At 43.9% G+C, this 71,596-nt stretch overlaps 1 protein-coding gene across 1 annotated transcript; it reads left to right on the top strand.

Moving 5' to 3' along the window:
* Positions 1–21,342: 21,342 nt before the first annotated feature.
* BARX2 (BARX homeobox 2) lies at positions 21,343–55,440 on the top strand. The gene is made up of 4 exons (XM_086627043.1): positions 21,343–21,529; positions 51,371–51,668; positions 54,284–54,368; positions 55,189–55,440. The coding sequence occupies exons 1-4, from the start codon at positions 21,343–21,345 to the stop codon at positions 55,438–55,440; spliced, it is 822 nt and encodes a 273-aa protein (XP_086483169.1).
* Positions 55,441–71,596: the final 16,156 nt, after the last annotated feature.

The raw sequence follows: 71,596 nt of genomic DNA, 5'->3' as shown, positions 1-71,596 counted from the left end.
ATGATGCGGCTAGGGATTTCTGGCTTCGAAAGCAGGGCTGGGCAGGAAGTTAGGGCAAATCCCATGGAAAAGCCTGCATATCTTGAGCTGTTCTGTGGTATGAAACATTGCAAATGTTACGGTGGATAGAGAGAAGTATGTTTGTCTCAGTTACTGCTACAGCCCAGAAATGCAAACCTTTCCTGTACTGCAATTGCTTTGACTCAGAAGAATTATTCTCCTAGCTGTGTTCTGGCTTTCTTGGATTCCAATCACCTGTCAGCCAAGGTATGCTGCTGGGCGAAGTGAGAATGGCTTGGTGCCCATCTGTGTGGGTGAAAGCCTATTTTATTAAATCTTTCTGGACAGCACGTTTCAATTTCTATTGCTCTAGGGGATCTGGAATCAGAGCCAGTCAGTAAAACAGGCCTCCTGCTCTTCGAGGTGCCAGGAGCGATCTGCCTGTCTGCTGAATGGAAACAATACAGTCACAGCCAAGTTCTGGCTCCAGGAGTCAGCCCACACCACTGATTTTCCCCTTATCGTGGAGTTTAGAGACACAGCCATCCCACTGGGTGGATGCTCTGTGGGTCACGTGGGACACCGAAAGAGCACAAAGGCAAGACAGAAAAGCAAATTGTTTTGCTACAGATGAGTTATCACACAGTGGCTCACTGAAGATGATATATAAAATTTGCAATATCTAGTTTACAGTTTGCAATATCTAGTTTACTGTCTTATCCATGAAACTATTCTTCCTTCTCATATTCAGCTCTGGCTCATGGGATTGAAGTGATGATAAAACCATCTGCAAAGTTATTAGCAGTCTCAAGAAAAAAAGATCCTTTAACAAGGTGTTATGGTAGTCTGTTGTCTTCCTCCTGCTTCAGCCAGCACCCCCCTGCCCATCTCTTGATTTTCTCTGCTTAGTCAGCAGGTTGTAAAACAGATTCAAAGCAAGGATGAAAGCAAACAGCTCTATAAATGCTGACTTCTCAAAATACTGCACCCTGCCATTGAAGCACCCAGGGACAGAAGTACAACCAACATCTTCCTAGCTGCAGACTTTAATCTCCTTCTTAAGTAGACACATGTAAAAGGGAAAATAATTTACAAACAGCAATGCTAAAAATAAAAAGCTTAGAAGAAAGAATACCTTATTCATCTTAAAGCAGGCAGCATACAGAACAAGAGGAAAAAAGCAAAACCAGTCTTTTTTCCCCCCTTTCCTGAGTAGAATATGTTTTTTAAAAGCTTGCATAAATCAGCCTGGTATATTAACCGCTCAGGGTGATGGAGGGAGTGTAATCTCCAACCTGCTTCTTGTGTCTCCCTCTGTTAGAGAGCCATCTCCCTTTGCTCATAGATAACATCTCAATGTTTTTTTTAATTCCTAGATGGAACAAACTTAGTCAGCCCTTTACAGCCAGACCGGGAATATGTCCCAAGTAATGGCTCCTGGTACCATTTTCTCCAGGAACCTCACTGGCATTCCCAGTGATAACTCCACACTGCTCCTACTATTTTTTCCACTAGCTTCTCCAGTTCCCTTTGTCTGAGCTCCGTGCAGTCTGGCAGAATAACATCACCAAGCTCAGCATGTGTCCAGGAGCAGAGTCTACTGGTGCACACCCATGAACTGGCTTCCCAGCACTGGTTAGAGTCTGGGGCTGTACATCGGACATTCAGCCTCTGCTGATTTACCCCACGGGAGAGTCTTGCCAACTACAGAAAAAGTAAAAGGCCTCGGTTAATGTTGATTCCATGTCCAAACTCTGCGTGCCTTTTAGACAGCCACTTTATTTCTGTATAACAGAATCTCTGTTTCCTGTAGTCATGTAGTTTTAATTGAAGACTCAGAGCCTCTGCACAGGTAATAGAACAGTATTTGATGAAAAGGAGCTTATCAAAGCAAAATGGACTAACATTATGGGTTTTGGGTTGGTTTATATTTGCTTTTGTTTTGGCAGCTGGCCAAGGCATCAGGTAATTCAGATTTTTGCTTTTCCTGCTGCTGCCCTTCACCATGCGGGGTCAGGGCTGTCTGTGAACCACTAACTGGTGTGTAAAGAGGCCTCTCTCATCCCTCTTGCCTTCAGCGTGAGCTTGTCTTTGGAGCATCCTAGCTGAACAGGATAAAAGAACCCATGCTCAGTGCCTAACACCTACAGCTCAAGCCAGAAAAAGAGCCCAGTAAAAAAACCAAAACCAACAAAACCCTCCTGTTTTGAAATTCACTGATGTTACTTACTTTCACAGCTGCTTGAAGGACCAAAGCTTTTGAAGTCTTAGAGAAGACACTAACAGGAGCCGATTCATCCAATAATGTTTCTGTAAACTGGTTTCAAGTTTTCAACACAAAATCTTGGGGGCCAGCATTCTTCCCTGTTTCTCAACTGGGGAAGCTGAGACACAGAAAGGGTGGACAACTTATTCAAGATCACATAAGGAGTGCTGAGCGTGCCAAGAACTACATAATGATGACCTGATTTTGAGCTAATTGATGCAATCCTAAATTCACACTATTTCCCATAACTCTTCTGGTGTGTTTAGTAGAGTGTTTGATTTTTCACTGGGAAGAAGAACCCAGGAGATCCTGTGGACCTTTGGGGATGGCAGAGAGCACTTTTTCTAAGAGTAAAGCCTTGTCTCACTGCTTCCCCTTTGTTTGACCACAACCTGTGAGGGACTCTGGAGCACCAGAAGAAGAAAGGATGTGAGACCCTGACACATGGTTTCGGGTGAAATAAACCAGTCCTTGCTCTGGGCTGTCAAACAGAGAGAGGGGTGGTGGGCAAGTAAGAAAAGAGGGGGCTGAAATGGTGGGAGAGAATGAGAAGGGAAGAGGGCAAGACACAAATATGAGAGCACAGGAGGTTCAAAGACATTCTTTGGCTGCCTCAGCCAGCGCTGGGGCCGTGAAGACCCCTCTTAATCTACATTTCCTTTTCCTCTTTCACTGGGAATGGAAGAGTCATGTGTAAGTGACCCTGCTCTCCCCCTCTTTCCCTCTCTGTTTCCTTTCCCAGCAGTGTCTCTCTGGGATACGTGGCCATCTGGCTGTTTATTACAGCATGAGCTGAACTCTTAGATGTATCCTTTGGAATTTCGTCCTGGTTTAATGATTTCTATCGTTCCTTTGCGTTTTCTATACGCCTCGTTTGTGCCCCTGGAGCCACTCTTGCCTGAATGCGCTCTGTCCTTTTGTATCCCGTGTACTTTCATGTTTCCTCTTCTCCCCAGAACTTCTCAACATTCCTGTTTAGCTTCTATTATTTTTATTCCATTTTTTTCTCATGTTTCTCTGCTTCCTGTTAGCACAGGGAGCACAGTCCCACTCTGAAAGAGTCGACTGAGCGTAGGCATCAGCCTCCCTCCTGCTCTAATCCCATCCATCCTGGGTCAAGACACTGACCTCAGAGGCATTGCTGGAGGCGGAAAGGGAAGATGCAAACGATTCCAGAGGAAGTTCAGCCTCCAAGTTCAGCACTGGGATAAGGAGGAAGAATCCTTAGCTTCTCTCCCTTTGTGCTATGAGTAAAATGCACAGTACAATCTCTGCTTAACTCCTTCACTTCCAGGAGCAAGCAAAGATGCTGGTAAAGAGATAGGGAAACAAAGAGGAGCACCTTCCATGAAAAGACCATCTGTTCTGTACTGAGAAGAGAGTATGAGGTACTGAGATACAATGGTAAAGTAGAAGCCTGTCCTGGGTACTTTCATACTCCTTTTATCTTCCAGGATAATCACAAGGTAGTGTTAACCACACAGCTGCTGCAAATAGATTTCTTGATGGGCTTCTCATGAAGGAATGGATTGATGCTGTGGAATAAAATCTTCATTTGCATCTGGTGGTGAGATAAACTATGAGTCTTATAGGGCTTGTTCTATGCTCTTTGACTATTTAATACTTTTTCCTTTTGATTGAATTCCTCTTGCTGTAACAGTCAACCTCCCATAGTTGTTTGTTTGTGCTTGACGCCATCAGGGCAGGGCTGAAGATAAAGTTGATGCTTCCTGTTCCATCACAAGTGTTCTATGTGACAAGTAGCACGCTGGGATCTGTGCCGAGGAGGTTAAATGGCCACTGACAGCTTCACAGTGGCAAAGGACATGGACCCAGAATAATTAAACAACTGTGCCTCATTGCAGCTCATGACAGCTTCCAGATGCTGCTGTAAGTGATTCCAGATGTGTTCTTCAGAACTGCTGGTTGTTGAGAGCATCTATGCATCGGGAGGGTGAGAGCTACATCCTCTTCCAGGGATGTATGTGGCATCACTGTCTTTCTCTTTCATACTTGCGTGGTGGGGATGAGATGAGCAGCATTTGAAAGTACACCCAAAGGGCAAAGCCTTTCACGTGTCTCTCCAGAAACTGTGTCCTTTCAAGAGCTCACAGATGTGCACAGCTGTGCAGTTGACCAGGGCACAAAGGATTGTCTGTATATATTGCCTGTAAAATCATTTTCTTCCTTCGCACAATTACTTTCTGGGCCCTCTGTCTCCCACAGTGGAAGACGGGAGTGGGAGACACGCAGGGAATGTCTCTTGTTATTCTCATGTCTGGCCTGATACCTCCCCCTGCTGTTCCCTGTCTGTTTGGCACTCAGCATCCAGCTCCATCCCAGCTCTCCTTTTCTGCTGCAGAATATTTTGTAACTCCAGAGCGTGGAGTTATAACTTGCCTTGCGTGATGCAGGTGGCAAGAGAGTGGAGGTGAGACAGTGAGCTTATAGCAGAAAGACTCCACATATTGCAGAGCAGGAGGATGGCTTGGAACAGAGATCATGGGCTTGGCATCCTGGATGAGCTCTCTCCCTCAGAGTAATAGTAGTAAGTAGAGTGGGAAAGACAAGACAAATGAGGTGGAAAAGGACACGCAGTGATGATTTTACCCACTATGGTACAGAGGTTTAGGCTGAATTCTTCAGCAAAGCTGAAGGACGTTTTGGTCTTATCTTTTCTCAGGTTTCCTTGCCTTGAGGTAGTGCTCTTGACTCATGCTGCAGCAGTGAGAGGTTGTGCTTGTGTGCCGGCTCTGCTCTGGAGGATTGCCACCTGGTGGGGTTCTCTTGGAAAGGCATGGATATGCCAGTCTTATTAAATCAGCACTTAGAAAGGCATATGCATTCGAATTGGATGTAAAACTTGCATTTTGTGGTGGCATATCTCAGCAGATGGGTAAATTCTCTGTTTCAGGATGCCATCAAATGAAGGCTTTGTGGATGCTTTTCTGAAGATGCAGTTCCACCCCGAAATTACTAACCAGAGCAGTTCAAGGACATCTGCATGGAGCCATCTGGATAACTTTGTGGTATGTGCTTTAACTCTGTTAATGTGTTGTTATTGCTTAGTAGTGAGGGGACTTGAATAATGGGAAGAGGAGGCTGGACTGAAGTTCAGATTACATGGGTAATACTTCTGTCCATGGGAGAAAGTGGATGGCAGTCATTAAGATGAGACTGAGTAGCCCTACCTACGTAGATGGGTTCAGAAACAGATATACTGGTGCAACAAGAGAGTACGTATCGGTTACATGAAGTCAGCATAAGGTTTAGTTTTCAGCTGCAAATGTCCTGCTACAAACTGACTCAGTCCACACCAGTTGTAACTCAGACAGTGCCCGCCCACAGTTTTACAGTGATTTAGGAAAATCCCACTTTGACTTAAAGCTGAGGAACTCTGTATGGACTGGAGTGAGGACTTCTGTGTTCTCTTTCTGGGACACAGGGATGTGATTCATGAGCCTGTTCCTGTCTGTGATGAAGAACTATCCAGAAATATGGACACATAAGATATTCCTGATAGGCAGGAGGCAAATGTAAGGCTAATAGTGATTTAGGAAGAGAAAAAAAGGAGACACCTAGAATTAGGCAAGATGGTTCCTATAAAAAACATGAACAGCTCATCCCAGGCTCATTTCCCTAATCTTCTGTTCCCCCATTTATATGGCAAGAAACAAAGTCTGTATCTAACACTGTGCACCTTAAGAGTTTTAATAACTTCTTTGAGCAGGAGGATGCAGACATGGGCTGTGATTTTATTTGGTCCAGCTGGTGAACCTGTCCTTGGCTTGTCAGGAGACAAGGGAAAACGCTCAATTTAGATGAGCAGAGATCCTGCAGGGAAGGACTATGACACAAGACATCTGGTTGCATTTGGAGAGTCGCCCTGAAAAATCACTCTTATTTCCCTAGACAAATCTCATCCCTGGTCTTTGCCTCCAATTCCCTGCATTGGAATGTTGCGTGACCTGTGGATGCTGCAAGAGCGAATCCACCAGTACTTGTAGGGCACTCAAATTCTGTGGTAACAGGCTCAAAGAAAAGCCACCCAATAAAGAAAGTGATGAATAACACAGGCCAGTATAAACCATTTCTTGGACATGGTACAACACAGTTCTAATGACTCATGGTCTCGTGCGGTGTAAAACAAAACCATCATTTCTGATAGAACAATAGTTTTGTATCGCGTCATGCGTCAAGTGCTCGCAGACTTATGCACAAAAAAGACATTTTTATGTTTTATACACGTATGCTTTGCAGCCTTCTGCTTCATAAGCATTAAGGGGGGTTTATTCCAACTTCACAGCAAGCCAGTGTTTCTTCCTGAAGATTAGTAATTAGATCCTGTGGCAGCACTTGGATGTTTTGATGATGGGTCCTTTAAAAGCATCTTAGATTAGATAGTCAGATAGGAATGCATGATAATAAACTGAGCAGACAGGGCCATGTGCTGAGTTACTCGTTATCACCTTCAATCCCTTTTGAATTGTGTGAACATGCCGACACTAAAAAGGGAAAAAAGTAAAGTGGGCTTCTTAGAAATAATCCTATTTTTTGCTCTCTGTAATTGATTATATACATATGTTACTGTGGAATAATTCAGAAAAAAGGACAAGGATACGTCATTTTATTCTTGCCTGTCTTTTGCTGGCTTCTGTAAAAGAAAATTGCAACTTGAATAGATACACCACCACTCTGGAAGTCTAAATTACATCCTGTTAAAAAGTTTATAACAGGCCCTCCGTGAAACACCAGCTCTGACAGCAGTGAGTCAGGCTGCGTTGCAGCAGACCTCAGTTGAAGCTCTGCTGCCTCCAGACACAGGACTGGGCATTTATATAGGGGAACCTGATCCCAGAAAGGCTCTGCGGGATGCCATTCACAGTTATGATTAGAAATGTCCCAGGAATGCGTGGGGAAGGATGAGCACACAGCCTGCCTTGGATAATGCCAGTACGGTCTCCAGCTCTCTCAGAAGCTGCCAGATGGTATTGTCTTTTTTCCCAGTGATTTTGATTCGATAAGGTGTCTTTTCCATGTGCTCCACAGTTAACAGCTCATTCACTCAGTCTGGCTGCAGAGGACCTGGAGAAGGGGAACATCTGACTGGAATCTTTTCTGTGGGATTCTTTCAGGATTTGCTGCTGACCCCATTCCCCAGCACTGGCATGCAACAGCCTACTGCAGCCTTCCAACAAGTAGGGAACAACGTAGGGACACCACCCAGTAACTTTCCAGCCTCATACCCAGATTTCCACTTCCATCTATTTCCAGGTCCTGCAACTGGCAACTAAAGAACCTCTACAAGAAGCCTCCCTTTCTCTAGCCAGTGTAGTAAATGTCAAGCTTGGAGATCACTGTACAAAGACACACCACCACCACAGCACTAGTAGTATCATCACTAGGGTTAAGTTAGCCAAGTTACCAGCTGAGTTTAATTCCTTTGTCAGTTATCTCCAGACAGGCTTGGGTTCTTCTTTTCCCTGACATGGAGACTTTGTGATTTGTCTGGCATACTTAGCTTTGAGCTTTAGTCACAAGGAGCCTTAACCTAGCCTTGGATTAATTTAATATCTTTTTTATTTAAATCCTGTTTTTGAAAAGGACTTGCAACTGCAAATTTGGCCAGAAGGGGGAACTGTAGCTCCATCTCCCAGCAGCTGCTCTGGCACAACTGGCATGAAAAGCTTTGGATTTAGTCCTTTCTTTCTCTTGAGGCAGCTGCTGAAAAGAAATCTTGGTAACATTCAGAGCGGATTAATTATTCTATTAGATCAGTTTTACTAAAACCCAATGATCTAAAAATCACATCAGGTCCAAGGGACTTTAAGTACCTATTTAAAAAAATCAAGTTTTTATTATTACAGATGCTGCTTTTAATATTTCAGTGTTTTACTGTGCTTTTTTGTTCAGTCTCTCAGTGGTTTCAGTTTCTCAGCAGTCAGTTTCTCTGACAGAGATGTGATTATATCTCTAGTAACATAACTCAGGAAGCTGGTACTTGGAGAGGAGTGTCAGCACTACAAACCTTGCAATGAATTATGGAGCCAGCAACACTTCAGACCTCAAAGCTGTTGGCTGCCTGGAAAGACTATTGGGTAAGGCCACATTGCAGAGGCATTGACCAAGATGCAAGCCCCACATGTGAGGTTGCTTCTGTTCAGTTGTACAAGTAGCTCTCCAGAGAGCTGTCTAAAAGAGAAGGATGTGTTGCAACTTTTCTGGGGTCACAGGGCTGGCAAGTGGCAGAGCCAGGAATTGCATCCATCTCCTCAAAGTTGTTTGCAGATGGCACCATGCCTTCCCAGGGCGCAGCAATGATCATTTATTAATTGTTCAGTTTAGCAACAGATCTATTATCTCTCTCCTGCTTTTTACTTCTCCATGCCCTCCCTTCACCCAGAATCTCAAACCACAACAAATTCTCTATCTCTTTGAGGAAGAGAGGTCTTCAGAGAGACTCACAGCCTTAAATGTAATGGAAACATTTGCTAATGAATGAGCCTTCGTTATACACATCACAAGGAACACTTAATTGACAGTGGCCACCGGATAACAGGGCTTAATTAATAAATCTAGGTGGCGTCATATACACCACAGGAAGGGATTAGAGGGGTTAATGTGTCTGTCTGTTGGACTTTTATGGAAAAGTTGTGTTGCCTGCCTTTTAACATGACTAACCCACATGTCTTGCAAACATGTTGCCTGCCTTTTAACATGACTAACCCACATGTCTTGCAAACATGTTGCCTGTCTTTTAACATGACTAACCCACATGTCTGCAACCCAACACTTGCAGAAGGGAGAGTCGATCAGGTATGAGAGCACAGCAGCCCTGTCTGGCTGTTTGAACAGGGGTTGGATGGCACCTGAGGCTGAAGCAGACCAAACACACATTTGTTTTCTTGCCTCTTAGGCCAGCATCTGGGTTTCTGTGGTGCTGTCTATTGTCAAACACAGGGTAGTGTGTGGTTAGAGTCTTCTCAAACTCAGCATTTTCATGTCCAGTTCATTAGTGCCTTAGACAAACTGTCAGCACCCACCACAACAATAGTAGCAAGCTTCAGCAGCAGGATATGCAGAACAGGGATTCTCAGCTGATGGATATTGATATCTTCATTTAAAGATTAATGAAGCTGTGCTGGCCTGCTTCTACCTACCACTAATACAGCAACTCCATATTCAATGGGAAGCAAGGCTCTAGAGGTTCCACTGAAATCTGTCACAGAAGACAGATTGCTGTTACTCTGACCTGCAAGCTACTCTTCATGTTTGCAGCATAGTGTGGAAAGGTCAGAAAGAGTCCAAGACTTCTAATCAATCTGTCCTCTGATAACATTGTCATCCTTTCCTATTTGCATGTATTGAGAACAGCTAAAAAGCACTCATTTTAGAGCTGAGAGCGTTTATGTACTTGTAAAGCACAATGGGATGACATCCACAAATCCCACCAGCCCAGGAGCACTCCACCTTCACCCCACTCTGCAGATTGCTCAGGTGCTGGTCACCAAGACCTCAAAAATCCCCCACAGAGGAGACAGAAGTCAGCAGCTGACAGCACATACCTTTGCCCAAGAGACCTGTGTCTCCTAATATAAGCTGGCTAAGCCCTGCAGAAGCAAACAGAACCAGCCTGATTTATCCCAGCCCACGATCCAGGCTGCACATCTACTGTTACTGATGTGTACAAAGTGACAACTGGGCACTAGATGAACAAAACTGCTCTCTGCTTGAAGTAGTGCCTCGTATCGACAGAGCCCTTTGGAACGTGGCAGAGTTGTTTGGGCTCCTGTACACAGGAGCATCTTGTAGCAATGTGGCCATACCAGTTCTGCTTAAAACAATTAGGAACAAAAAACCCTTTAACCTGCTCTTTGCCTTTCCCAACAATCATTTGTGGCCTACCAGTACGTCTTAAGTCACCATCCTTTGCCTGACTGAAGTTGTCATTGTCATGCCTTTACTATATACATATTTTAAAAACACCATCACACCAGAAGTTCAAAGAAGAAACTTTTCACAAAATGCTGCTATGAGCTCAGAGCTCATCTCTATTGTTAACCAGTTACTTGTCCTTATTCAACCAAGAGAACAGTTGGACCATGGAGACCTAATTAGCTAGTAATTATTCTCAAGCTTTGCCTCATCTAGATCACAAGACTGATCTTTATCTAGTATCAGTTTAGTCCCATTGCAGGCAATGGAACAGGATTAAACTGTTAACTGGATCCTGTTCACAATCCTAACATCCTGGAAGACCCTGAGAGTTTTCCAGCTCACATCTGCAGAAACACAGCAGCTAACAGCAAGTGTTAAGTGGAAGATGGAAGTGAAGATAGTATGCCAGAGAGGACACTGATTGGCCAATGCAGGTCAAAGAAGCAGCACCAAAAAAAGGGACACAGACCAGCTACTGAAGTTAGCCCTCTGCCTCCTGTCCTATCTCCCCTAGCCAGCCCCCTCCATGCAACATCATTCAAACCTTCTGTCCTTCCTGCTAAGAGCTCTATTTGCTTCCTAGCTCTCACACCTCCCTTCCTGCTTCCAAAGCCCTGTGCCCTCAGCTCCCCACCTCACTTTCTATTAAGGCATCCACAAGCTGCTTTGATTACAGGCAAAGCTGAGACAGGAGAATGTCACACCGGAAAGCACCAGGAGTTGCCCTAAGCTGGTTGATGTTCATCAAGTTGATAGCTTGCTTTCCTCTACTCACATCAACAAGGTTAGTTCTGCTTATTGGGGTATAAAACATGCCCTTGAGTTTGGAAATAGTTGCACATCAAGTGTCCATGTTCAGGAATTACACCAAGACAGAAACAAGTTTTCCAGCTAGTGAATAGCTAGTAATGATACTACCATTTACTGTTAGTCCCATCCTTCTCACCCCAGCTGCCCATCTAAGTCTGCCCTAATTTTTTTTTTTTAAATAACTGTAACAGAGGTGCTGTATATCTCCTTTGTATGTTGTTATTCTACTCATATTATATAAAGGAAAAAGCCTATTTGTGTCATTCTAGGAGCAGACATCTCACTGTAGAAGAATAGGCTGAAGTAAGCTGTTCCACTACTGATTATCACTAAGAGGCCATAAAAGAGTAGTAAAAAGTTGGAGAAGCTTCTTCTATTATGAGGAATACTGTATCTTGGTTGATCCTCTAGTTGCAGCTGAATCATTTCTTCCTGCTCACTGAAGATTTCACATAAGCATTGACTTTCCTTCCATGTGTCATCATTCAGACCAGCTTTAACACTTCTATTTTCTTACACGTGTAGCATTCTTCCCTGAACTTTAAAACTATAACTGGTAAATAATAATTTTCTTCAGTATAAAAACCCACAGAATAGGATACAGTGAAGAACGAAGAGTAAGGAGTCTGAGTGCTCCTTGATCCCTTGCTATAGCCTATAAATAACATTCCTACCTACAGTGGAGATCCATAACAGATAAAAGTAAAGTTTCATGTGAGTTAGTAAGACTTCAGAGAGTAAATAGTGAAACGTTCTTTTCTGAGTGCTATAAAACACAACAACATTTTTTTAAGGTCTAAAATTCAGAAAATAGAAAGAAAAAGAGCTCAATATAATAAAACATAAAACATTTAGTAAAATATTCTTACCTTAAGATCTCAGACTTTTTTTCTTCATGACATTCTTCTAGTCCAGTATTACACAACCATAATCTACATAAACTTTTCACATTAACCTTACCTATTTTAAAATAAAGAACATTTTGCTTGTGAATTCTAGGACTAATATTGTGTTGCTACTACTACATAACCAGCAACTATTACAAATCTCTTCAAGAGGGTCCTATTCCCTTTTTATAGTGCAGAAGGCACTTAGCACAATGTCTCCTAATTAGTGCTTGCAGGTGGAAATGCAGGGGTGTGGGCACCCTTCCTTTCTTATATAAGGGGCAAGACGAGCTTTCTTTCTCATTTTTTTAGGCAGAGTTCTTCTTCTTATAGTAAGGAGATTTTTAGAATGAAATGTGAGGTGGTAAGTAAAATGGAAGGTATTGTAGCAGTTCTGGTAAGGTGATATGAAGTGTAAGGCTATGAATAATTATGAAATGTTAATGTAACAAGCAGGAATGTCTCTGGAGTAGAAGATGATGTTAATGGAAGACTGGTAGCAAAGTGGTAGAGAGAAAGAAGGAACAAGCTTTCAGACAGAGTCTAGAAAGGTTTTCTGTTCTGTGGTGAAGATGTTCTTTAAGAGCTGTTGTTGCTATTGTAGACATCAAGCTGTAGAGTGGAACTGTACCTACCTCAGGAAATCTTTGGAATAGGTGGAAGGGAAATGAGAACAGTTCTTGCTTCCAAACGGACGTGATCAAGATCTGTGCAGTCTGAGTTAAGCCCTGAGTGAAAGGTGCTGCTCTCTGATCAGTTAGCAGCTGATACCAGGCTTGGGTCTCTCAGAAGTGGGGAGATCCCTGGTAGCCTTTCAGAACACTATGGGAAAAGGACTCTTGAGAGCACTTTTGAGAGAACAGGCAAGGAAACAGGTAATGGTTAGAAGACAAACAGCTTGGGGTCAAGCATAAAGCTGGGATTATGGGCAGAAAAAGGGGATGTGTGAGTCAAGGAACATGTAGTTACTCCTTAAATGCAAGGGGATTGGACACATGTACCAGTTGTTTGATGTCCTACTCTGCCGCTTACATTGATAACACAGTGAAAGCTCTGTGGCTTAATGATTGGCACCAGGGTCTTAACAGCTATGTGTATTTTAATGTCCTAATTATGCTGAATGGCAATTGAATTATGGCTGATTTCTCCCTGTTCCTCATGGGTACTAGCTGTTTTCTTTGAACCCTGGGCTGGGGATAGGGCTTGTCCCTCAATGGAGTTGGGATCAGCCAAAAAGCTCTATATGAAAGCACGCTGCAGCAAACAGAAGGGAAGTGAGACAGAGCCAGTTATTGTGGAGGTGAGCAGTGGCACAACCTGATGGATTGTGGATTCCTGTGGGTGCCTTGGCTGTTGTTAAGCAATCTGGAGTGTGACAGAACGGCACTGGTGCAGGCAGGTCCTTCTTCAGGGCCAAATCTTTCAGTCCAAGGCTACTCTGAGGGATTCAGTTTTATAAGTTGTTTCATCTGAGCTGGGGCTGATGAATCTGAGGGTGCTGCAGGCAGCCCAGCTGTCTGCACAGCGTCCCCCAAACATGGTGCTCCTGAACCCTTGGAGCTGCGTGCTGGTTCTTAGCTTATGTTGAAATACCCAATTGCTGCAACCTGGTCAACAAATCCTTCTGGGAATGGCATTATTCTTCAACTTGGGCCATGAAATTGATTCCTGAGCTTTTCCACAGGTAGGAACTTTGTGCAGACTTTGTGGCAGGTCAAGAAAGGGCACTGAGCATCATAGGCAGCCGAATTAGGCACTGTTAATAGGAGGGAGGCTCTCCTCTGTGTTTCAAGCACCAAATCCTGCCTTGGCTGGCTTCCATGCATACAGCAAGCCCTTTGCCTGTGAGCAGGCTACCTCAGAAGAGCAAATTTGGCCGAGACCTCTGAAAGGGGTTTTCACTGTAGCTGAGGCTTTGCTTTTTCCTTGTTGAGAAGCAATGAATCTATTTATAGGTATTAGGCAATGGAAGTCCTAGCCTTACCTGTGGACCCTAGGGATCCTATAGTAATTTCTGGTATGGTCTGCTATTTATCGACTCCCAGAGCCCCTGTCTCTCCTTGTTTGTCGTCGTATTAATTAATTAAAAGTCTATCTACACCAGTGAATTGCAGCAGCACGACGCCCAGGTAAGCAAAGAGCAAGACCTGGATTCTTGCAGTGTTCTATGATAGCTGGGCTTCTTGCAAGCAATTCCTGCCTCTCTGCAGCCTTCTTGGAAGGGGAAACCTGAGTGGACACAGAGTATCTGGGTGCTCTCTGAGGATGGTGGGCTTGGTTTCTTTCAAATGACTGCAGCCTTCCAGTATGTAAAGGGCGCCTACAGGAAAGCTGGAGAGGGACTTTTTACAAGGGCATGTAGTGAGAGGACAAGGGGTAATGGCTTTAAACTGAAAGAGGGGAGATTTAGATTGGATCTAAGGAAGAAATTTTTCACTCTGAGGGTGGTGAGGCACTGGACCAGGTTGCCCAGAGAAGCTGTGGCTGCCCCATCCCTGGAAGTGTTCAAGGCCAGGTTGGATGAGGCTTTGGGCAACCCAAGTAGTGGGTTGTAGTGGAGGGTGTCCCTGCCCATGGCAGGGGGCTGGAACTAGATGATCTTTGAGGTCCCTTCCGACCCAAAGCATTCTATGGTTCTATGACTGTGCAAAGATCTATCTTCAGGTTTGGATTTGGTGTCCTGCAGAGCTGAGAATGATGGAGGCTGTCTAGAAGCCATTTGTAAAGATCGGTGCTTGATGGCATCAATAACTCCCTCTGGGCTTCTTGCAGGCTTAGATAGTGGCAGATTGTCAAAATTACTTAACGTCCTGGAACACCACCCATTCCAGTATGAATAGGCTTCTTGTGTACAACTCACATGATCATGGTGTTTTCTGGTGTCTCTATGGAGACTGGAGACATTCTTCTGGTCTATTGGTTTGTGATCTTTTTTCTTCTCTGCTTTCAGGTAAATTGTCTTGTAGGAAAAAAAAAGAAAACAAACAGATATAATCCTTGTGAATAATGAATAAAGCATCAGTTACAGAACACCAAAGCATCCTGGCCCTTTTATAGAAGAAGCTGGAAATATTTTGATTTTTTTCCTTATTTAATACTCTACCATTCAGCTTGGCATAGATATAGCAAGTCTTGTGCAAAAAAAAACAATTGGCCTTAGGCAAAGCTGGATGAAGTAGTGAGCGTTCGCTGTGGATCCTCATCCAAATTATGCTGGAGTATGGACTGAAGAGTGAAGCAGTGTTAGATTTGGAAAGCTTTCCATGCTAAAAATTAGGGGAGCTTTTTTAAGATGTTCCAATCTCAAACACTTTCATTCTTATGAGATCAGATGTTTCCCCTTACGGTTGGCTCTAGTCCCTCTAGGAGAGTGGGTTAAATCAAATTTTTGTTACCTTGGCCATATTAAAATAGGTGTCTTGGTTTTCACTGGCATCCTGGAGAGGACAGCAATGTGGATAGGATGATGAAGAGGCAGTTTTGTGGTGTGGAGCTCCCTGGAGAAATGGATGCATGAGGAAAACACTATTGTCCTATGAATAGGACAATTAGTAGGGGACCAGGCACATCTGTCTTGCCCAGACTGGACCCTCAGGTGTTGTGCTTTGGGCAGCAGCAGAAACAGTTGCCTTCTGTGATGTTCTCCAGGACTTTTTTTCTTCCTCAGCAGTGGGCCTGTCCGTGGCCAGTATGATCTGCTACCTCTGCTCCACAGCAAGTCCTATTGTTGTTTTGCTGCTCAGGATGACACAAATGCTCCTTTGCATTCCTGGTTGCTGCTCCCAAACTCCTTAGCCCTAGTTTACAAGTCCGGATTCTAGCCTCTTAGCTACAGCATGAAAAAACAAATCCCCACTTGCTGAAAGATGGCATATGTTTCTTGGCATGAACTCGGGTGGTATCTATACAACACCCAGAAAATCAGAGCCACCCCGTAAATATCTCTCTAAATGCCTTCAGTTCTGCCAGTGAGTCTGTCACAGGCTTCATAATGATTTATTCTGTCCGGTTTGGTGCGTTCTTTGGTGCCCTGTGCGGTGGCAAGGCAACACCCCCGGTGAGCTCATGGAAACCGCTCCAACCACCCCCGCCAACGGAAGGGATCTGGTTTGATTTTGGTGGCAATAGAGCCTCGGAAAGCAGAAGCTGCTCAGGTGTTGTGCATCCGGCAAAGAGCTAACTGGAAAAATAGCAAGGCACTGTGTCTCAGCCCCCAGTGCTGTTGTGGGGAAAAAATGAGGTCACAGGAGGAAAAGAGTGGGATTTAGATTATGCTCTCCACCTGGAGAATGTGTGATGCTGAGCAAGGTCTGGCGTCTGTCCCGAGGGTTAACAGACAGAGCCTCTGCATGTAGATCTGCAACCATATCCGTGTGCCCTTTCCACGAGACTTCACAATCTGTGGGATGAGTTCTTTCTGGCCTGTGCGTTCTGAGCCTGCTACCAGCACTGATAAAAACAATATTTAGCTGTAGTAGTTCTTTACAGTACAGCATCTGAACTAATTTTGGGACTAGTCACTGGCTTTACTCATGTGGTAAGTACCACCATACTCTTTCCAGATGATTCAAAGCTGGATCTAAGCAAGGGAGACTAGGCTTAGGGCTTGTGGCAGAGCAACGAAGGTGTCCCAATTGATAGTTTGGCTTTCAGTATGATTTTTTTTGAAGAAAGTAACTCAAGGCTTGATTTATTCTGACCACATCAAGGGGGCTGCTTTGTAGAGTTGCTGCCATAAGCCTGGTCCATCCATTAAGGGACAAAACCTGCTAGAGGAGCTGGGGCTGGTTTGGCCCACACCAGTGCTGCAGCATCACGGTGGGGTGGGGGAACAGGAGAATGTGTCTTGCTCAGAGTGAGGTCTGTTGGCACTGAAAGAGGCTGCAGGCAGAAGGTGACAGGAGAAGTAATGTAATTGAGGATTGGAGACAGACTTGCTAGCTTTGGGAGCTGGGAAAAAAATTCCAATGAAACTGCTGGACTTGGAGCAGTCCTATTCTGCAGTCACTTAGGTCAGGAGTAACACTTGCTTTTAAAGATGGTGGTATTGTCTCACCATCTGCAAAGGGGCCAAGGTGGAGTTCAGAGTCAACAGACACTTGGGTTTCTCTTCCACCCTCTGATGGGATCCTGCTTTTACAGAGGCCTTCCAGGGGATGGGGGAGAGATGGACCCTGCTCAGAGGTGTCTGGCTGTCTCTCTTCCCAAAAAAAAAAAAATTTGTCAAGGGAACATAGAGGACTAAAGGGCTTATTGGGTTTACCTTATGTGAGCACGTGTGGGGAGATTTTACACTCTTCCTCTTACTTCCTATTCCTGGGCAATGCCATATTCTCTAGTGTCAGCCAGATACTAGAAACTCACTTTATTTATGTGAGATGGATGCTGAGATCTTTTGCTCAAAGGGACTTCCATGCATGGAGTCCTTTCATGATGAGAGGACAAAGCCTCTGCATTCCCTTGAGCAAAACAAGGGAATTCCAAATTGTGCCTCCCTCTTTCTAGCCACACATTTGATTTTTCTATTCTGGATCAGTTATCAAGCCCAGTATCAAAATGAAAAAGACTTACACTTAAGAGTGTTGCTGTTTAGCAGGATGGGTTATGTCTGTATATATCTATTTTCAAAAGTGGTTGGATTTCGCTAGAAAAAGGACTTTCTTAGTGATTAAACAAGGTAATATCAGGGGCTTGCAGAAGGTATCTTTTCCCTCTTGATCATTAAAAAGGAATTCAGAACAAGAACCAATGCCCTTTAAGGCTTTGACACTTTTTTTGACAGAACGGACAGAAAAAAATAGGGGTTTTGCATTTTAATTTCTTTAAATGTGAAAACTAGTGAGCTGAGAACCCACTAGACAGAATTCCTGTCCTTAGGCAAACGATCCCAGTGTGCTAGGCAATGTAAAAGTACAGAAGCAAGTAATCACAATCAATTAACTCTACCCTGAGCAGAGCCAGGTACTTGGGTACTACCTAAATAACAAATTTAGTAATACAGCAGCAGCTTAATTCCTACAGCCTTAATCACCATCTCACAATAATGTTTGTGCTGGGACTAAACAAGTCTACTCTAAGGTACTTAATCATTTTCCTGAGGTGTGCACAGCACTGGTGGGGCTTCAGTACTGCAGGAAAAGTGCCTGGTAGCACAAATTGTCTCCAAATTAAAACAGATTTGCTCCAGAAACGGTAGTTTGGAAGGTCTCCTACTGTATCTTTTCTGACTGAAGGTGATTGCCCTCCTGCAGGATCTACTTTCAGTTCTCTGGTGGAAGGCTGAACTCCCTGCTCTTCATCATTAACAACCCGTTGCTGACCGACAAGCTCAGAGCAGTGCTATTTTCCTCCTCTCTGCTGATACTGGTTTTACACACAAAAAAAACCAACTGCTTTGGTCAGTGAATTGCAGGATCGTGGCCCTTGGGTTAATTCCCCCTTCTCTCTTGGAAAAGGACTTGTGCAGAAATCCTGGTGACTCGCAGTCGCGCTGCCGTGTGTGGGGTGCAGGTGCTGGGCTCATGCACAAACTGCAGCAAGTCTTCTGCCCTCCAAACCTTTCCTAACGTGCCTCTTGCTTCCCACCCCGTTTCTCAACCGCTACAGAAACCTTGGGGAGAAGGACTTATCCGCAAAGCTGTTCTACATGGGAAGAGTACTGGGGGCTCCAACAGCTGCTCGGGGTTTGAGTCCCCTTGGCAGATGTTTGCTATTCCAGCCACTTCATTAATTTTGGAAACAAAACCCCTGATTATTCCTGACCAAAGCACCCCCGTTTTGATTGACAGCCCGTGTGTGTTTCATACAGCATAACTCACCGTATTGCTCTGGGCACTTTATTTTTTAGAAAAAAAAATCATTAATAAAAGAAAGTTTCTAGAGACAAGTCAGGGTATGCTAATCCTACCTGCCAGTTCATCTCCCTGGGCTCCAGTGAGGGCACTGGTGTTTCTGGAGCACGAGCAGAGGTGCTGGCCCCACATCTCTGGATATCCAGCCCTTCAGATGTGAGAAAGAAACATTTGAAGACAAGCGGAGACCCTTGTCTCGCGGTCAGTTGTGTGCGAGTTACGTGAGCCGACCGTTTTCTTCCCCTCTTGATTTCTGGGCTGGATCCAGTGGGGCTCATGGAAGACTCCTTGTTTAGGAAACGTTCCTCTGCTGTGTCTTGTCAGGTTTTGCAAAACCAGTAAATGCAAAATGGATTTGGAGCGGGGGTAGGGGGGCTGCAGCTACTGCCCAGACACCGAGGAAACGCGGTGGAGCAAAACGCCCTTTGCTGCTGCTCCAGGATTTTAATCAGTAGCTTGCTCGGGATGTTGCTTCAGAAATGTTCTTTGCAATAATTATCAGCAAGCAGCGATCGCTTAAGTCAATGTTACTGGTAATTATTTTGTTTTCTTGAACAACAAAAAATAAAAGAAGCAAAGAAAGTATTTCTTTATATTCCTAAAATGTTTTATGTCTGAACTAAGAAGTTACTCCTGAAGCTACATTCATAATGAAGTCAGCAAATCTCTTTAAATATTTGTAATTTGTTTAGCAACAGTTTCAGTAATTTAAAAATAGTTATATTATCGGGGTGAAAAAAGTCTTTCAACTCTTTAGTGGTGGTTGTCGTTTAGTTAAATTCCTGTTTGGAAGATCGGGTTAGTTTCTCAAAATAACAAGAAGTAAACCCATTTCTAACCAAGTTATATTAAATGACAATGCAATGCCAACGGCTCAATGAGCAAAACGCTTTGTTTTATCTTTGTTTTAATATCATTTGCTGTGCCGTGTTTTTTTTTTTAAAACCACCTAATGAGTTTTTAAGAAAAAAGTTCAAAAAATATTAAAAAATATTATATTTCCTTGCATCTGCCTTCCAGTTTTGACAACGTGTGGACAATACGTCTTTTTTTTTTTTTGGGGGGGCTCTCCAAATCTGCAAATGTATCTTGGAAGTTTAAAGCCAGATGATACTCGTAATTGAAAAAGAAATAGTGCTTTTACAAAAGAGATTAAAGATAGTTTCTAGCTTTTTGAGAGCTTTAAAAAATGTAGATCAATAAAACGAAAGACGCTCAAATAGTTCATGAGCGTTTGAGATGTTTCCTTCTGCAAAAACAGATTCCATTTTCTAATAATAAAAGAAGAACTTGCTGCCCTTTGGGTCCCCAAAGCATGAAAATGAAACAGTGGCTGATAACATTTTGCAGATTATACTTCAATCCTTGTCTGCAGCCTGCAAATAAGTTCTGCTGGGGGGTGGCACATCTCCGCGATCAGCTTTTCTCTACCCCTGTGAAGTCTGCGGCCACAGGCAGTTGTGACCTGCTGTGGTTTGTGGAGAACCACGCAGCAACCGGTGGAAATCGGGAGGGCTCCTGGTACGCCTTCCCCTGACCAAGGTGTCCCGGTGGTTCCCGTGCTAAACCACGCCGGCTCCAAACGGGGTGTGGTGTCATTTCTCAGCAGGCTGAAATTCCCGTTTGGGAAGAAATTGGGGGAACTGCCGTAGAGGCCACAGAGCAGAGGAATAAAACTCCGGGCTCAGCCTGCGAATAAAAAGATCTTTGGGAGAGCACAGAAATCTCAGCACCTCATGCGCTGCCGGTGGGGTCTGTCCTCGGCTCACAGCTCATCTTTGCAAAAATCCAGCTGAGATAAGCAGGGATCCTCCAGTAAATCATCTCGGGCTGCAAAAGCAGCCCTGAGGACCGAGTAACACCGCTGTGGAGAAGGCAGCCTTTGCTTCAGCAAAGCACCTATAAATAGGAATTTTTTTTTCCCTGCCGCTCTCCAGCACTTTGTGACTGGGGAATATAGGTTTCTCCAGCACTTTGCAACTGGGGAATATAGATTTCTCCAGCACTTTGCAACTGGGGAATATCAGAATATATGTGTCCATCAGAGAAAGCTTCAGGGGAAGAGGAGCTCTCCCACTGCCAGCCCGTGTGTGCAGGATGTGCGCTTTTAATTTTTTAAACTAATTACAGGCTGGGGGAGAGAGAAGAAAGAGAGAGAAATAAAAAAAAAAAAAAAAAGCGCCAGCCTCAATCTGGAGCCTTTCCCAAAAAAAAAAAAAAAAAGGAGAAAGAAAGAAAGACACACACCCCAGGATCTTAAAATAGAGAGCAGGGAGGGGAGAGGAGCGGCGGGATCCTCCCAGCCCGGCGCTGGGCAGCGATGGTGCTCGGCGGGGAGCAGCGGGCGCGCTGATTGACAGCCGGAGCGTCCTAAAAAGGCCGCGGAGAGATGCTTATCGGCAGCGTTATATAGCGGGGGAGCCGGGCGCTGCCGAGCGCAGGGAGAGGAAAGGAAAGGAGAGGAGCGGAGCAGCGCGGAGAGGAGCGGAACAGCGCGGAGGCGGCGGCGGCGGGGGCCGATGCGCGGCCGGCCGCGGCTCTGGCAGCCCCGCGCAGCCCCGCGGCCCCGGGGCCGGCGGGCGGCCCCGCCATGCTGTGCCCGCCGCAGGCACGGCTCGCCGCGCCCGGCCGAGCCAAGGCAGGCAGGAGGCGCTACAAGACTTTCATGATCGACGAGATCCTTTCCAAGGAGACCTGCGATTACTTCGAGAAACTTTCCCTCTATTCCGTCTGTCCGTCGCTCTTGGTCCGGCCAAAACCGCTGCATTCCTGCGCCGGTAAGGCTGCTTCCCCGGCGGGGTGGCTCTCCCGAGGGAAACGGGAGCGGAGCTCACCCCCGCCAGGGGCTCGGAGGATGCTTCGGGGCGGGGAGTTGGGGCGCGAAGGCAGCGTGTGCCAGCCGAGCTTCCCTCACCTCCGTGGGGCGAGCGGACCCCTCTGTGTCCTGCTCCTCTGAAGCGACGGAGGCTCCTCCAAACCCAGTCCCTGCTGGGAACCCCAGTTTTCCCGCCTCATCCCCACCGGCAGGGTTGGCATTCGCTCCCGTTCCCTGCCTTTTCCAGGGAAGAGGGGAGATGTCAGTTAATAAACCTGCAAGGGTCACGTCGGTAATCTCAGCGTGCGGTGGTGGGATTCAGCTGTAGTCTTCCTCGGGGTATTCATAAATAAATAACTGCCACCAAGGATAAGGAGTTAACAGGAGCACAGGTCCTTCAGAAAGCGACCTCGGCCCTGCGCTCGTTGAAACTGTTGGTGGGTTTTTAATTGCCATCTGTGGAACTGCAAAGAAATTAATAGAAAAAGAGAAAAACTGCTGTCGAGACACGGTATTTTCTACCCAAACCCTCTCTTCCTCTGAAAGAAGTTAGGCTGCTTCTAACAGAGAAGACGAGAAAATGCTTCTAATGATTTAGCAGACGTAGGTACCACAAATAAATACCCACAAATGGATATCTGTCCTGGGCAGGTTGCGCTGATTTTAATGCAAAAAACGAGCAATTGGGTCTTGACCGTGGGCATTATTAAACTTCACAAACAGATTCATGTCGTGAGCTTTTAAGAGTGAAAATATCATTCTTATAATGTATTCCGGATTTTAAAAAAGAAAAAAAAAATCCTACTTTTTTTCTGGTGAATTAGGCAGTTTTCCTGATTTATATCCATCCCATAAGGCCACAATTCCAATGGTGACGCCTAATGTCTTAAGAGAATCAAACGCTGAAACTGAAACTTAAAAGTACATTCTTCAAAAAATCCTAACTATTGAAAAACATTTGTAAAGGACTAATTCCCAGTAAAATAATACATATTTCAAGGTAATGAAATTCTGTTTTCCCTTTCTTTTTCCTGAGAATGTTCATTTTGCATTTATATTAAGTTGTGCTTAAAAATTCAAAGCTCAGGTTTGGTGCTTTGGTTTGGTTTTAAGGCTCAGCTGAATACCAGTAAAAAGGAGCTTTTTGGGTCTTAGTGGAGCTGTGCTAACATAAAACTTGCTGTTCGGTTACCTAAGAGCTCGACAAATAGAGTAAACCCTTAGCCCAAGCGTAAGTCTTCCTCCAACCTTAATATTTATGTTGTGAATACTAATAATTAAGGATCCAGACGTGATTAAGAGGCCGGATCAGAATGAAGACCCACGATGACCAACTTTTTGCGGGAGGTTACACACGTAGCGTGATCCTCACTCAACGTTTATTTCTTCCGATCGATTTGCGCGTGACGTTCCTCGCCTTCTCCCAGCAATCGCTGGCGTGTTTTTAGACAAGAAGAGCTGGTTGTTAATGGAGATATTGCTGACGAGGGAATTTTTCAGAGCCGATCCCTCACTGCTGCGTAGACAGTGAAATTCAGCGCTGGGCCAAAATAGGTATGAAAGTCCCAAATGGTTTCAGTGTGTGGCAGTTCTATCTCCTTCTATCTTTCTATCTCCTTTTGTACAGAGATTTCTATCTCCTTCTGTACAGAAGGAGGAAGCATTAGAAAAGAAAAGTCTCTTTAGCACCCAAAAGGAATTAACCTGAGTGTTTACCAACATCTAGAAGCATTAATTAATTTGAATGTCACGTTTAGGCTAAGGGATCCTTAGCGATTTTGATGGGTGGGGTGTTTCCCAACAGCTGTTTTGAGTCTCACCACCCCCATGGGATAAAAAGAGAGAATTTTTTTTTTTAAATAGGTAGTTCTCTGTCAAGTATAGCAATCATTGTCTTTGGAAGACTAATATATATATTCATTAAATAATCGTTAATAATCCTCAAATGATTCAGCAGTGGATTTGGAGTGATACTAGTGTGACTCTTGTGGTTACTGTTCAATTAAAGCCTTATTTCTCTTTGTGCCTGGGATCTTTCGTGAGTTTGCCCTCAAGACTGTGTTTCTAGCCCAAGCTCTGGCCTGTCCCTGTGTCAGGGGGGATTGTGAATATCTGCTTCTAATGGAAAAAGCTTTATGGAGTTGCAGTGCTTGAGAAGTGAAGTATGGAGAGAGATTTGCTTGTGGAATTAAAACCTTAAAAGAAACTTCTCCAAAAGTCCACGCTTCCAAATTGTAAGCCTTCTGAGGTTTATAGAGACAATTGAAGTCTTGTATGTATTAGGTAATGGCAATTTTTTTTTTTTATTATGAAAGAGAGGAAATTCTGTCATTGTCTAAGAAATGGACGATACCACAAAAGATAACTAAATATGAAAGAATTTGAAAAATACCCAACAGGAATCTGTTTGGAAAGAAAAACAAACCTCAAACCAAACCAAACAAAACAAACAAAAAAAAAACCACTTGGGGACTGAAGACTGCAGAAAAACAGCACCATGGCATTTAACTCACTGCCTGCATTTCCTTTGTCTCTCGAGTTAATCGGGAAGGGAATGAGAACTTAGTCACTTTGCAGCCTAGAAGAAATGAATTTTCATCTAAATCACAGAAATTTACCTTACCAGTATAGTCAGAGCTGGAACTGGGGAGTGTTTGAATCAGTAACGAGCGATTAGTTGCTTCAGCTGAACTTCTTTTCAGCAGCACAGCTTTGCCTCAAATTTTGTAGGCGTTTTCATAGGCCAAAAATTTAATAGTTCTTTCATCTCGGGTGAAGTCAGAGAAGTCTGATATGCCTTTGTAATTTATTTGGAGCTGAAAGACACAAGATGTTGTAGTTGTGCAGCGTGTGTGTTTAACAACCTCCTTTGTCAAGAGAAAAAAAAACCCTTGGTAACTAAATGGAAAATATTTTTAACTTTGGCTATGATCAAACGCTGAATATTTAAGCATGTGCAGCTGAATTGGGACAAAATAAAATTATGAAGCAGAGGGGGTGGAGGGTGGAAGGAGTGGTGAGGACTTTTCTTATGCCTCGTGAAGGCGAAGACTGACATTTTAATTGTCAGGAGCGTTCAGGAGGTCTAATGGGACGCTCACTGATCTCACTGGGGAGATTCCCGTTGCGAAGAGCTTGGAACGAGCCCCAACCGAAATTTTTCTTCGGAAAGAAAAACGCAATTCCCTGTGAAAGGGATCCATCATTAGCTTAAAATTTGGTGTATGAACATGTGTTGTGCTGTTTATTGAGCCAAATAAACAAGGCTGTACTCAAAATCATTCTGTAATGAAATTCCAGCCCAGGTTCAGAGCCGTTACGGTTTAAACAAAATATATATTTAAACAGAAGTATTTTCAGGTGGTGGTTAATACCTCTTTGATTTATGACTTTTCGGATTGTGATGACTTAGTCAAAACACTATTTATTTTGTTTCATGATATTCATGTTTTTATTGGCTTTTCATATTATGTCATAGCTAATTAATTTGTATAAGTAATGATTGCAGTGTTAGGGCATACTGTGCTTGGTTTGATATAGTGATTTCTGAAGGCTGCTTTTTGACTGAATGGAGTCCTATGGAAACCATTTTTCAAATTGTCTTTGTATCATTTTCCAATTTTACATTTAAAAATATTTGTAGGTGTCTATACCGATTCAGATTTGATTCCTGGATTTTTAAAAATCTTGGTTTAGCGATACATTCGAAATCCAAACGCCACGATAAAGGGTCAAAGGACATTGCCAGTGTGTGATGTTATGAGGTCAAGCTGGAAATATTTCATATTTATCAAAGTAACTAAAATTGCTTGAAAAATAAATGCCACGGGTGGTCATGGCTGAGGTGCGGAGGAAAGTTGCGTGCTATCCTGGTGGTTGTTGATAGTGGAATTCATGACATTGTGTATTGGTAATGGACAATATTGTCCTTTCTAAACTATCCTGATTATATTAAGATGGTTGAGTTCAGAAGAATCGCATTGCCTCTTTTGAGAGAGAGCTTTTTGTGAGTTTTCAGTTTATTTTAGCAAAGTTTGTAGTGCAAATTATTTGTTGTCTGTTCTGTGTGTTCACTTCTACCTGGACCTGTTCTGGACCTCATCAAAATACCTTGAATTTGAAATTGTCGTAGTGATTTATCTCTTAAATTCCAATGAGCATCAGTGTAATTTATTTCCATTTTACACTGAGGTTTTTGTTTGTACGTATCTGAGGTAGGACTGCGCTCCGCTCTCGTTTATCTGCCGCAGTAGCTCTACTAGAAGAATGCCTTACATGAACGTAGTTTTACAGGCACAGTGATGCCTCTCATCGGTGTGGTTTTACTTGTCTTCTGAGAGAATTAGCTACTTTGGTATCAGATATGGACATCTGTGGAAGGGGAGTTGTGCTCAAGGGGATCGTACTGCTCTATGTACATTTAAAAGTGATGCAATTTCTGGAAGTGGACATAACCTTCATTTTCTCAGCTTGTTTACTACTTATTGAACATTTATTAGTCTGTGGACCAAGTTGCCTTTAAAGACCACTAATAATTGCGATTTCCTTCCTTGAAATTATGATTTTGGATTTTTAAGTTGGAGTTAGGTTTTTTTTAGAGAAGGAGAATAAGACCTTGTTCATATTTGTGCAATTGGGGATTTAATGTAAGTAGGTATCTAGTATAGAATTGTTCAAAACCCGAATTCTTCTTTTCCCGTTCTTTTGTCTGCTTTCTGTTGCTTTATCTTGGGATGAAATTTTGAACTGCTTATACCAAAGGTTTTTTTGTGCTGTCATTTCCTGGTATATTTGATATTTTCTGGATCCAACTAAGCGATACCTGCAGCCACTGGGGCTGGTGGGGAATCTTTGCTTGTGCGATAGTGTGAGCTTTGATATTCCCGGTCCTCAGTCACTCTTGTCAGCCTTTTTAGGAAACCATGGTGAGAACGTGGATTTATTGCATCTTAAAACAGCTCAGTTTATGTATGACCTTAGAATACGATTCCTTCTGATTCTGTTCAAAAAGGGCTTGATATGGGCAAGGTTTGAATTTGCTCTGGGAGTTTATGTAAAATTAGGATGGAAACCGTTTCTTTTACTCAAATGCTTGCTGAACCTTTTTCCTTTAAACGAAACGGATACTGTTACGGAGTTCCTAGGGGAAAGCAGGGCACTGTGGGAAAGGAAAAGGGAATCTGTGTAGTGTATGTCCCAACGTGGGGAAAAATGAGATGCCATCTGTTCAAAGCACGTTATCTGAAACACAACAGGTGGATTAATCCCGTTAAATAAAGCAAATACCAAGTTGTGGGTATACCTTCTACCAGGCTAACTTGGACCTGAGCGTGCCCAGCCTCCTGTGAGCCCCGCATCTTCAACTGGGGCTGAATTGCCATCCCCCAGTGCACTGCAGATGAGAGGGTTTGCTGTGGCATCCCGGTCATTAGTGCAAGGTGTTGGAATAATTTTGGTCTTGTGGTGCGTGAGGTTGGTGCTGAGGAGACCTAAATGTCTTAAATGTGCGCCTGCGGTGGTGGGAGCTGGGACTCGGTGACTCTGGAGGACCAGTAGAGACCTGTGTCCCAAAATGTATTTGTTGAGGGAAGCAGGCCAAAATTAAAACACTTGTTTATAGGGCAGCAGATTGTGATAGGTGCCAATTTAAATTGCAAAGCTCTAAGTGTCTCTGTGTGGAAATCTACATTGCTGCAATGATGATTGGTGCTTTTTTCTGATTATTTGTGCAAACTTCAGAAGAAAAAAAAACCTTCTGAAAACTGCCTATGTTTATTGGGTTTAGCTTACAAAAATCAATATAATTCTATAGTTTAATAGCAAAAAGTAAAGACAAAATGGCAAAGGAAATCTATTAATCCTGAAAAATACCAAGTGTTGCTTCTGCAGATGTCTCTGATCCAGGGAAGCTATATTCTTAATAAAAATAAGATAATGCAAAGATGACACTACTGCATCCAGATCCTTGAAGATGCAGTTGCATTTACACTGATGTCTTGAAGCGCTCCTCTGAGAACCTAGAAAAGTCAGAATTTACTGTCGGGACTGTGTCCCTGCTCCTGTAGCATGGTTTATTCAACTGCAACCTTGGAGAAGTCTTGAGTTTTCTAAAAACTCTCAGCCAAATAACTCCCTGTCTGTTTTAGCCCTGCAGGAAAAAGTCTGTAGCAATCGCGCTGAAGGCGAACTTCTCAGCCCAGGTGAAGTGGACAAACACTAGAGACTTTGAAAGTTCGTCTGTAACTGCTAAAAATTGGGCATGAAACTGAATTTTAAAGAGCTCGGTGTTTGTCAGGATGTCCGCCTCGGTTTTTACATGTTTTGATGTCTTCAGTAGAAAAAATAGTTCAGAAATGCCAAAAAGTGGCATGTGGGGGATAGTAACGGGCTGGCTAATAATAACTATCTACTCGGAGAGGAGTCTGTCAATTTTCTCTGTCAGATTATATCCAATATTAGAGGTGGTATTTCAGAAGCAAAGCCAGAGCAGAGTCTAAATTTGAAAACAGATCTCACTTAGACCGAGCAGGGAAAGCTGACTCGAAAGAAGTTGCGATGCTAGATAGTTAAAACTTTGGAATCAAGGCTCAGTTTTGCTGCCTGTATCTCAGCACAGTTAATAGTGAATAAAAGAAATTAATGAAAGGCAAAACTACATGGAGCAAAACAGAAAATCCCACCCCAGTGGTGGCAATAAAAGCTACTGTAGAAGGTAATCAGCACTGAGGTTGTGGTTAAGCATGAATAAGCGTTGCGGAGGAATGCTGTAATAGGAGGTATTAATGAATGTGGGATTCCACGGAGAAAATTGACACCTCCACCTTGTCTTCTAAAGCCTCACGGCTGGCACCGAAGCACAGTTGAAATCCATCTACCCACTGGTTTAGGTTTAAACGCCGTAGGTTTGTAAAGAGCCTGCTGACCTCAAGTTGGACACTGCTCCTGGAGACGGCGCAACCCAGACCAAGTGCCACAGCTCGCAAATTGTTGCCATGATTATTTTTATAACTTTTATTCAACTTGTTGCTGTAAAATGCAGGAAAAGGCAGACTTGTCTAAGTAGAATAAGCGTCCTCCCAGCATCGCTGCCTTCAGTACCAGCTGGGTCTGAGCACGGGCCAGAATCTTCACTGGGGAAGGTGGGGAAAGAGAAGTGACGCTGTTCTGAACCGAGTTGTGTGAAGCTCCAGGTCAACTTAGCAGGCTACGGGGAAGAGAGCAGAGCAGTAGCTAAGGAGACTTTTTGTTTTTTCTTCTTGTGTTGAGCATTACATTTATTTTCCAGCTAAGAGTAGGGCGAAGGACAACTCGCTCCGTCATAATCTTGGCGGTGTCGTTGGTCGGAGAGTTGATCCACCTTCAGAAAGGATTTAATGCTGATAGGAGTGTTGCAAGCAGGTTTGGAGGATTGAAACAAATCTCTGCCTTTCTGCCTTTAATTCGCTTCCGTGCCCTCAGTGCAAAGCGCAACTGCTAGGAGTCGTCAGAAAAATGGATGTTTTGGTTTATTGGTAGATAGAAGAAATAATAATCAATTGTCCGCTTCAGTTCAGAGCGAAGTAAAATGTTTTAGATTTATTTTGGCAAGTTAAAAGTTTAAAAAGTGGAGGGTGGAGGTGGAAATCAGATCAGAGGAAATACTTGATCTGGAATAAATACTGAAAACACCTTCTAAAGGCTGAAATGAAACCTTCTCACACTTTCCTTTTTTTTATGAGGGACATTTGGCTAAGCAATGAAGTTACTTCCTGTATTGCAAAATTGTCTCTTTTTTAATCTTTCTTTTTTGATGAAAGGAAGTTACAACCAAACGTTTTCAGTCGGTTCGATTTAAGAATTGCTGCAGCTGGACTGCAGAAGCCAGACCGCGTTAACACGAGCTTCGTTTGCTGGGAAAGAATCGTTCCTTGGGAAGCTTAGGGCCTGATTTGTGATTCCAGCTGTATTTGTGTAAGTCAAGACCAAGTCCGTAACAGAACAGGATCCCAAGATGGGATGGGAGCTCCCCGGCTGATGGGAACCGGGCAGTAGATGCCCAACGTGCACTTTTTCTCGACGGGGAGCTCAGATGAGATGGACCAAGCTATGTCTCCTGCCGAAAGGATCCTCTCTTTGCATTGCTCACGTTTCTCACTCTGCTAGGACGAGTTTTCCGTGCCGTGGTGTGTCCGATCGCTCCCACCACGGATTGCATGGGTGAGACGAATGTGAGACTTTCGGAGTAGGCTTAGCGGCAATAAATCGTGAGGTCATATTAATATTACCATCCAGGGAAATATTGGAGATGGATTTCTCCCCCGCTGGGGTTATCTGTTGTTTCTTGTGTTCCTAGCACTCTGGGAGAATCCAGCTGAGAGGCTTCTAGCCCTTGTGGAGTGATGTGAAATTCCTAAAGCTACGTTTTAATGACACTTTAAAAAATATATAGAGATTTGGTGTTAGGACGTGGCTAACACAGTAAATACTTAATATTTTCCATCTTCCACTCATGTAACTTTTGGTTTTGACTGATTCTTGGCGTCTTCTCCCTCATTTCTCTTGGCCAGAGCACAGCTCGGAAGAACACTGAGTTACCAGTTGCAGATATTTCGGACAGGTGTTCGGATACTCAGCGCTGAGACCCATTTAAGTAACTAAAGGGAAGGGTGAAGAACAACCTCTTGAAAATAATCCTCCGTCCTCCTGAACGTGGACCCCTGCGCTGGTATTCAAATCTCTTCCGGCTGCAGTTAGCACATCCCAGTGTTGTAAATGAAGTTATGTACTTGCAGCTTCTCACGTGTCCTCTGCACTTGTCCAGGCTCCCAGAAGGGACAAGTCCAGCAGGGTCTGAGTGATGCTGGTAGAACTTGTGCCATGAGGATGCTCAAGGTTTGATTCTGCTCTTAGCTCTCTGCTGAGAATTCAGGAGGGTGGTAGCGTTCTCGTGGTCGACGTCAGTTAGTTGTATAAATCTCGCTCTCTGAAGTGTGCCACATGGACAGGCAGTCCAACATCTCTTAATTTTAAACAAAACAACCCTAATTAATTTCCTTTTTTTTGACTGGTCTGTGCATACCTCTTCATAGGCAGCATTTCTGTAGACCATAAATATATATAGTTGAGGATAAAGAAATTACTTTCAGTAAAAACAGGAATTTTTCTAGAATATCCTGGCATATATGTCGAGTGGGAAAAGAGAGTCTGTTCCCTGTATAAGATCTTTGTAAAACTATGGTTTTGACAGTATTTATTTCCAGAATATTTGAGCGCTGTCTAAACACAAAACCTGAAAGAAGGCCACCCTTAATCAACAGCTCCCAGACAAAAATCTCCACTTCGTTTTTTCCTTCTTGTGTAAAAAAAAAAAAAAAAAAAAAAAAAAAAAAAAAAAAAAAAATCCCACTCACACTTTTTTTCCCCGAAGGATGGAGAAAAACAGTTTTCCAGAACTTCCTATATGAGAAAAATAAAATTCCCTTTGAAAATGTGATGACAGAAAATTTGCCAATATGTATGCTCTTTTTTCTCGGAGATTGGGAGCAACAACCTTACAATGACCTTACAATGTGTTTGGATGTGTGCATTCAGGTCTTGTCTTGTAAATTCTTTAACATGCCAGTGGGTTTTATTCATGTAGTTGGTTGACTGACTTCAACAGGACTACTCATGCGAAGAAGGATTTGCATTGGAAGCTTTTGTGTTTCCCCTGTAACTCAGATAATCTCGCTACTATTTTTAGGATTTTCTTCAAAATAAGAGAGTTTTCAAAGTAGCCATCGAGTCTTCTTTAAACATTTGGCTCACCAGTTGCCTTTGGATATTTCTACTAATGATTCTCTTGCAAGTTACGGGATAGTTAATGGCTAATTTTCCTGATGATGCATTCTTTTTAATTCTTTTGATTTTTTTTAACTGGGATTTCGCCATACAGAGATTGGATTTCATCGGAATCAAGATTTTAATAGCCACCTTCAGAACTAATGTTGAAGCAAGAACAGATCCCTATAACTCCGAACGTACTTTTGCCACATCTCCTTTACAGCTGCCTAGATTTATACATTAAAAACCAAACCCCTGGTTTGTAAGCACAGCAGGGTTGAAGCCATAATGAAAGCATCTCCTTTTCTTCTACGAGACAGAGAAACGTGTGTGATATATTCGTGGCTGCTTAAATAGCGTGTTCTGTGACTGATTAATCTGTTGTCTTTGAAGCAAAATTAGCCATGGTGGTGTTGTCTCATGGAAAATATCTACTTGCACACAGTACGTATCACATACGTGTAGTTGCATAACGTTACACGTCTTCAGGAAAGCCTAGTGCTTGGGCTTGCTTTGATCCGTGTGGCTCAAGGAGGAAAAATATAAAAAATCTCCCCGAAATAGAAAGTGAGTAATGTAATAATTGAAATAGAACAGTGAAAGTCTGAAGCAAATGGGGATTTTTTTTTTTTTTTGGCCACAAAAACATTTGCGTGAGTTTGCGAATGCGTTTCGCTTCTCCCTTCTGTCGGTTTTGTTCAAAACCTCCTCATGACAGCTTGCTAACAGTTAATTTTGTTCTCCCAGTGACTAAGTAGTGGAGGAGCTGATATTTGAAGTTTTCTGGAACAGGAGAGGACGGTACTAGGCAGTTTGGATCTCTGCTGGCTGCTCTTTGTTGTGCTCTTTTGCTTTCCTTAATTAAGCACGTTTGGTTCAGGTTGCTGGATAGGAGTGAAATTCTCCACTGAGGGACGGGGTGCCAGTGCCAGGAGTTCGGAGGGTCGGTTTCACCTCGTTGCGATAAATTACAGAGCAATCATAAACGACGAGAAGAAGTTTGATGAAGCGGGTGAGGAACAATTGATGGATTATTTTAGTGAAAATTACTTAAAGCCCAATCCAACTCCCACTGAAGTCAATTAAATCGTAGTTGGACCGGGGCCAACGTGAGTCAAACTCGATTATGCCTGAACTGTAAACGTTGAAAAGCGCGTTGTTATAAGGTGGTTTTAGCACTTAAATGACGTTAAAACAAAAAGTATTTATGAAATCCCAGACTGAGTGTTTTATTTGTACAGCTCGAATGAAGCCCTTTTTCTTGCAGCTGGGGGACGGAGACCTCTTCGACTGGTGCCGAAGCCCTGCAGCACCTGTCTGTTGTGAAGAGATGTCCCAGCAGTTGATGTGGTCGATGTATTTCTGTCCATCAGAGGCGAGCTGGCTGGCTGACAGCAAAGATGACTGAAAAGAGGTTGTAGAATTCCTGGGGTTGGTTCATTTAATTGCCAGGGTTCAGAGAGCTTCCTTGGGTAAACTGCTGGAATTTTTGCGTGAGCTAATCTCAAAACTGTAATGGTTACGGGTATTCACCTTTGTCTCAGCTGAACAAAGCACAGCATGCCAAACAGTATTTAAAAAGAAATAACCTACATGATAAAAAGATGGATTTATAAATACGTTCAAGTTTAACAACATATGGTGGTGTTTTCAGAAAATCAGGGAGGTTATATTTTAAATTGTGAATCACAAGCCTACTTTAAGACAACTTTTTTTTTTTTTTTTTACTAAATTCAGGATTAATTCTTTTTGTTCTGTCCTCAGAAATTTTCCTCACTGTCCCATTTCCAGCAGGGTGAAGGCACCTCCTGCTCTTTGGAGCAGCTCAAAGTTGGCAGGTGTAGGATTTCCTGGCTTGGGTTTGTCTGACAGGGTAACCTGTCCCAGGAGGCTTTAGCACCGCATCCTAAGTGCCATCCCTAAAGATCTGTCAAAAGCTGGGGACACGAGGAGCTGCGTATAAAAGAGGGAATAGCTGTTAACTGGGATCATTCCTCTCTCTCTGAGCGAACTAAATTCGTCTCCGCAGACAGACGATCTCCCGGTCAATGCCAAGCGCTGAAAGGACTTCTGCAGGGTTTGAAATTGCTCTGGTTTGGTTTCTGTCCTCGCAAGCAGCTGTGTTTAAAATGAAAGACAGGGCCTGATCCTTGTTTTAACTAAGGACACGACATCGCTCCGGCACCGTGGAAGGTCTTTGCGGTGGATGGAGATGCTGGACGTGTGCGGAGCAGTGAAAGGACCGAAAACGGGACATGGGTGGAAGTGGAAAGGATTGGTCTGAGTGCACACGCAGCTAGCGCAGGAGCGTTGGAGTGTCTTCAGAGCTGTTTAGCTGGCTAAACGTGCTTCATTTTCAGTCTGGCAAACTCAGTTTGGCAAATGATCTCCTTTTCTTTTGTGCTGTCACAGTTTTCGTGGCTGTTTGGCCTTTTTATTGTATCCTTTTCTGTTTTCCATGTGTCTCTATTAATAGCAGGATCAATTAATAGCTTCCATTAGCACTTTCTGAAGAGCTTGCAACTATGAAACAGAAATTTCTGTCCTTCAGAGAAGGGTAAAAGTGATACCCATGCAGCAGTGTTCAGCAGAAAAAAGGGACACAACCATGATCAACATCAGGGATAAAAAAGGGACACAAACATGATATATCAATAGGATTTCTGTGGCACATACTCAAATTAGGAAAAAATACTGCCTGTTTTCTTCCCCATCAGTAAACACAGACATTACCATGAAAGCAAATTGGACAACTCGATAGCTACAGTTGATGATCTGTGGCTTTAATGTTTGAAAAAACTGATCTCTGTGATCCATGCCTTATTTCTCCCTTCTCAATATTGGCACGATTAGTCACGTTACAACTCGTATAAATACATCAAAATCAGCTGACAGCCATTTGAAAACTGGGCACTGCTATTACCTATTCACCAGTAGTACAGCCTTGGTGTGGTTTGTTTGACTCACATCAACTCACCGGTGATTTTAACTTTGGTATTACCTTTCAAAAAGCAAACCCAGTGCGAATGGTTTTACCTGCTGATTGTATTTCTCTGAGTATACACCTGCAAAACCAAAGTGGTTGTTTACTACTTTCCTGTAGTAAATGACGAGATAAAAAATCCTTTTGGACAGCAAAGGATACTGAAAACACTTTCATTCGTCTTGATGGCAGCTTCAGTTGAAGCAAAACGTTTTCCTTTAGGGGAAATATCTAGGGAAAACTCCTGATATTTCTTAGGAAGCAGAGCTGGTGCTGAATTTCTGAGTACCTCTGCAAGGATTTGAACTTCTTGCTGATGATTTGCCAGGACATAGCCCACTTTTACCCTGAAACCAGCCATGTCTACAAGGTATTCGCTGAGTATTTCTTAAATACAAGGAAAGTTATGATGGAATAGCTGCTGCTGCCTAAAGCTGCTTTGTTAATTAACTGAAAAATCCATCCAGAAGAAACTGAAGTGTTCGTTTCCAGTACCTGGCATGTAGCTTTAGTGTGCCTTAAAATGTGGTGGACTCCTTTAATTCATCTTCTCAAAGTGTTTGTTTTCCCCAAAGCCAATCATGGGTCATTTGCCTCCCGTAATTGATACCGAGGTTGGAAATGTTTGTCCAGTTGATGACAAAGTCAATTTAAGTGTTTGAAAAGTTATTGCCTCTGGTTAAACTGGGGCCAGTTTGCACATTGTGAGAAAACTCAAATACATACCTCATCTAGTTTCTCTCCACAAGAATTTCGTCATTCGAATGTCTCACTTTTTACAACAATCGGTAAATAGTGAGGCTTATGTATTTTCAGCTCTAATTTAACCCTTTGCATGCTGCAGATTATGTCCAAATACTGCTTTTCTCCGTACCTCCTGCTTTCCCCTCCCATCCCCACTTCTCATTTACTCCTTGAAGTCAAAAGAAGCTTTGGGTGTGTAGAAAAAGAAAAGGAATTGCATCAGACTGCAAATATCTGAACATTTTCAGCTGAGCACTCGTTTTGCTGGCAGCCTGGGACATGCCGCTGTTAGGAACAGGGGTAACTGAATGGAGGTTTGTGATTTTTTTTTTTGCAGAGCCCATGGAATAGCTGAGATCTTTGCAGTGGACACTTGCTGGTTTGGCCGTTTCTACTTGACATTGTCTTTGACCCACCGTACAATGTGGAGCCAGTTGTATGCTCGTTGCATGCCTCGTCTTTCCCAGTAGTTAAGGGAAAGCGACGGTTCGTTACACGCTTGTGCAAAGCGTTGTAAAACACAAGAGAAGCCCCAAGTAATATGGTCTGGGGGGACTGTGTATGTTTAAGCGTGCTCTTCGTGGGGATTAATGAAGTACAAATAAAATCTGTGGGTTTTCCCTGCTAGAGAGAAGTCTGTGGGAAGGAAGAGACTTCCCTCCAAATCACGCTAAGATAGGTGTTAAGACAAAGCTGCGTTGATTACTTTGTAGGGGTTTCAACTCACTCCCTAGCAATTTTTATCCATCCTCTGACCCTTTACTGGACTTTTTTCCATTCTCTCCATGCCCCTTTAGATTTTTCGCTTTGCTCTTTCACTGTCTTCCTTTCCTTTCCTCCCCTTGAGCTCTTCCTTGCTGTCTCCCCCAAGCACAAACTGCATCTGATAATGTTTGAGTTCAAGTCGAACTTTCGAACCCGTGACGTCAAGTTGCTTTGGAATTAGGCAAAACCAGTTTGCCCATCCCTCGTCGTAAAAGGGTTAATCCTCTAAACTATTGAGAGACAAGGGCGGGGAATTATGAAAGGAGCCCCTGTTTTATAAGCATTTGTATTGCCAGTGCTTGAATACTCGTAATAAGTAGGTTGCTTCTGTGATTAATGACTGCGTTGTACATGCTGACGATGGATGATGTGTCTTATTGTAGAAGCCATTTATTTTTATTTGGGCAGTACTGGAAATTAGATGTTAATGTCTTGGTGGGAGTATGTTTTATTCTCAACAGTTTAATGAAAGGTGACCCACAAAGAGGAGAAAATAATTTAAACGATACCTTTGCTTTTCCCTCTTTGTAATGTGTGCAAAGACAACTCACCTGGATTTTTGTTTGAATATGGAATTTTTCTTTTTCGTCAGAGATTCAGATTTTGTTCCCTCTGAGTTGGAAAGGGGTAGAGATGTGTTGTCAGTCTGAAGGGGCAAGCTATTCAAATGCCTTAAATTCAGTCTGTCTTTGGTTTACTGATTTATTTTAAATAAAGGACTAAAATAATTTGAAATCTTCAGTTATTTTGAGCCAATTCTTGTATCAGATTGGAAGTTTCTGATTTTGCTTTAGTTTCAGTTGCGCTTTTATCTCCCACTGCATCATTTTGCATGTGTAAAGGGGATGGTGGTGGAGTGTTTGTGGTGGTCTACAGGCTAGAGGCCTGTATATAGCTATACAGGCTAGACATAGAAGAGAAGTAATCTTTTTATTAAACCAACTCTGTATCTGTATCTATATGCATTCAATGTTGCATCCATCTGACTTCAAGATCTTCGTTTCTATGGAATCACCTAATAAAGGCAGGAGGAAAAAGACTTTAAAAAGCTCTCTTGAATTGAAATAGGTTTTTTCCAATTAAGACAGTGAAATTGGTTGCAGCATCCAAGCAAGCCTTTCTAAAGCTCTGCATAAACTGAAGGCCTTGGATCTGGCTTCCCAGCAGATCTTCCAGGATGGAAAGAGAAATTTGTGGACAGATTATCTAACAATGTTCCAGGTGGGATATGGCCCCTGTTTCTAAGCTTAATGAAAACACTGGCAATGTAAAGAGTCCCCATGCTGTCTGCGGGGAGAGCATGGACATACCAAATCTAAGATGAGTTTCATCCCAGCAGTGGCACATAAAGGTAATGAGCCTGGTAATGATGATATTTGAGAAACACAAAAAAAAATTCCCTGCAGACTTATTTCTTTACATGACCATCAGGTCAAAATTGGCAGGCGCGGCTGATCTTTGCCAGAATATCTTTCCTGGTTTAGAAGAACTCTTTAAAAAAAAAAAAAAAAAGGCTAAAAAAAAAAAGTTATTTTGGTTTGAAAAACCACACGCTACATATGTGCCTGTTATTGGAGGAGTTCCTGTGGAAACCTTGCTGATTGCGCAGTAACAGGATACATGCGTTGCTTCCATATTAACATATTTATTAATGGCTCATTAAGGGGTTTCGTAACCATATGACACAAAAGAGAGCTCTCAATGCAGTCTATTAATGGGACATGTCTTCAGCAAGCTGTGAGATAATGTCGTAACACCACTGCTTCGGTTTGAGTGTTTACCAGACCACACGACAACCTCGTGTGGTCGATATTCTCCCCCCCTCCTTGCACCTGGGGAAAACAGAAGCCCAGTGAGATTCAGGGACTTGGCCGAGATTGTACGTTATGGCAATGGCAGGGTTGGAAACACTCTGCATCATGTCCTCTTTCCCCAAGAAAGTTCTAAGTGAACAGAACTTTGTTCTTTTGGTCTCTTATGAGGCAGATGAGAGTAAATAAAGTTGGTGGGAATGAGATAATATTCCCATCAGCCTGGAGTTGTTTCTAATGCTAGCGGGCACTGTAGACCCACGCACGTGTGAAGGGAAGAAAGGGCCGCATTGTTTTTTGAGTATTGACTTTTGTGATTGGTATTTAAATGAGATTGTTGAGTCATAGACATACCTGTGGAACACGGCGACGCTGCATTCCTCCCTGACAGGTGCCTCAGGAGAGCTGGAGGTAAATAGATGCGCTGATGAAAACCAGAGATGGGTGATAATCAAAGCTTTGACTCAAAGCCCTCCAAACCTTGGCGTGACGGAGGGTCTCCCATCTGGAGAGCGTTTCTAGAGGCATGTTTGTAGTTCTAGGTTGGAGCTGTCAGCAACAGGTGTCCTTCTAAAATTTCTGTCCATAATGGCATTAATTCACAATTAAAGCTAGCAGAAATTGAGCACTGTAGAAACCTAATTCAAATGCTCATGAGTAATTAGGGCCTATCTCCACCCTAAGTCTAATCTCTCTTTGTCTGGAGATGTGAAAACAGTGTCGTCTTGGCTGACTTCCAATCAGGACAGAAAAAGACCCAACACACTGATGTCTGACGTGAGTGAGGGCTTATATTCTTTGGAGATCGGGAGAGCTAGAGCTCACCAACTGGAATTTCTGGCTTATCCTTCTACCAGTGCTGTGGTACAGGCAGCCTGGTAGCTGAGACAACCTTGTCATCGCTTTTCTGACGTACAAGTGGTTGCATACCTCCAAAGTGCTTCACAACATGAAGATTGACATTTTTCTCATGGAACTACTTATTCTGGGTGTGTCCATTTTGAGACTGCCCGTTCTGGAGACGTTTTTCAGCTTGCTTTTTGAGATTAGATGAATTTCAATAGAAGTGAAACTTGTTTTGTGAATCAGCTGAGAAAAACCAAAGCATCACCCGCTCTGAAATGAATAGGCTGGGTCTCAGCTACTATAAATCAGACTGATTTTGATGTTGGGGGCTATGCAAGTAAGTACAGGCTGAAGATCTGCTGCAGATAGACCCTACACCAGGCTGGTCTGAGCTGTCATTTGGAGTCCTCTAGGTCTTTCTCCACTGAGCCATTGGCTATTTTGCTTGTTGCTTACCCCTGTTTCCCTGCTACAGAGCAACCCCACAGCTGCCTTCTCTGCTCTGCTCGTGTTTTTGTCCACCGGCTGTACTCTGCGTTGAAAAAACACGTGTAATGCCACAGTCTGACATGCTCTTTCCATGATGTCTGTAGTAGTGAATGCAGCTTTCCTTGTCCTCGCTCACTCCCAGGCCACAGGGCAGGCTAATGAAGTGCAGATGTTGAAGTGAGTGGAGTATCAGTTTGCCTGGAGACTGGGGGTGTAACCGATGGGAGCATCCCGCCTCCCCAACTCCGTGTTGGATTGTCACGGCTGCAGGTAGAGGCAGTGATGAAGCTGTGTGACTGAGAGTTCTTGCAACATCTTCAGCTCATGACTATCTTAATGTAACATAGACGGTCCTACAGAAGTCAAGGGAGCTGCTTTGGGAATGAAGTTGCCAGCACTGATTTTTAGCAATGTTGCAGAATAGTTTGCAATGAAAGGTTTTTATAAACTGGGAATAGAACTGTGTTCTTTTTCCCTGTCCACAAAGTGAAAGCTTAGCTGTCCTTGGTTCGTTCTGTTTGGGTTAAGATTCAATCCATGGGGAGGCATGCATGTGCTGTTATTTGATGTGAAGGGAATAAAAATAGCCATGCTCTGTGCTGGTGGAAGCTATGACATAGTCTTTGTCAGTTTATTCAACCAAGAAAATCAGGTTTGGAGGAAATCCTTATTCCAAAGTGCTTTAGATTCTGATAATAAGGTTTCAGCTTCCTGGAATAATACTGTGATGCGCGTTGTGGTTAGCTTTCTTCCCTTTATCTGTCTCTCCTCCTTACCCCAGCCACAAGAGCTGGGTTAAGATCGCTGATCTAATTGGCAAACACAAAGGATAGACAGGCTGTGAACAAAACCTGCTCGTGTATCATTTGCATCCTTCTAAATTGCATTGTTTGTGCAGCTGTTCAGCCAAATCGTCCACAGAGTTTATTTTTGTCTATAGAGGAAACAGAGATGAGTTTTCTCTCTGTTTGGGCAGATGTAAGATCGAAGAATCGTATATGCAGCTCAGAGAGACCAACCTTTCTGCTAAATGTGTCCTGCTGGGGACAAGATTATTAATAAAGCAACCCTTGAGATGCCAAGCCACAATTATAAGAGGCAAAGACTTTGCCAAGATGTCAGGTCTCTTTCAAGTTAAACACTGGTACTTGCTCAAGTCCCCCGTTCATTTCAGCGTGGAGGAAAAGACGGGGGGGTCTGCATGTTTTAAACACTCAGACCAACTATTCTCCCAAGAAGAAAAAAGCATTTTCAAAAAGATCCATCAGGCAAAATTTACGCAGTCTGGTGTTTAGAAACAATTGGACTCTTCCCACGTGTCACTCACCAGAGTGTTTTAGAGGCTGGAAGCAGGAAGAGGTAGTGATATTTATGGCAAGTTTTTTGCTGGAGCTCGCACAAGGGTGAGCTTGAGAAACCTGAAGAGTGCTTTTGTGTGCACAGCTAGTCAGCTGTCCAAGGCGAGTGTTTGCTTATGGATGTTGTGATAATAATTAACAGAGCAGGAAGTAAAGGACCGATTGATTTGTGCATGCGTGGCATTATGCATTTGAACTTGGACAGAAACCATGAAATCCTGAGAGGAGGCAGATTTATTTATCAAATGTGTAAGGATATAAGAATGGTCATAATGTGTCAGTCCAAAGTCCATATAGACTCATATCTTGGACGGTGGCCAGTAAGAGGTACTTAGGGAGCAGTATAAAGAACGGAACGTGACTTATCCTTCCATTAAACTGTACCCTCTCAGCTCTGATGATCTGTTTCCAGATCTAAGTCCAAATTTTGCTCTTTGACCGGTGACACCATCTCGACAGAGGATTGGATTTGGCCTCCTACGTTTCTCCCCAGCGTCCCAAGATGTCTAGTCATCTGGCTGTCATCAGTAAAGACAGAAACTTGTTGTGACTTAAGCTTAGACACCCTGAGAGTTGTGTCTTCTTGGTGCAGTGTTTCTCCTCTGTCCTCGATAGACAAGTCCAAAGCCTGCCTGTAAATCCATTCCTTCTAGCTCTTTGATTCTGTAATCTTTTGGCTACCTTGCTTGCTGAGTCTGGGTCCAATGGGTGATGAGCTCTAGAGTTGAGTCTTATTCTCTGTAATGGAGGAAACACTTGGCTGAAGTATTTAACATGACTTAGTTCAAGAGAAAGAGCTTCAAATTGAAGTCGGGTTAATGGAGTCAAAGTGTCCCTCGAGACAGGTTTGGTGAATGATCTGGTGGCTTGTATCCCAGTAACTTTCCTGCACCATCTGAGCATGGTCGTTTGTGGAGATGTGCTTGTGTTTATTTCTCTGGGACTAATGTGGCCTGGTCTTAAAACTCCCTCGGAGTCCAAACAGTGAGGGCCTGGAATGGAGGTTCATGTCCAAATCCACCCTCCGTTTGGAGCCGTTTCCAGTCATGATGGCCCTGGGCCCATATATCTTAATAGGACATATTAGGACTGATCTACTTGGGTTCAGAGCACCTCCTTTCCAACTGAGTAGGATTTAAAGGTATCATCTGCTAAAGATGAGGAATCCCAGACAGAATGACTTTTCTGTAGCCTCAGACGAAGAGCGGGGCCTCTCTGAGCCATGCTCAGTTTTCCTGAAGAGTATGGATTTGAGTCAAGGTGGGGCTCCCTTCCAAAAGGCAGGTTGCCGTTTGAATATGTGAAGCAGAATAATTCAAAATAGAGAATTGGTGCGTGTTCTTCTGATTCATTCTCCACCAATTAAGCCAGGGTGCTATTACATTTGCCATGAAGGATTTCTTGAGCGCCAGCCAAATAGATTCTTTAAGTGCTTCTTAAAAAAAATTATAATCTTCTACATATAAATTTTCTTCTTCACTGAGGATCTGACAAGGTCCTGGCACGCTCCCCTGTTTGACAGCCTGGAAGAAAGGCCGCTGTGTGCAAGGAGAACAATCTAGAGCACTCAGGTGGTGCTTGCTTCTATCTTTCCGGCCATTGAGAAGAAACCCAACAGCTAAACGTCACTATCCTGTGACAACAGGAAACCACGGTGGAGTGACTAGCCCCAGGACAGCAGCACAACCAGGTCTTTTGACTCCCAAATTCAACCGTGCATTCCTCTCTCCTCCCCCACCAGTATAGCCTTCAAACAAAGCCAACTTGTTATAATGGGTATCGCCAACCGTGCCAGAAGAACCCTGGTGCCATCCTTCAGGGATCTGGCATCCCTGGAGACATTGATGCTGTAGGTGAATTTTTGGATTGTGTTTATGAGACAGGTAATTGCCCACATCCAGTCCTGTCTAAGGCAGGATATTATACATCTGCCTGTGGCAGTTCTTGTGTAGGGAGGCTCTCAGTCTCATCATTTGTTCAAGGCCAATTACTTACTGTGTGTACAGTGCTTTAAACGTGTAAAAAAGCACAATATAAATATCAAATGTCATTATTAAGTAAGGATTAATTATCTTTCTGGTTAGTTTTTGCAAAGGCCTCCGGCATGCATGCCTCAGATGCATTCAAACTTATTAATTACTGTTATTATGTAGAAGTTATACTGAAACATTATGGTGATAAATTACTAATGGGGACGGGCTTGAAACAGAAAAGCTGGATCTCACAGCTCCCAGCGCTGAGGAAATTCCACTTGTGGCTTTGGAATTGGGCTAAACCACAGGTCTAAGTGCCCCATTGCTTGGTGGGCAGCAGCTGATGCTTGTGTCCAGCTCCACACACCTCTGGATAGCTGGACAGGTAGTTGCATAATGAGAGATGCTTTAAGGAAGAGCATCTTTTAGCTGCAATATATTGTATTAATTATTATAAAAGTTAATGTTGACAGGCATCAGGGTTTTTGTTTGCAACTGACTTAGCTGAAAACCTGCCCCCTCAAAACATGATTGAACGTAAAAGTGACTGTTCTCTAATGTGCCTGGGGAAGGTAAAACAGGATTCCTGGATGAGCCCGAATTTTTCCCCACCTGAGAAGCTGTTGTCAAAAATACCATTTGACAAGGTGCCACTTTTTCCCCCCCTGCTTACACTTGGCTCATTACAGAAGGTATAGACTCCAGAAGAACTGGCCTTCAGTCAGAATGCCTTAAAAAGGATCGTTTTAGCTGCACTAATATTAGCTGTGCTAATTTTCATTCCTTTGCTGTTTTCCTCCTGTGGACGCATGCAGGTGAAATCCTGGCTCTGCTGGAGCTGATGAGCCTTTTGCCATGGACATCAGTTGAGTCTGGATTCTTCCACAAGGGAAGATTTGCCTTTTGCTATGAAGCAGACTTTCTGTGGTGTAGCTGAGTTGTGTTTATTTTTTGCAAGACTCACGATCCCTGTCAGGCTGATAGGATTTGTTGAATTGAAGTGGAAATAGAACTGTACCTGCAACCTTTGACTGAGGAGCTGTTAGGCTTTACTCCAAGGAGCCTCTCTGAATCCTGTTTTGGAGTACCACCACTCCAGCTCTTTGCGCTTCAGCTCTACGCTTAGATTTCAGGGTTGATTTTCAGGGTTCACTGCTCTGCTTTGGTGTAGTCACTGTGACACTTGTGATTCCTATGGAAATTTTGGCTCTGTGTATTTGAGCTGAGTCTTGGGACTATTTTTGGAAGCTTTCAAAACATCCCAGAAGTGCCCTTCACCTCTGCTCATGTGCAGAGGCTTTGGCTCTTGCTTAGCTACAATTGGCTTCCACATGTAACGAAACAAAAAGAGAGTTAGTAGAAAAAGAAACAACAAAAACAAAGATAAACCTCTCCTCCCGAACCAGTGCTAACTCAGTTAAGTGATTGAGCTCTTAGGTGCTGAGATGCTGGGGAAGAGGCATGGCAGTACAGAGCATTCTCAGGCATTCCCAGTTCCAGAATTCCCATTTAACATGTAATAGCCACAGAAAGGTCTGATTATAGACTTAAGATGTGGCACTTTTAAAGGGTCTGAGGATTGCATGCTATTTCCATCTATTTCAATATTCAAAGAGGGCTGAGCTCTGTAGGACTGTCTTACAGTAAGACCAGAAAGAAGAAAGGAAGAGAATCATTGTCTGAAGTGGTCAGCGCAAAGGATTCCTGACAAATTATCTGTTACCACCTCTCTGTCCAAGCTTTGTTAGGCAGGGATGCTAAAAACATTGAAGTCCATCCGTAGGTACCACCTCTGAGCTTGGGGCTTGGTTGACTTGTGCAGGGGACAGCTTCAGGAAGGTTTTGTGACTATGCCTGGATTCCCACCCATTAGGAGAGGATACAAGAGGGGTTGCTAGTGCTGAAGACCATCAGTATCAACGTGTTGCAAGGGCTGCACCATGCAAATACACCAACTCATGTCTTGGAAACCATCAAGCTGTCAACACAGTGTTCACAGCCTAATTAGCCCACCTCTCTTCAGGCCATAATTAGCTCAGGTGCAATCATACCCTGGCATGGCTGTGCTGCTTCCCGTTCTAGACATAGCTGAGGGATCTGTGCACAGCACCATGCTGTCACCCAGGTCATTTTTTTAGCTTGGAATTCAAGTGTTTGTTAATGACAGCACTCCAGTGGGCAGGGCATCTAGGAAAGGACTGGGTCTTGGGCTATTTGCAAGGAGGCTGAGGGACCTGGTTATTTCCCTTCAGCCCTCTCCTAAGCACTTATTGCTAAGGGGAAATGGATTTATCTGATATACACACAGCCTGTCACTGTTCTTCTCTTTCCTTTTGCCTTTACATCCTTGTCAGGGCACGTGGTGGAGCGCAACGTTGATCTTGGGAAGAACCTGATGCAAGCTGCCTTCTTAATCATAAAGTGGAGCTTAAGGAAAACGTTAGCAGTAGATGAGTGCAGTATTTTTACGTACACAGTGGCTTAAGTTTTTGGTGTGTTGTTGGATAATATAATGCAATGCAAATGAGCGAGGTATCTTGGTACGGCAGTGCCTGTGAAAACGCAACATAAGCATGGGGAAGAGACAAGAAGGAATCTTGCTGGGGAGGTGCTTAGCTGGTGGTAAGCTTGACAGCTTGAGGGTACAGCTCTGCTAACAAGAACATGCTCCTTGTCTCACCGCGTCTTGCCTGCTGCCTTGCCTTGACCGACGGCGTGATTGCTCTCGTGACAGGTGCACTCGGCAGGAGAGCCCACAGCATGGCTGTGCAACGATGCAATGCTGGATGTAGGCTGAGACAAGCCCTGCCATGTGAGGGAAAGTCCAGGAAAGACACACAACAGTGCCCGGGGAGAGACTGATCCCACCCTTGCCAATGCTCAGGGTGCTGGCGCACAGCAAAGAGGAGGCAAGGACGTGCAGGAAGAGACCCCCATGTCTGGGCGCTGCTCAGGGCCTGAGCCTGGGACAGATGGAGCAGAGAAGACTTAAATCCAATACCAGCAAAAATAGGTGGGGTAAGGCCTAATCTGAAAGCAAGAATTGCTTTGCTACTCTCAGTGGGGTTTCTGATGGACAAGAGAGATGCTGTAGGTCCATGTGGTACATGCTGGCTGAGAAAGCTAGGTGTGTGCAAGAGCCCTGCTGGATGCCTAACCATCCTTTGGCTAGTTCTAGCAGCTACAAGGCAAAGGAGTCATACTGACCTGAGAGGACATCCTGTGTCCTGGGGTACCCAGCGAGTATTTGGCTCTTGTCTTTAACCAGCTGACTCCTGGGCCACGTTGAGTTTGAGTTGTACCAGGTCCATGCTCAGCTCTGGCTTGGCTCCGCTCCTGTGGAGGCTGGAGGTCAAGTCCAGCCAAGATCCTTGGGAACGGCATGGCTGGCCAATCTCATTTTGGGGATCGGTGGTGAAAAAGTAGATGTAACACCCTCCCCGCTAAACAAACTGTGTATGATTCAACTTATTCTCAACATTTCCTTGCTTCTTTTGCTTTCTTCGCTTCACTCAGGGCTTGCTTCTTCCTTTCAGTAGGCTGGCTGCTCCTTCAGCAAAGTGAAGCTCTTTCCTAAATGAACTCAACTCCTTCTTGCTTCCCTTTTGTTTTGACACTCAGGAGACGGCAGATTTATAGACCTTCCTGAGTCGTAAGTTCATTTTCTTTTATTATTTACCTTTCACTGCAGCCCATTCTGAGTGAGATTTCATTCTGCCTCCGAGCAGGGCTGACCTGCCAAGAAGAGCTGATCCATAAATCTTTTCTTCCTTTTTCTTTCTTTCCAAAACAGAATTAGCTGAGTTTGCCTGGGAGGAAAATTGTTCTGCCATTGCCGGCAGTCAAACAGTGCAATTAATTAGTGCCTTCCCTTTTCTCTTCCCTCTCGTCTGTGTCTGCCAGGGTTGAAAATAAGCCAGGGAGAAGGGGGAGGGGAAAAAGAAGGGGAAAAAGGTTTCTTTGAAGTATTTATTTTTAATTAAAACTTGTGCAATGTGATCTGATGTAGTGGTGTTGTACCTATTGCATCATATCTAGTGGTCATAAGTTTGATTGAAACGTCCCAGCAGATGAGTAGAAGTGACTTCGAGTTGATCTGATGAAAAGCAAGTCTTCTCCATTCCTGGGCATGGACCTGGTGCTGGAGCCACTGTGGGAAGGTCCGAGCCTCTGCTGCTGTGCCCCTTGTGTTCACACCTGGGGTAAGAGGGAGTAAAAGGCCGACACGCTGCAGATTTATGCCTGGGATATTGGCTTGTTTTGGCTAGTAAAAATTGACATTCCTGACTGTAACCTTCTGGAGAAAATGAGATGAATTCTCTGTCCTTTTTTCTTGGTGTTACTGCTGAAAAGCCAGACAAGCGAGGAAAATAATACCTTTGCATACGTTAGATCGTGATATGCATTTCTAGGACAAATATTTTACATGTAATTGGGAGATGGGAGTCCAGGGCTCTTCCAGACCTGTTTGACTTGAGCAGACCAATTCATTTCAAGGTGGTGTGGTCAGTTGTGCAAGGGGCAGGTCTATTATGCACTGTACAGAGGCTGCCAACACGGCCTGATTTAAATAGCAAAGCAAAATGTTTTCAGATCCTTAGAAAACACTCTGCGGATCCGATGTCCTTTTTATTTTTAGCTCGTGGCTAGTTTTAACAACTGAGTGGCCAGATGTTAGCTTTAGGGAGATGGACAGAAATCAGAGCTTTCTTGCTGCTTGAAATTGAGACTATTCAAATGCTTAAAAAATAACTACAGGAAAACTTCTGTTGCTGAAGCACTGCTGCCTCAGTTGTGCATGGTATGAAGTATGGATTATGCTACTATTTCCCAAGTATTTGAGAAGTATTCAGCAGCAAAGTGAGCCCAAGACTACCCTAGGTTTTGGAGTGGTGATTAAGACTATTCTAATAGATAAAACTGGGACTTTTCTGCGTAAAACCGCCTAGTAAGAGACCACTGCCCCGATGAAGAGCATTGAGATCTTCTGAGTCCTAAACCACTTTTGGCTTCACTGTTGGACTGTGCTGCCTTTTGATCGTTTTAGATGGAAACTATAAAACACTTGAAGTGTGTTTCCTGGGTAGCAAACTAATTCCTCATTTTCTGGCTTACGGGGAATACTTTTTGGTTTTCAAGTGCAAAAGACCGGTGGGTCAGGGTTGGAAAAGGCACTCGAGCAACAATGCAGGAAAGTGTGAGTTCAGCTGAAACTGTTCTGGAAGGCAGGTGGGGAAAGGAAGAGCACTTCATTTCCATTCCTTCCCATTTTAGGAGACACAGCGTGTCACAACAGTGCAGAGCAGACAAGAGCTGCTTGCCAGCCTTTAATTTGTTGAAAATTAAGAAATTATTCCATACTCACAATACCATGTCAGTCTCAAAATACCTTTGAACTCTGGGGGATGTGAAATTTAGATCTAGCCTCAGATTTCGCAGTGTTTGGAAGCCAAGGCTGTATCAGGGTAAGAACTGTACGGATGGTTTAAGAGGAGTCATGTTAAGAGTGTACCTAGAGACAATGGGCTGGCTCAACTTCAGCTACCTTTGAACTTTGGGATAACTAGATCCAGAACAGGACTGAACTTAGTTTTCTTTACTTCGTGATGGAGAAGCTAGCTAGTGCGGTGTAGAGGCTGCCTATTTCTGGTTTACTCTATCTGCGAGGAGAGGTGACTGCTAAAGCACTGCCCCCTTTCTGGTCAACAGCTTTCCCCCTAGAAGGTATCTGCAGCCTTGAACTCCACGTTTTTCTCTAAACACTGTCCTTAATCTAACCATCCTGTGTCCTCATCAGGCTGAGGGCAGAAAGCTGAGAAGTCTTGTATACGGTTGGGCTGAACATCAGCAGATGCTTTCATGATTTACGATGGTTTCTAAAAGCACCGTCGCAACTGTTGGTGCCAAACCATCAGCGAAGGCTTCTCTTATGAGCACCAATGATAAACAAATATAAGGCACTTGGTGTCAACAGCCTCACAGATCTGTTCACCACCTGGAGCTCAAAGCAGCTCACCAGTTGCAAACCACTACTTGCACAGAAGTAGAACAGCAGTTTCAGAAGTGCCGTAAGTAAATAAGTGTCCTGACATGGGCACCAAAAATAAGCATGTGCTGAGCTTTTCTGAGCGCTTGGCGGGGTCGCAGCTGCTGGCTGCTGAACGTTTTGGAAAACGTATCCCCTCATTCAGGTGCTCAGCGTTTGAAAATGTGGACGTGAACAACTCTGATCTGCTTCTCTAATAACCAGCCCCTGGTTTACCCTGCAAAAATGGCCACGTTCTTGCTGCTGATCTTAGAAGGAGGAAAGCAATTCTTTTATTCCTGATCACACCCGATCATTAGAAAAATATCCTGAAGACACTTTCCCCTGTTTGATGGAGGCAGATTATTGTAAGCTCTGGGACTCTTGTAACGAGCCTCTCCCCACTCCAAGCAGCTCCATGTACTGCTACCATAGGAGAAATCAAATATCCCTCATTGCTCTGATATCAAATACCTTTTGCTGACCTCCCTTGAAGAGAGTTCCTTGTAAAAATGCTTTTGTCCAGAGGTTTCAGTCACTTGGAGCCTTGGAGGGGTTTCTGAGCTCTGGTGATTTATTACTCCTTAGTAATCTTGTGGTTTATGGAAAGCCCTGCTGGAAATATACAGGGGTACAAGGGTAAAAGTATCAATTAACCAGTGATCTGGTGCCAAAAGGACAGGAATGGGGTTTCAGGCGATGAGATAAGACTCGGAGAATGAACCTGCAGGGGAGCAGGAGCTCTGCGATAGGCAGATTTGAACCAGGACCTGCTAACAGCAGAATAAGGATATAAGATAAGACTGGATCCACTCCTTTATAGTGTGTAAACCAGGGCATCAGTTTTCAGTCTCCTTGTTCAGAGCTGGTTGGAACTGGGATCCGTGAAGTCTCTTCTTTTAGAGCTTCTGTGAATGAGTAGTGCAGAGAAGGGCCAAGTCCCAGGACCGCTGCCAGATGATGACCATCAGCACACCTCATTGCCCACCCAGGAACATCTCTTAATGGTGGAGGTGGCTTCAGTGTTCCTTCATAGGACTCTTGCAATGGAGGTGCCCTTCAAGAAGGGAAGAGGGTCTGGTTCTTTTTGGTAAATTTAGTTGAAACAGAGGAAGTCGCCTGTTCCGTTGGTGGGTTGGCATTGCTTTTGCTATCCCGTGGTGTCAGAAACTTAACTGTAGCGGGCACTGGGGAGGAGGATATAGATGGTGGAAGCAGGATCTGTTTTACTTTCTGTGTAGTTGACCAATGTCAGTGGGTGCATAAATATCAATGAGGGCAGAATTAGTAGTGTAAAGCAAAAAACAGCACACTCTATCCTAATTTGTGGTCTTTGAACAGCCACTGAGGTTGTAAATCAAGGCAGACTTTCTACCGGGTTACTTGGTGACGCTGTAGATCAAAACCATTTTCGGCTGAAAAAAAAACAGAGAAGGTGGAAAATGCTTTATACAATCTAAAGGTTGGCTTGGCAATTCTGATCTCAACTCTCAAGTACTTCCTTGGAATAATTTAAATTTAATGGAAATGTTTTGATTTTTAGTGTTGCAGAGATGTGGAGGCAAAAGCAAGGCTCAAGGCTCAGTCTGCCTAAACCCCAATCTGTAGTCACAGTCTCGCTTAAATCCCAGTCTGTTGGGACTTACAGCGTTTTGACTGGTTTTCCAAGCTTGCATAGCAAGTGGCTGGATTTTGCACAGCTTGCAGTGGTTGTGAGGAGAAGCAACGATCAACATCTGCACGATTCTTTGATGTACCCTTTGAGCTGCAGCTTACCTGGGACCTGATCCGTGCAGTCACAGCCCTTCACTTCGGGGAGGAGGGTAAAGAATATGGGCCATCAGCAGGCCAGGCTGGAAAGTCTTTTCTTCCACTGCGACAAGTTACTCACTGAAATAGAGTCCTTGAGGTCTACAGATCATTATTTTCATTAGGGGTGATTCATAGGAAGAGTTTGGCAATCAGGCCTGCTGGTGAATACGTTCCTTTCCATAGTACCACCTATCTAAAGATCTCAGAATACTTGGTGTACATTAAACTTTAATCCGTGTTTTACCACCAGTGAAGTAGGGAAGAAAGATTGTTTCCATTTTGCAAATGAGGTAAACTGAGGTATGGAGCAAGCCAGTGACTTGCCCAAGACTGTGGAGGTTGGTTTCAAAGTTGGATAGAGTCCCCTCTTGCAATGAGCATGCATTTCCCGTACGTGGCCCTATTTCCCCACCCGGATTTTAAACGAACATTTAATTTCCTGGGGCTAAGGCTGAGCAGAAATCTGTCTATAGCTGTAAATTCAGAAGGTCTCATGTGAATCAGAACTTCCTTTAGTGTTTGGGAATGTTTAGATTTGTCATCCTAGACTGGCCCTGACCTGAAAGGATTGGAGTAGAACAGTTGATTTGTTTTTTAGGGCTGGTATCAACTGGTTGGTATAAGATGTAGAGTTGAGAGTTAGTGAAGAGCCCTGCTTCCCATCTCCTCATCTTCATCTGCCTATATAGTCAGCAGGGTCAGTATGGACAGCGGAGGATGAAAGTGTGATTCATCTGACTCTTTCAGTTACCTACTAGAGGATGAGATGAATTGTGACTTGAACTCTGTCGTCTGTCACCTGTAAAGGGAGATTAGGTAACTGTCTCGAGTGAACCCTGTCCTGGTGTCTGCAGAGAAGCAGAGTTGCGTGGATGGGGACAGGTTTTATCATTTGCTGAGTTTAATCTCTATAGTAGCTAAAAAAAAAAAAAAGAAAAAAAAAAAGCGTTGGAAATGCAGACCCTCCTCTCCCTGTGCTAGGGATCACGTGTCAAGACTCCCAGCCCAAGAAAAGCTGAACACGTGCAATTTGGGAGGAGGAATAGATCCAGAGAGGACAATTCATTTGTCTGTGGTTGTTTAACAAGTGAATGGCAGAGCCAGGAAAGGTATTCCTGTCCTCTCCAGTGCTCCCATTACTCAACTGTATTGCCACTGAACTGACCTTTATCCACCTCTGCTTCCTTCCCTGCCAGGGTCCCCTTCTCTGAGGGCATATCCTCTCATCTCCGTCATCACCAGGCAGCCCTCTGTGGTCCCTCACCTCGTCCCGGCTGCCACCAGCTCCCGCGTGCTGCCAGCCCAGACCTCCTCGGGGACTGCGAGCTCGGAGACACCTGCCAGCGAGACCCATGCCAGCAGCGAGTCGGAGGCAGAGCAGCCTGCGCCTCGGTTGAAAAAGCCACGTCGGAGTAGGACCATCTTCACGGAACTCCAGCTGATGGGCTTGGAGAAGAAATTCCAGAAGCAGAAGTATCTCTCTACCCCTGACAGGTAAGTCAGTCTCTTAGACTAGGAAAAGGAATGAGCAAAAGGGCTGCTCTAGCCCTGCTTAGCTGTTCCCATGCTCAACACTCCTGGGCTGTAGAGTGCTGCCTTCCAGCTCCACAGAGATGCCTCTGCCGTTGGCCAAGGACATGAGCAGATGACCAGATTCAATTTCAAGTCTTTTTCCTGGGATCAAAGGTGACACGAACAGATTATATCCATAATATATTCCATTATATCACTGGAAATGCCACATGGTGATATATTTGCTTTCTAGCAGGCATCCAGGCTCAGAGATAGGCAAGGGATGGAGCAGAAGACTCTGGGGCTTTCCCATTCCTGCTGCACACTTGAAAAAAGGTGGAGCCTGTCTCCACCTGGGATCTGGTGGTCTCCATGGCAGCCAAGAGGTTGGCTGTGGCTTCAGCTGGCTGCTGAACTAGCTTCCATCTAGCAAACTTGGGTAGCAATTCAATGAGAAGACATTGGCCTGTCCATCAGCTTGGAAAACAGAGCCAAGGTTGCACAGAGTTGAAGACTACCTTGCTCTTGTGAAGGTACAGGCAAGTACCTTGTCTTTGTGAAGGAAAAGACAAGGTCTTAGGGACTGCTTGGTACCAAATGAACGAACCAAAATAAGGAAAGGTTTTATCTGGTTTAAAGGCTTTGAATCCTACTCTGCAAATTTAAATTACAGGAATTGGACAGGTCTGCTTCCTATTAACTTTATAAGCCTAGAGACGGTTCGAAAGGTATGCCAGACCTTGAACTCCACGGATGGCAGTGTCCTAATATTTAAATTGGTTTTGAATATCAGCCTTCTCCACTCGTCCTGCCTGTCGCCAAAGCCAAGGATCCCAGCTAGACCAAATTTCACTGGCACGGCCAGAGTGTCTCATACAGTTTCAAAGTTCCCAGTGCTCCTCTACTGACTTCTCCCAGCTTCACAGAACCAGATGGTTGACACTGTTGATGCAGCACTCGAGGCTGTTAATTTATGGTATGACTGTTCTTGGCTTTGTACCCGTTTGAGGCTGCTGATGAGCAATTCCTGTCCGTGTACCACTTCCCTTCTGTTTGTTTCCTCTGGTTTCCAGGCAATACTGGTTACGCCAATGTGTGTGGCAAGAGATGGTAGCTGGTTGCAGGTAACCAAAGTGTGATAAGACGTGCACTAAGGCAAGAGTTAGTCAAGCAGTGTTCCTCTGTCAGCTCATGGCTGGAAACGTGATGGCAAAGCAGTGGGTTGCGATCTGCATTCACTCCTCCAGCTTTTGGCCCAGGCACAAGATTGTACGGCTTGGAGAGCAACTGGAGCTCCTGGTTTGTTAGTAGGAAGGGAGCGTGGTACGATGCTAAATTCTGCTTCTCAAATAACAGTGAGAGTATCTTTAAATCGATGGGATACCTCGCAGACGCGATGGAGCGGCACAGGCAGCAGGCAAGCCAAGCCTTGGTCCAGAGTGAATCCAAAGTAGAGGAAAAGCATGAACCCCTGAGTGTGTGTTTGAGCACAGAGAGCTGGTGTGGGCTACGGAGGTGTTTGTAAACGTGAGAGTGAGTCTGACTGCCCTAGGAGCCCAGCTGAAACAAAAGTTTTATTATGAAAAACTTGGCCATGAGAAATCTGTTTCCCCATCCAAAGGCGGGGAAATATTTTTTTTCCAAAAAGTTCACACAATCCAGAGCACCTTGGAATGTGACTCTTGAGTTTGAGCTGTCCCACCTGCGGGTCTTGCGTGACTCTGCGGGGCACTTGCCCAGCGTCGAGGAGGATTTCCAACTCGGTCCGTTGTGCAACTCCGTTACAACACTGCCAGGCGCATGGTGCCGTCACCTGTGGGGAAGGGTAGAGAGTTACTCTGAGCTGCATTTGCTTCATATCCCGGGTTTTAATACAGAAATAATGAATGGTTTCAGATGAACTTGCACAGGTTGGAGCTTTGTGGAGGATGAATCAGGATTATGGGCTGTCTGCCACATATACCCTTAAGCTAAACACGCAAATAATAAATTCGCTTATAAGCCTAAATTGTCTATAATAGCAGAATGCTTAAGAAATTAATAGATTTAGATGTACTACTGCTCCGTGAGAAATGAGAAAGGGTTATTATCCCCATTATGTAGGTAGTGAAGAAGAAATATGATACAAAGTGCAGCACTTCCAAAGGCAGACGGATGCTGGGTGTCCTCATTCTTCACGTGTTTGCTTCAGACACCGTAGACCTGTTTTTCAGGGATGTGGTGTACCAGCAGGTCCCTGCTTCATGTAGAAATGTGGAGTGTCAGCAGTTGGAGTGTTCCAAAGCGAGCAGGCAAACTTCTGCAACTTCTAGGCTTGCTCATTTGTCCAGTGGTCACAGAGAAGAAAAGAGAGAGCCTGCAAACACCTACATATTCTTGCGTCTTCCGTAAAAGCATCTATCTTTACATCCTAGATTCATAGTGCTTTACCACTTTGGTCTGACCTGTTCTCAAACCAACAGATTAGAGAGACAAATAGCCATCTTTTCTGGTGGTCCCACTGTTGTGGGCTCTTACAATGTTGGGTTGGCTGCACCTGGCATCTGAGGTCTTCTCCTCCTCCGTGAACTCATTTCAATGTATCTCGTGTCTCCCAGGCTTGACTTAGCCCAGTCGTTGGGACTGACTCAGCTCCAGGTGAAGACGTGGTACCAGAACCGTAGGATGAAGTGGAAGAAAATGGTAAGTGGTCAGTTACCCTTTCTCCATGGCCCTTAACAACTGATTTCAAGAGAACAGATTTGGAAGCTGGGCAGTGACTTGTGTCTGTTTATACCAAATTTTATTTTATTTTTGGTCACTTTCCTTAGAAACATACTCTTTTTTTAAAAAAAGTTTATACTGCAACATATGTGGTGGGCTAGAGGGACCATAGGCAGTAGAAAGTATACCCGGCAAAGGGATGAAAGAAATTAGAACAGAACAGAGGGAAAACCAAAATATCTCCCTCTGCATTTTTGGCATTCCTATGATCTTAATGCTTGTGGGATTGGTTATGTGCGTAGACAAAAAAGATTGTGTTGCTCCATGGAAACCAATGCAGTTCTGAGAGCTAATATCATTAATTCTTGCTTTTCATATCTTCCTTTCACTTATTCTCAGCTTCATGGCCCTCTTCCAGTTAAAATGCTTTTAGAAAGGACAACTGTCTTAATAAATCCTGGTGGGAACCATGATGCTGTGACATTCTCTGGTGGAGATGTTTATGTATTCTGATCTCAGAGAGGAGATGCAGTTCTAGACCGTATCTTTGAACGTGTGTGACAGCTGCAGAAGTTACTGCCACTTAAGACAGATTTGGGATTAGCTTGGATACAGAGCTTTGGTTGGAAGTGTCTTGTTGCTGCAGTGATGATGTGAAGGGAGAGGGAATTAAACATAGGAACAGACCTGTCTTGCTGACTCCCACCTTTTACACAGATGAGAGTTTCATCTTTCTCTAAAGGATGTCTCACAGCAGCGGAGTTCAGATTGATCCTGACGATTTGTCTCTCTGCTCCAGGTACTGAAAGGTGGACAGGAGGCTCCAACAAAGCCCAAAGGCCGTCCAAAGAAAAACTCCATTCCCACCTTGGAGGAGATTGAAGCAGAAGAGAAAATGAACAGCCAGGTGCAGAGTCAGGAGCTGGAGGGATCTCAAGATCCCGAGGAGCCTAAATTGACAGAGGAGAAGCCAGAAGTCTCCTTGGAGACAGAGAAGTCTCCAGAACATATACCAGAGCCCTCCTCAGAGGAGACTACGACATTAAGTTAAAAGGGAAAGCAAGGAGGGAAAGGGGAAAAATAAAAGCAAAAAAAATATAAGAGAAAAACCCAAACCAAATAAATGTATGTATATATATATATTTAAATATGTATGTAATTGTGTGTGTACATATATATATAAATATATATATATATGTAGACCTTGTGCATAAGTCTAAAGATTGTCCACTTTGTGCCTTTGGGAATCGGCCATCACGGGCCACGGTGGAACAAAGACGTCCCGTGTGAGTGGTGACGACCCGTCCCTCCGGCGGCGCGCGTAAGCCTTCCCCCAGATAGCGATGGAGGCCCGGACGTGTTTCCAGGGAAAAACCACGTCTGGAAACCTGAGACAGCTCCTGGCAAGTAAAAGAGAAGCCCAGGGCTCCTTTCACGCCGCGGGAGGCGGATGTGTGGTGGTACAACCGTGTTGGAGAGTTCGGTGTGTTCGCTTGACTTTGTCCTTGCCTCTTCAAGTAGCGCAAACGCACGGAGCGCTTGGTCTGGTCTCGGATCAGGGACAGCTAATGGAGAGCTCTGATAGCACCGTTTCATCGTGCAACCAGCACTTATTTCTGTTAGGGATGGGCCCAACTTAAAGAGTTTTAGGAAGAAGTTCAGCCCCCGAGGTTTGCTTTGGCCCGGTGTAAAGATCGGAAATTCCAAAGCGAGATTCATACCCGGGTCGGCATTTGGATTTCGTCTCTCTTGGTTGTTTGGGTGCCGTGTCTGTGAATTTGCAGTGATCCAGGATAAAACTTTGAATGAGATGAGGGTTTAGATTTGAGTCTGCTCCAAAAGCTTTGGGATGCTTGGATCTGGGATTTTTGCTTAGGGCCCACTTGTACTTTTTGTAAGGTTTTCTTAAAGAACATTTAAATGTTTTCAGGGTTTTGGGAGAATGACGGATTTGAGAAGTTGCTGCAGAAAGTTCGCATTTGTTTAAGATGTGTGCCAAGAACAGATGTGCATCATGTTTCATAAAGTCTTGTTAAGGGTGCATTTTGCCCAAAGGCTGCAAGAGATGTATTAAGATAACCTTTATTTTTTAATTAAAAATTAAATATCTAAATAAACCAGTTGTTGTCGTTTCTCTTTCAGAATGCTAGACAGAGACTTTTCTGGGCTAGGTTTTTTTGTTCTAACAAACCCTGGAGAAAGCAGGAGTCATCCCTAACGCTGATGTGCAGCAAGCACCCTGCAAGGTTCCTTGTAGCACCTTGCTAAGGTAGGTGAGGGGTGTCGTTAACGCCACCTTGTCACTGGTGCTGGTGAGTGTGTCAGAAGGAGAGCACTGGTGTTTCAGCTAAATTGTCCATCACCTTCCCTCCCGCAGTTCTATCTAGGCAGCTAATAAATAGTTCTTCGTGACCCTGCGAAGATAATTTCTTAATATCCCTTTTTTAGGGTGCTGGTAACAATTCACACTGGAGTGACTTGTCCAAGGAGTGTTGAGTGCAGACAAAGGATTTCTTTTTTTTTTTTTTTTTTTTTTTCCCCCCAGTTTCTTGCTCAATGGTGTTTGGAAAACTTTAATTCCACCTCCGCGTTAACTCTGTAATGGCACCTGCATTTGCATCAGGTAATACTCAGATGGTGAAACTCTGACTTGAAGGAAGCCGGGGTGGGACATTGGTCTGCTCACTGTGTACTTAATACAAAATAATCAACTTGGAAAAGGCATCTACAGGTTTAAGTGCCTCCATGGATTTGCACCTAAACCTAAAATAAATTCCCCAGAGTTCAGCAATGCTCGTTTGCAAGAAACTTGGAAAATCCCAGGCATTGGATGCCATTTAGCTCTTTTTTTACGCCACAGAGAGATGGATATGGGATAAAAGATTTCCATTCTGCCCATTGGGTTGAAAACACAGACTGTGAGCTACAAAGTCTTTCCTCTGGCTTTAAAATGCATCGAAATTTGTTTGTCTTTGGACCATTGTTCTTTCCCCTGAGCCCTGACATGCTCATGACAGGCGCAGTGAGAGGGTGGCGGGGCAGCAGTTTGGTGCTTGTCTGGAGTTATGATACAGTATGTTGTTGCACATTCTGTATCTGTGGATGTCTTTTTTTTTTCTTCTCTTTTTCTTTTTCTTTCCAGAACTGTGCCTTAGTTCAACCGTATCTATTGGACTTGAAATAGCATTTAATTTAAAAAAGGCCTATGGCCTGTTTTTACAGGAATTAGATTAGATGGTCCATGAAATCTATAATCGTCCTCTGTTGTTCTTGGATAGTAACATCAGCACTGTTATCTCAAAATAAAATGTTTCCACAAGTCTTAAATGCGATAGTACTCGATGAGGATGAAGAGAGCAATTTACTGGAAATAATTTGTCTAATGAGTTGCACCATCAGATTGCAAAAAAGTCTGCGAGAGTCTCTACCAGGTTTATTTGGAAACCTGAATAGTTCACTAAATCAAATTTTGTGCACAGATCATTCCAGAAGCATAAAAAGTTGACCGTCAGGGAAGGCATCAAAGATATTTTAACTTCTCTGAGTTCAAAGTGGAAATACCTTCTAATGAATTATTAAAAAAATTTTTAGAAGTGTATTTTAAACGTAGCATTTGGAAATTTCCATGCATAGTCTTTCTTTCAACCAAAATTTGTTCCTTAAAATGGATAACGTGGATTTTGTGTTTTGTTGTATGGGATTTTTTGTGGGTTTTTTTGTTTTGGTTTGGTTTTTTTTACATTTGGCACCCAGTGGATTTGTCTAATTTGAGGAATTTTGACAGATTTACATGGTGGGAGGGAAGAAAAGTAGAAATAAGGAAGAAAAATTACTTCCACAAATAGGTAGTGGTGTGTGGTGTTTCTGTGCTATCCAATGAACTGGATAAATATGAAAATACAAAATTTGAAGAATTTTAAATTTAAATCACAAGCAAAGCAAAGTTGGTCATTTTCCAGCAAAGAGTAAAGTAAGTTTTTACAAAATGACATTTCCCACTTCCCAGATGCAAATAATTGTTTCTGACTCAACCCTGCTTTATAGTGGGAACAGTTCCTGTGATTTTTTTTTTTTTCGTTGCTAATCCCATTCTAATCACTTATGAGTCAATCTGGGTAAAAATGCAATACTCTAACTGTCTGGACTAGTTTTTAATGAGTCCATAAGATATTGAAGATGTTTTTGTTCCTGCTTTGGATGAGTAGCAATCTTAGCATCTTATTTTTTCAATGTGATTATTTTAAAGTGCAAAATTCGCTCTTGAAATGCTGTCTGATACTTGCTCGCACCGGATTACTTTCACTGATGTTCCTGAAAATCTCTTGAACGTTCATGGAAAGCACATTCAGAACATGGATGGAAAGAAAACAGCAGGGGAGAAATGGTAAAACCACGGAATTATTGCTTGGCTAAATCTTTTCATACCTGTTGTCTGTTCTGTGCTACATCTGCAGCTGGAGGAAAACATCTCCAGATTCTAGTAGAATTGAACATACTGATCCCAGATGATGTTGGTAGGCAAGTGCTCCTTTTCCTCTTTTTTCGAGGTTTTCCTCTGTTGGGCTTATTTTTGGTCTTGTCACTGAAATGCAAAGAATTGGGCAACTCTTCTGCTTTGCTTTGGGTTGAGCTGGGATGGGCTTCAAGGCTGGGCTGGAGAAAGCCAGGCTGTTGGAGTTTAGCCTTTAAAGGGGGTTATGGTGATGCCCAGCTCTCGTGGCTGAGAGTTGAGACCCAGAAATACTGTAAACTGAAGAATAGATGGTTTGAGGGTATAACATTATAAGTCTCACTTTAGGCACCCTTGTTCAGAAGCGTAGCCAACATGGGCCACTATCTGCAGTCAATATTGAGGAGATCAGCACAAAGAGGCTTCGTCTTCATCAACAGAGTGACAGCGAAGGGCTTTCTGAGTGCCTTTGCACTGATCCTGAAGATAGTTTTATATTTTAAGAGGCTATTGATGGTTCTGTCTCCCAGGCACCAAGATCTCCTGTCCCAGGACTGCTTGTCACTTATTGGAGGAGCCGATCAGAGACACATGCCCTTGGGGTTGAACCTTGCTGATGTTCAGGGGTGTTTGGCTTCCAGTTCTAACAGCAAGGAACAAGCCCTGATGTCGAAATCCGAACTCCCCTACAGGGATGGAAAGTTCTCATATCCGGAGTTCTGGCTGGGACCCACCTTTTATTGTACCCACTGTTTAGATAATTTTGCAAAGCACTGAGCTCATCCTGCAAGATGGTAAGTTCCCCCAGGTCCCAGCAAGGATGAATGGGCTTTCATCCTGTTTTGCAAGGAAAAAACTCGATGTATTCATTGAACTTCAGGGCAGTACAAAGAAATTTGGTGTTTGGGTGGTTTTTTAGTTCCCCCTTCTCTCCATCATCTGTCTTTAAGAAGCAAAATGGAAAAGGGCAGTGAGAAAGAAATGAGTGAAAAAAGAGGGGAGAAGGAGGAGGTGAAAGAAAAAGCCCAAACTGAAAAGCTTAATTGTATCAAGCTACATGAAAAAATGAAAATTAGGAGGAAAAACAGTCTTGTTGAAAAGTCAACTTTCGGGGGTAAATTTTGACAGATAAAGTAAGTTCTGGTTCTGTAAATACAGAGATTTTCCTGGGATCTAACTATAAGTGCAAGGATGGTGAGTGACAGGTTTTTCCTAAGCTTCCTCTTCTGTTGAGTAACTTAAAACATGAAGAACAGTTGGATTAGATTGAGGGTACAAAACAGGATTTGGGCTTAAATGTGTGTCTTGGCGAAGGCGCAGGTTTGATGAAGCCGAGATCCTGTGGAATCTCAGACGTAGGACATGGACATCCTGCAAGAAACTCACTCCTCTTTCTTCCCGAGGTCTGGTACTTCCAGGTAGGATTTATCAGGTTTTACTGTAAACTGGAGAATAGATGGTTTGAGAGCATAAATCTCTGGAGCACAGAGGCTTTCCTTTTTTTATTTTTTTTTTATTTTTTTTTCACAAGAATGGCACATTGCAAACATAGTAGTTGCAATTAATATCTCTTAAATTAGTGATGTGTCATTAAAACGACAACCAAAAAAACCCACAAAAAAGCCCCCCAACTTGTTGCTTACCTTGAGCTCTAGGAACCCATAACTAGACACTAGGTTTAGACTTGGAAGTCCTGGAGTTAAGGTTCGTGAGGATGATTTTTGGTGTAGAGATTTGAACCCTAAAATCTATTTTTCCCTAGCAGAAATAGATTGAGTTTGGGTTTTTTTTCTCTCATCACCAGATACCCTGTGATTTCTAGGCTTTCCCCCAATTCCAGACCCTTTCCATATTGTTCATCTCCTTGGACGTGCTGTGCTGACTCAATGGAATAATGACACCGTAGCACGGCAGTAGCTGGTAGGAAGGAAGCTTCTTGTCTCTGCTGGGATCCATAGGTGCCAAAAGGGAGAGGTGTAGTGCGAGGTGGTTGCCAACGGAGAGAGTTAACCCCTCTGGGCTGTTCTGACACGGCTGGAAACACTGAAACTCTTGTTTTGTCAAACAATTGAGAGTAGTAGTGTTACTCACTGGGAAAGGTTCCTGAAATCATCCTGGACAGCCTACCTTCCTGCACGCAACGGGGAGGAGGTTCCCCCCCCCCCTCCTCACAGATTAGTGAGAAACAAGTTTATTATCATAAAAGACATTTCATAAGGTAAAATTTCCTGGGGAAGAAGGCTGCTGAGCATGCCAGAGCACTAACGAAAACAGAGGAAGCAATGGTTACCCCTTGGGCAAATGCTTCTAATAGCTGCGTAAAACCAAAGGAACCAAACCCTTGTGAGTAAAATAATAGTAAAATATTTCAGGCCTTTACGCTTCCATACGAGGGCCGTGAAGGTCTTTCCCAAGCAGGTAGCTAACATCGTCGTCAAGTGCAAATATTACAAGTTCCTGGACAAAAAACTTCACCGTTCTCACCACACCCGAAGCCCAGCTCTTATTTAAGCTGAAGCAAAACCTTTCTTGGTTTTATCAGAGATGTGATACCCAATTCTGAAGCCGTGCAGATTCCTACAGACCTCCAAATGAGCTAGGGAGGGGTTAGCCAAGGCACGATCTCCTGCACCCCTGCAAGGGGTCGGAGGAGCTCGTGCAGCAAGTGGATTAAGTTAAAGAGGGTCTGAGAGCTGCTTTAAGTCAACCAGGTCCTGGTATTTATGCAAGGAGCAAATCACAGGGAGAAGGTTTTCAGCAGCATCCTTTGCTGTCACAGCCAGGCAGCTCGGGTGGCTGTTCCAGCAGTGTCTCCTCGTGATTATGATACTAACATATTACTTTTTGCAAAAGTAGCCGGGTTAAAAAAAAAAAAAAGGTGTAAACTGCGATGGAAACAGCAGGGCTTCTTCCTTGAGACTGCTGGATACAAACCCTGCAGTTTTTTGTGGCTCTTGAGCACTTTTTAGCAAGCTAACATTCAGGGGAAAGCTTATTTTTAAAGCCAGATGACACAGCTGCTCTCTGCGGAGCTTTCCTGGTGCCTCTGGGGAGCACAGACTCTCCTGGCTGTCTGGTAGCTCAAGGAGAGACAAACAAGCTGGAAGTGGTGGATTAAAAGTGATAACTACAAACAGGCCACCGGCTGGGGGTTCTCGCTGACAGCTGTTCTGCTGGGAGATTACACCACCAGCTCAGTGAGAAGAGAGGAACTTCTCCGTGGTCCATCCCTGTCCCTAGCGTATACGTGCACATACAAGCTCGATGCCCAGGGCATCCAAGGACCTGTCAGGAGAGATGGGAATTTCCTTCTTACTAGAAGCTTGGATTGCCCATAATTCCAGTTTCTCTTCCAAACCTTCTTGCATCTGCCCTTTCCCGGTCAGCTTCACTCCCGTGGGAGGTTCTTGAGGTTTCGGAGCAGCGGAGGGATTGCACCTCCAAGGATTCCCGGAGGCAGGAGCTGGGATCCACCCGTGCTACTCCCAAACCACAAGCTGCCACATCAGAACTGCTTTCTACATCCAGAACAATTGCTCCTTTTATTCTGTGGCTGTGCCCATCCCTGGATTGATCTGGGATGGTCGGAGGAGCATCGGCTTCTGGTCTGAAAGGACTGAGCCCTTGCAAACAAGGGATAGACAACATCAGCTCCCTGCAAACCTCAAAGACAGCAAATAGCTGGAGTCCAGGCCACCTAAAGAGGGACAGCCGGCTTTCTGTGCCGGGATTTGCACATGGAAACTTCTTCATGATGAAAATTAAGTGCAGCTAATCCGTAACGTCATCTGCTTCTCCACACGGAGATATTTCTATTATTTGGGTGGGGAGCGTGACTCAGAGAAATTATTTCCTCTCTTGTCTATGCTTCTCATTACTGGAAATACAATGGTATTTTTTCCCCTGCGTTTCATTTTGTGTGATTTAGGATAATGATGCTGAGGAGGTGTCTGATAATGGGATTAGAAGCCCAGACTGGGAGTTACCTGCCTTATTCTCCATGTACCTGAGCGAATATTTACCCCTGAGGTGATAATTAGATCCGTTTGTGCAGTGAGAAGTCGCCCATCACGAGCAGTAAGATGAAGATGTCAAAGAGCAGAGGAAGGCTTGATGTTTGCTCTAAGCTCTTGCCAGGAGAGATGGGATAACTCGTTTGGGAAGCGTCATTATTCCCCTTCCCGAGGACCTGCCGCTCTCCTCGTGCCACGTTGCCACCCAGGGATAAGCGAAAGCCCATGAACTTGATCTTTCCCTTTCCTAAAAGCTGTTGGAAAGCTGTGGAGCCGTCTCTGAACCCCATCCTGAGGAACGCTCTGCTCCCTGGCTCCCAGCCCCGCTCCGGATTAGGCCAAACGCGTTGACCTTTTGGACGCGGTACGGAGCCCATCTCTTCCAGCAGTAATTTGTGGAGAGCCCGAGGTAGCAGAGAGTGGGATTTTTAGCCTGATTTACACGGCACTGCCTGCAGTTTGTGTGGGACATGGGCCCGGGAACAAGGGCCAAGATAACTCTTCGAAGGCTGAGTTTGAGACGCCCAAGAGAGATCCTGATTTTTTCCAGCAGCAGATAATCCTGCCTCGGAAGATAGAGCTCCTTTGAGGGTGTCATGCACGGTCTCCTGCAGAAAGGGAAAGCTTTCTACCTTCCCACTCTTTTCTAATAGCTCTTTGTAAAGATCTGCTGTCAGCAGAGAAGCTCAGCTCTGGTTTTGGACAATAAATCTGGAGCAGGTAAACAGGGGAGTGTTGCCAAATCAGTGATGTCCCCCAAGTGCTCCTACGAGCCGTGTTGTCCCCTTCAGTGGATCCTATTTTTATAAATTTCCTGCTTGTTCTCCCTAACAGCTTAGTTTGATTAAACTCGGCGGAGTTACAGCAACGCCAGGCTGGGAAATGCTTGTGGGACGTAACACAAATATTCTCCTTTTCCCCGTGCAACGGGATTCTCCACCGTTGGTGCTGGGAGGTGCTTTCTCCAGATGGGATCCTCTGTGATGGCAGGAGATAAAAGTTGGGATGAGCAGGGTCTGTCAGGCTTACAAAGACCAGGTTGTTGCAGGGGGGTGTGTTTGTACTTTCCCTTTCGTAAATATTTCCATCTCCTTTTAAAAACAAACCGAGGGGGTTTGTACATTTCTGCTCCTCTTGGAAAGCTGCTCCAGGAGCTAACTCCTGGGATAGTCCTTCCTACACTTACTTATTTCCCATTTTGCTGGTTTTTGGTGGTGTTTTGGATTGATTTTTTTTTTAAAAAAAAAAAAACCAAACACTAGCATTGTCCACAAGCAGTTCTTCTCCCTCTCTGCTGCTTCTCTCCCTGGGTATTTATAGCTAGGGATCATATCTCCGGGCAGCCTTCATCCCGCCAGGCTCTTGCAGGCTTGTCTCATGAGATAACCTCCTTCCCCCGATCGCTCTGGTATCCTTTTGCTGCTTCTGTTCCAGGCTGAATTTATCTTTCTTGAACATAGGTGATGAAAACTACACATGTTGCTACCAAGGAGGTCTCGCAGCAGTGCTGTCTCCAGCACAAATACCTTATCTGGCTCATTTTGGAGTTATGGTTGCATTTATTTTTTTTTTTAGTATGGGCCACCTGGTTTTGGTAGCCAGAAGACTCCTTGAATCATTCACTGATTACCACGCTCATGGTTTGCTCCTCCCATGTCTTGTTCCCCTGTTCCAGTCTTCCATCTCCTGGTTTTCCTGCAGGTTCCGTACAATCCGTTTCGGTAATGGCAATCTGACTCAGCTTTTTGTCATCAGTCAACTTTGATGGCTCAACTCAGCTTTTTCTGCCCAGGGTTTTAATTAAAGACTTATATAAAATTCATCTCAGTCTGAATCCTGAACAATTCTGTTAAGAAACTTCCTTGAGCCCACTTGTCTCCATCTGAACACGTTTTCCTTTGATCTCCAGCCACCTCTGTACCCTCTCATACAACACCCCACTTTGTCAGTGGTGTTATTAATTCCCTGTACAGAATTATACAGTCCATGCAAATTACTGGTGTAGTGTGTTTCCATTGGCTAGAAAATCCATTATCTTACTGAAGAGAGAGATGAGGCATAGCAAACTTCTTTCCACGCTATCCCATTTCTCTGTATTTCCTCTACATTTAAGGTTGCTTTTTTTTTCCCCCCCAAGCTATTAAAGTCAGCGTTCAGTCTGTTTGCTTGTTTCAGATTTTCTTTCCCCTTCTTAAATACATGTGACATTTCTCCAGTGCCACCTCCGACTAGATTGATTTATTACGACTTTTGCTCTTGGAGTTGGTGGTTCTGTGATAAGCAACTTGTTTGCGACACACGAGCTCTGAGCTCTCTGAGCTTTGGTTCTTGCTGGATTGTTGTAGTTCCAGCTTTTCTGCCCTAATTTCACCCCGAATCATAGAATGGTTTGGCTTGGAAAGGACCTCAAAGATCATCTAGTTCCAACTCTCCTGCCACTGGACATCTTCCACTGCACCAGGTGGCTCAAATCCTCATCCAACCTGGCCTTGGACACTGCCAGGGATGGGGCAGCCACAGCTTCTCTGGGCAACCTGTGCCACTGCCTCAGCACCCTCAGAGGGAAGAATTTCTTCCTTAGATCTCATCGAAATCTCCCCTCTTTCAGTCTAAATCCATTGCCCCTTGTCCTATCACCACACACCTTTGCGAAAAGTCCCTCTCCAGCTTTCTTGTTGCATTAATTTTTCCTATATGGATTCAGGGTTACCACTTCACAAACACAAATTTTGCTTTCCGTGAGAGCGGAGATGCCCTTTTGCTAAATCAGGAGGTCCGAGTGGAAGCAGATACCTGCAGAGAGAGACAGAAAAATGGATCTGCACCTTCCACAGCAAGTTTGTATGACCAAGTACAGAGTTCCCAGGTACCAGCCAAGCCCATTTTCTTCTGAGAATTCAAAGGTCAGCCAAACAGGAGTGGGAAATGGGAAAAAATCCTGCACAATACCCTTTCAAACAGTTTTAATGACAACATCCTTTCATACCTGCCAGTGTTTTTTTGTTGGTGGGTTTTTTTTTAGCTCTTGGGCATTGTTAATTTTTTTTTTTTTTCCCCTCATCCTCTCTGTTTATTTTTGCTGCAGATTTATTAGGTGCACAGTTAAGTGCCATTTAGCTTTGCAGAACTGTCATCGCCGGCACTTTATGAATGGGATCATTCACTGACAAACTATTTAAACACTAAAAAGGGGGAAAATTTACTGCTACAGGTCAGCGAAGAAGCCAAGATCAACTGAAACTCAGCTGCGTTTCTCCTTGAATGCAGGAATGTGATGAAGGTGCTCAGGGTTTTCTTTACCGTATCCTCACCCTTAATTTATCCTCACACGTCAAACTGAATGTCTGCTCTGTTTTGCAGTGATATTTTACCTAAAATAATGCCTTTCTTTTGCTTTTTATTTATAATCACTAGTGGCCAACAGCTTGCCAGAGCCTGGAGATCTAAAAATGTGGCTGAACAGGCAGTCACACACCTGCTAATTAAGGCTATGAATAAGCTGTGACCAGTCACGCAGCCACTGACAACCAGTTCCAGGCAGGGGAATTTTTAGGAAGGTAAATTTTCAGGAAAAAAAAAAAAGCGAGGAGAGTTTTGGGAATCAAATGCAATCCGGGTTACGGGAGCCTGGGAGTGGTTCTGACCTTTTTCCCTTGATAACCTTGCAAAAAATCATACCATTTTGAAAAATTCCCACCCCATACTTGGCAGCAGGGCAGACTGGTGCATCCTTTAGGTTACAAACTTTTCAGGCCAGATCTCAGAGCCAGACTTTTTCCTTGGTCACATCTTCCACCCATGCAACATGGTAGCAACATCTATGGATCAGTGCATAGACCAGTGAGGTCATCGTGAGTGGGTCTCTGCCAACCTTCAGCTGAAACATCTCACAAGCAAGGGAAGTTCTGTAGGAAACTGTGCTTTATTTTAAATATTCTTCCTGAAAGGAAGAAGGTCTCCCTCTTTTTGGTATTATAATGTGTATAGCCTTCAAAAGACAGATCAAGTTGTCTGTTTGCTCCCGTTATTTTGTATGTTTAATGATGTCCTTCACATCCAAATCTTTCATAGTTGTCTGTAATTACTTGAGAGTGTGTAAATATATATTTTTTATATTTATTATATATATATATATATATGTGTGACTCAGATTTGAAGAAGGACTGGATGAGCTCCAGGAACGAAGCCAGTGGGGACTGCCAGGTGTTGAGTGAAGGACCTAGGTGGCCTCAGATTTCCCATCTCTCATGTCTTTGATGCTCTGACCCTGTGAATTCCACTGGTTTTTTTTCCCCAAGTGAAAGTTTTCTCCTCACTTCATCCTGGGATATTGCCAGGCTTACAGCTCGTTATACACGGGGCATCAAGCTGTATTGTACAGTTGACAAAAATGACGATTTTATATATTTTTCTCCAACAATTCCATGTTGCCATCCAAGGCTTCTTGACTAATCCACTCAGATTTAGAGCTAATCCTCGTGCACTCGGTATATTTGCGTGGAGGTATTTGAGAGATTTAAATGGACACCACTAACCCCTATGGGGTCTCGTTTCTTAACATACCTCAGAAACTTAATCTGGCGGCGGAAGATGAGACACAAAGGCTTCTTTTATGTAGCAATCAGCTTTAATTTGACTCTCCTTACAGGGTGAAATCAAGGAAACGAGAGCTCCACGGCCGTGATTTGAAATGCTTTAGCAACATTAGCGAATGCACAACTCCCCAGTTAGGTGAAGTGCCCATTTTACAGACAGGGAAACTAAAGGCACAAAGAGGTGAGGCACAATTCTCAAAATAACAAAGGCAAGAGTGGCGAGAGTAAAAAAAACCCAGGGGATCCTGTCTGGTAGCAATGAGCACAGATATGAGTTCAGCTGCTCATAAGAAATGCATTTGAATTCCTTTGAAAGGCTTTGGCTTGTGAACCAGGGTGTGAATCTTGCCAGAGTTTCTCTTAAGTTCTCCCAAATTCCTGTGCTTTTAGTGCATGGGAAAATCACAGACCTTCTGGTAGTATTTTATCACCTGCAATTCTAAGGCAGCAAATGCAGAAGGATGGGAAAGGTAGGGACGGGAGCAAGCTGTAGCGTCCGGGTCTAGACCTGGATCATGAAAACCCACAGTCGTGGTGGAGCTTGCTGTTGGGAGTGAATTTGTGAAGGCACCCAAAGCTGGCAGTCAACAAACTCAGCCTACAAATGACATACGTGCTCCTGTGGGGCTGTTCATCAGCTTCGGAGAGGTTCAGGTCGAAGCCACCAGCCTTTAATGTCTGAAATCGGATCTTCATACCCGTCTCCAGTGAGGCCACAATCGCCTTTGCTATCTAGTTTGGAGTCCAAGCCACCTCAGGTATCTCAGGTCCCATGTTGTTCTGCTGTAATGTAACTCCCGTATCCAGATTGCCATATTCATTCATGTTCTTCATGTTCGAGGCCCTGAGCAACCTGATCTAGTTGGAGATATCCCTGTTCCTTGCAGGGGGCTTGGACTAGATGACCTTTGAAGGTCCCTTCCAGCCCTAACCATTCTATGATTCTATGATTCTTAAGCCAAATGAGCTAAAATTTCACCTAGATTTGATAGAAATGCTGTCTTGATTTCTCAGTGGAAGTCGTGATTTACACTCTCTTGCCGGCTCCTTCTCCGACTTTCTCCTCCAGTTTCGGTTGGCAGTCGGATCGCTTCATCAAATTTTTGTTGCTTTTTTGGTATGCAAAAAATGAGCCCTTTCAGGACTGACAATTCAGAGGTGAGGAAATAATCTTTATCCTTCCTTCATTTTTTTTAAATTAAGGTAGAAATTTTTATTGTCTTTTTGAGAATCTGTCAGGCAACGCTACACCACAGTGGCTTGAAACACTCCTCCCTTTGGGTGGGCTTCATCTCACCTGACTTTGACCATCTAAAAGTTGGCTGTTTAGTCTGAGCTGACCGTCTTCTTTCCGTCTATGGCCAGTGGAGAGAAAGAAGCAATTTATCTGGTGGACGAGAAGCTCAATATGAGCCGGCAATGTGCTCTTGCGGCCCAGAAGGCCAACCGCATCCTGGGCTGCATCAAGAGGAGCGTGGCCAGCAGGTCAAGGGAGGTGATTCTCCCCCTCTACTCTGCCCTCGTGAGACCTCACTTGGAGTATTGCGTCCAGTTCTGGAGTCCCCAACATAAGAAGGACATGGACCAGTTGGAGAGGGTCCAGAGGAGGGCCACGAAGATGATAAGAGGGCTGGAGCACCTTTCCTATGAGGACAGGCTGAAAGAGTTGGGGCTGTTCAGCCTGGAGAAGAGGAGGCTCCGGGGTGACCTTATAGCGGTCTTCCAGTACCTCAAGGGGGCCTACAAGAAAGATGGGGAGAGGCTGTTCAGGAGGGCCAGTTGTGATAGGACAAGGGGTAATGGTTTTAAAATAGAGGGAGGTAGATTCAGGTTGGATATTAGGAAAAAATTTTTTACCATGAGAGTTGTAGAACACTGGAACAGGTTGCCCAGAGAGGTGGTGGATGCTCCATCCCTGGAGACTTTCAAGGCCCGGTTGGATGAGGCCCTGAGCAACCTGATCTAGTTGGAGATATCCCTGTTCCTTGCAGGGGGGTTGGACTAGATGACCTTTGAAGGTCCCTTCCAGCCCTAACCATTCTATGATTCTATGATTCTATCCTGTTTCCTGCAGAGGTGAACTGCTCTCTGGAGATGCCTCTGTGTACAGTCAGAGGTTAAGTTGGTTTCCTTAGTTTAGATTGCTGATGTTTAGATAAGATCTGAAGCCACCAGACTCTGATTTGCATGGAAGTGGAGGATCCTCTGGTACCTCTAGCGAAAGCAGATGTCTTAAAGTTTGGCTACACGCTGTGTATGCCTTCCAAATGCTTCTATCTTCTGGCTATAATGACCTTAGGTATTATTCTCCACATAAATTACACTTTGGCTCTTGACTTGCACAAGCATCATGTGGTTTGGAGTCCTGCAGCCTTGTGAAGTTCTCAAGTGGGACCTTCCTTCTTGCTTCTCTGCCGATCTTCTTGCTCGTCAAGGATGGACACGTGGACGTGCCCTGGGCGACCCCTCATGTGCCTTTGGGTTCACAGACCTGCCTTCCCTGCCTCACCTGGCATTGAGCCCTTGTGGTGTCTGCAGGTGGGAGCAGAATCAGGCCTATTGTCTCTGTAATTACTAGTGATCATAATTAACAAAGTTTTATTTTTATCCAGCTTTTTTTTGGGGGAGGAGCGAAGGGTATTTTGGCGTAATAACAGATGTGACATTAAAAGTAGGGGATCTTGCTGAAGGGGCTGTGAAGAGCTGTGCTCTGTTCAGCCTTTGGTTTTGAACTTGGAGGAAGAGCAGAGAAATAGCTGTGGCTGCTCGATGGAGTAACAATAACTCACTGTTACGGTTATTCCCAACGTGGGAATATTCCCCCACGCCCTGGCACAACGTTTTTGGATGGAGGCTGCGGTAACGGGGCTGAGGCTCTACGAAACCTTCTATTCACAGGGCTGGGCCCCATGCTCTGCCAAGTCCCTTTCCTTGCGTGCTCCTTATGTTGTCAACGAGTTCGTTAGCTCTTGGTCTCGAGTCAGAAGCAAAAGAGCTGTAATTGCAGCTTCTGGAAAATAACATCTTTTGGGGAAGGTTGTTTTTTTAATTAACATCCTTTTTTCAATTAATATTATACTTTTTAAAATGAATATTATACTTTTTTGAAATAACATGATACTTTTTGAAATAACATGATACTTTTTGAATTAACATGATACTTTTTGAAATAACATGATACTTTTTGAATTAACATGATACTTTTTGAATTAACATGATACTTTTTGAATTAACATGATACTTTTTGAATTAACATGATACTTTTTGAATTAACATGATACTTTTTGAATTAACATGATACTTTTTTTTAAATAACAGGATACTTTTTTTTAAATAACAGGCTACTTTTTAAATAACACGATACTTTTTAAATTAACACGATACTTTTTAAATTAACATGATACTTTTTAAAAATTAATATTATACCTTTTTTTTTGCATGAAAAAATGATATAGATGTTAAAATGACACACATTGCACTTTCAAACCTACTGGATTTTCCCTAATGGACAGAATGGATGATGGAGACAATGGGAGAGACGTTTGAACAGCGAGGCAAATTGATGATGGAGCAGTGTGCCCAGGTTATAGTGGATTTTCCATTACTGGAAATATTGATATCCAGAGTAAATTTCCTTTCTTAAGGAGCTTCCTCTGGTTAAAATCAATCATGCACCTGTGTTATAAGGGAGATCTTCCGTGTTACCCAGTGTGCCTTGCCGGGCAATCCTGCTTTATAAATAGAGGGAGCAGGATGCAAGAATTACAAGTGAGGAGTATTTAGGGCCCGTGACGTGGTGTCATCGTACATGAGTCTATAGTGGATGAGGAATGGATGACAGGGAGCTGCAGGTTCTGCCTTGCCAGGAGCTCTCAGCTTTAGCATCCCATCCCCGTCCGGAGGCATCTCCAAAGGGGCTTTGGGGAAGCAGATGAATGACAGGAGGAAAAGAGGGGAGGAACAGACATTGGTAGGCAGGGTAGGCTGGAAAGATGGAAAATGCGGAGAAGAGGGCATGTTATTGTGCAGGTTTTTGTGTCTCACCCAGTCTAGTTCTATAGATGTTTCCTGAAAAAAAAAAAAAAAAGATAATTAATCATTTCTTGCAACACCTGGTTTCCAGCATTCCCAGCTTCCAAGGCCTGGAGT

This window comes from Tauraco erythrolophus, chromosome 26, assembly GCF_009769465.1.
Source record: "Tauraco erythrolophus isolate bTauEry1 chromosome 26, bTauEry1.pri, whole genome shotgun sequence".
Classification (NCBI taxonomy): domain Eukaryota; kingdom Metazoa; phylum Chordata; class Aves; order Musophagiformes; family Musophagidae; genus Tauraco; species Tauraco erythrolophus.
This window is presented reverse-complemented; position numbering and strand designations above follow the sequence as displayed.

Coding starts and splice junctions, on each gene's coding strand:
- BARX2 (XM_086627043.1), top strand. CDS start 21,343: ATGCTGTGCCCGCCGCAGGCACGGCTCGCCGCGCCCGGCCGAGCCAAG. Junction 51,669..54,283: donor TATCTCTCTACCCCTGACAG/GTAAGTCAGTCT, acceptor CGTGTCTCCCAG/GCTTGACTTAGCCCAGTCGT. Junction 54,369..55,188: donor GGATGAAGTGGAAGAAAATG/GTAAGTGGTCAG, acceptor TCTCTGCTCCAG/GTACTGAAAGGTGGACAGGA.